Source organism: Medicago sativa, chromosome 6 (genome assembly GCF_051527215.1).
Source record: "Medicago sativa cultivar Bolivia chromosome 6, Bolivia_mono, whole genome shotgun sequence".
Lineage (NCBI taxonomy): Eukaryota > Viridiplantae > Streptophyta > Magnoliopsida > Fabales > Fabaceae > Medicago > Medicago sativa.
The window spans coordinates 80,144,456-80,198,491 of NC_140754.1; the positions used below are offsets into that span (position 1 = coordinate 80,144,456).

Below are 54,036 nucleotides of genomic sequence, written 5' to 3' on the forward strand. Positions count from 1 at the left end.
GAATATGAAAAAGCTCACTGAGATTGTACGCAACTCAGGCAAGAATGAGCGTCTCGATGAGCCGAAAACCCGAAAGGGCGGTTCATGCAAAAATGAGATTGACAATAAAAGACAAGTAACTATATCGGGCAAATCACCGTCACCCCTTGGGGCATCTGCAACTGTCAATGATCGTCTTCATCAGAAACTTCTGTACTTGTGAATTCAAAATTTCTATGAAATGTAGCGGTCATCGTGTTCAATGTACCACCAACCAATAAAATTACCTTTTTCCAAGCTTTGTAAATCCGTGAAGTCATGCCTTTGGCTGACTCCCACTCTTCTACATCAATTTGAGCCTGTGCCTTTGTTTGAAACTCTATTTTCTTTCTATTTTCAATGTTATATACAAAATATTTTCTTTCTATTTGATAATGTTAATGTCTGAAACAAACATCTTTTGAAAATTAAAAACCTTTTTCTGTCTGTTTTGAAAGCAAACCTGAGCAATAGGGTACATTTCAATGAAACATGCATGAATAACTGTCTATCAATGTCTATTCCAATACGTGTTACGAGCAGATTACTCCTCAGGATGATCTGTGGTCAATGGCAAGAATGAAAAAACAGAATGAAAAATGAAAAATGAAAATAAAAAGCTCGCTAAGTTGAAAACCCGAAAGGGCGGCTTAGGCAAAAATGAGCACCCCGCTGATTGACAACCTATGAAGGCAATTCATGCAAAAATGGGGCAATGAAAAGAATTTTATTCCCCGGTGAATCGAAAACCCGAAAGGGCGGTTCAGGCAAAAATGGGTTTGAAAAATGAAAACTGAAATGATATGAAAAGCATTGACCACAGATGCGAACATCCAACGTTTATCCAGCACTGACACGCCTAACAACGGCGACCTGTATCCGAGAGCCTTCCAAGGGTCCCTCCTCTGCAAGTTCTATTGCCCTCAGCCATGGTTTTGATACGTCTTCCAACGACGGTCTCTCCAAAGAGGATTTCAATGTGAATATGTTGTAGCACGAGCCACTACGTGCCCAATCTTCCAATGTTTTGTCTGTCTCTGTGAAAATTACCCTGCCGAATTACGAACCAATCATGCATTTCAAGCATTCATACATACATAATCATGCATATTATGTGCTCATACATTCAATAATTTTGTTATACCATACATACATGTTGCATTCCCAATCTCTACTTTCAATCCAATTTCAACTTTCAACCCAACTCAGTTTCCACTTTCAAATCCAACTCAATCTCCAATTTCAATCCAATCTCAATGTCAATTCAATTCAATTTCAACTGTCAAACTCAATTCAAACTCAACTTTCAATCCAATCTCAATGTCAATTTAACTCAATCTCAATTTCAATTCAACCCAATTGCAATTTTCAATCCAATTCCATCTCAATCTCCAATTCAACTCAATTTCAACTCCCCAATTCAATTCAATGTCTCACTCTCAACCTGCTTTTGGGCCAACAAAAATGGTCATGTCTATTTTCAAGTCAAGTCAATATCAACTTACTCTCAATTTGTATCTGTCCAAATCAAACTTCCAATTTGTATCTTGTTATCAGTCAAGTGGCTAGTTCGACCCAAAGAACAGCTTGTACCTGCTTATATGCCAATACTTCCGGTCAAACGACAAGTTCGATCCAAAGAACAGTTTGTATCCTGCTTATGTTTTGTTATCGGTCAAACGACAGGTTCGATCCAAAGAACAGTTTGCACCAACTTACATGTTGTGATATTGATCAAGCCGCAAGTTCGATCCAAAGAACATCTTGTATCAGTCTTTTGTCTATATTTCTAGGTCAAACAGCAAGTTTGATCCAAAGAACAGTTTGTGCCTGCCTATCTGTTTACACTCTCAGTCCAGCGACAAGTTCGATCCAAAGAACAGCTTGTATCTTTCTATATGTCTATGTTTCCGGTCAAGCGACAAGTTCGATCCAAAGAACAGCTTGTACCTGTCTGGTATTTCTATTCTTAGTCAAGTAGCAAGTTCAATCCAAAGAACGACTTGTACTCACCTCTTGCTTGTATCTCATGGTCAAGTGGCTAGTTCGATCCAAAGAACAGCTTGTACCGATCTTTTGTCCCCTATTTGTCTACCCTGTCAATGTCTACCTAAATCCCCAGTGATATGACATGCTTTGTAGACTCCAGTTGTTTGTCCTGCATTCATAATCAAAATGTTGCATGGCATTCATATTTTGAAAATCTAAGAGCGTATTTTTACGTCCAAAAACAGTGCAAATGTTAATATTTAAGTGTCTTCGTCCCGTCAAATCAAAGACTTCGTCTCTTGACCCTCCGGACAAAGAAACTTAAATAGGGGCAGCTGTTATACCCTAATTTTGGACCTAAAAATACCTGTTCAAAATTTTCTTTCATCTCTGATATATGTCTATTACTTTTGAAGAATTGCCAATTTACTATTGTTTACACTGACATTTTACTCTGCTTTATCTCTCAACTTAGCTTTACAAATCTTTTAACTATGTATTTGTCTATGTTTTCTTGCATTTCAAGTCATCCAAAACATCTTTCTTGCATTCTAAGTCATTTGATATATCTCTGATCAATTGCATCTTTCTCTGCATCTTATTTCAAAGCTATTTGCAAAATTCATGAAAAAGGGTATTTTAGTCATTTCATGCATTCAAGTTCATTTTAGTCCTTAAAAATTGTTTGGGTCTGTTCAATTGGTTTGAATAAGTCCTTATTTCAATTCTATGTCAAAATCCATTTTAAAAATTGCATTTGAAGTAATTTTGAGCCAGTGTGGCCCCTAGGGGCATTTTAGTCTTTTCACATGATAAAACTCTGTTTAATTTCACAAATTGTCTCTGAGCCTTTCCAGTTGGTTTGAATAAATTCTTGTTTTAATTTCATGATAAAAGCCATTTTAAAATCACATCTGAGTCGTTTTAGTCCCTAGGGGCATTTTGGTTATTTCACACAAAATTTTGGCAGAGAGAGGTTACTTTAAAGTACCTCATTTAAGTAGTTGGTTCGTGTTAGTCCGTTTTGTCATTTTTAATCGTTTCACTTTACGTTATTTTCCATTTACCAGTTTTAATTCAATTTTATTTTATTTTTTCATTTTAAGTCCTAAAAGTCCCTAAAAATTGCACTTTAGTCCTTTTTCATTAAACTTCTCTTAAAGTCTTTCTTTTTTCTCAATTTAAATTTTAGTCCTTTTTAGGTCAAATTTTTAAGTCAATTGCAATTAAATCCTCCAGTCTTTAAAAATTGATGTCCAGTCCTTTTTTAAAAAATTGCAGTCCAGTCCCTTAAGTTCCAAAAATTGCAGGTTGGTCCCTGGGTCCAAAAATACAGCAAGGCCGAGTCAACCAAGTTCAAAGTCCACATGTCAACATTTTATTGGAGTATCAGAACACATGTCAAGCTATATAAGGAGCCAACTCACCAAATTACACAGAAGGATCAATCATTGAGAGCCACATCACCACAAACAAAAAAAATCACATTCTCTCTCTTCTAACCGAATTGAAGCCCAGAAGCTTGAAGAAGTTCATCAAAGAACTTCAACAACCTTCATCTTCAACCTCTAAAACTACCACAAATCTCCAGAAAATTCACCAAAAATTCAACATCACAGAATCACCATAACACCAAAACTCCTTTCAATTCCACGAAAATCAACACAAATCATCCAAAAACGAAACAAGAATCATACCAATTCGTTAGGTTTTCATGAAATTCGATTGGATTTGTAATAGTCTCAGAGATTTTCTTCGAAAATCATCATCATCGAACCATTTTTCCTTGCAATTCAATCGTAAGTTCGTCAACAATTGCGACAAACTCAACGAGATCACAAAGAGAATTCCGAGAGAAGTAAGAAGAAGGATTGAAGCAAAACGGAACCGGTGAAGAAGAAGAAAGAGATAACCGATTTATTTTCGGTGGAAGTTCTTACCAGAAGGTACGAAGAGGGTAACACGAAGGTTTCTGACGTTTTCCTCTTCTCTTTTCTCCGATTGAACTTCAGGTAAGCCCTAAAACCTTCGAATCTTGCTTCCAAACCGTTTGTTTGCCTCGCATCACATAGATCTAGGGTTACGAAGTAAAGAATAGTGAAGACACACCGGTAAACCTCCGTTTTAGCAAAAGATAGAGAATGAACGGACGGAATCCGTCTTTCTCACCAGAGAAGACGAAGATTCTGTCCTTCCTTGAGGTTTACGGCGTGTTCATCGCCATTCCTTCAAGTCACCGGCGCCGTTAGGGTTTAGAAGAGAGAACGAGAGGAAGACGAGAAGAAGAAAGAGAAATAACGTTTAAAAATGAAAGGAGAACCGGCTCATTGCTTTTATAAGGGAGTGAACCGGACCGGTTCACCTGAACCAGTCTGGTTCGCTCCCCAAACCGTCTTCTCTTTCTTCCTCACCGTCTGATATGCTTTCCTATGATGTGTACGGTGTGGATTCGTTCTTTTGGTGTGCCTAAATTGTCTTATGGTGTATGACGTGTCCTTAGCCCTCAGATCTAGGGTTTTGTGGGAGATGGATCAATCCAACGCCTCTGAGGCGTTTGGAGGATCCGAATCCACCAAAGGCCTTGGGCTTGGGCCTCAGCTTGCTGCTTTTTTCGTTTTGTTTCCTTTTTTGCTATTTCTACACTACTAATTGTTAGTTACACCCCTGCATGCTTATTTTTGCTTTATAAAAAATCCTAAAAAATTTTCTATGATTCTTGATCATTTTTTGGCATTTTTGTGATAATGTTGTGTGTTAAATCTTGGTAAAAAATATATGTGGTTTTTTTTGTTAATGGTTTATTATTTTTTGTTAAAAATTGTGAAGTTTCATATGTTCTTGAGTTTAAAAAATTCTAAAAATTTTCATATATGTTCTTGTTAACTTTGTGGTGTTTTGTGATGGTTTTTTGCACTTTAAAAATTGGTAAAAAATGATGTGTTGATTTTCTTGCCATTTTGTGATGTTTTGAATTAAAAGTTTGTGAAAATTGCTTGATTCTAATTCCAATTTCTTGATAAAAGTTTGTGACCCATACCACATGATTTTGTGGAGTTTTAGCTACTGTTTGTATGTGCTTTTGCTGCATGTGTGTGGATTTTGTTTAATTGCTTGATTTGCAAATTATGTTTGTGAATAAAAAATGCAAATATGCCTAAATATATCATGAATTTTGACTTGAATGTGTTCTTATAATTCTCATATTATTGATTGTAATAAAACCTTTAGAAAATTGTCATGATGTGAGGATTATAGGCCATATATTTGTCTTGAAGTCATGATAAATTTTAGGTGTATTTTGCCACTTTTAGGTTAAGAGTTTCATTACTTTTTGTCAAGTTTTTTTTAGTATCTCTTTTGCTTATAATTTTCATGCTATTACACCTTATGCCACTAACCACTTTCATTTCATGTTTCATGCATCCCATAAGCTCCTCTCATCTCATATTCATCTCTATTTTTCTTGCAATTTAATCCTTGCCAAGATATAGCATGTAAAAAAAAACTTAGGGTGGTGTATTTTACTTCATACAATTTTTAATTTCTTGCAAGACCATAGAATGTATCTAGGCCAATGATGTAAAGGACAATGGACTCTAATGATGTACACCGACACAAGCACCGACACATGCACACACCTCACTTTAGATGTATGGCTAGGATATGCATGTTTTAGATGTATGTTTAGGATTGAATGCTTTAGATGAATGCCTAGGATTTACACTTAGAGAAATCATTTTCCAAATAAATATGAATAACATCACTCAAATCATTTTCTAAATAAACCTTGGGGTCCAAAACCCCATTGATTTTCTCTTTTATTTTCTTAATCAAACTTCAATGAATTTTAACCATACTTTGACTTTATTTTGCAAAATAACTAATTCCACCTCACATTTTCAAAACCCTATGCCCTTGAGGCCTCTCTCTCTCATTCTTAAAAATTCCAATTTTCAAACTTAAAATCAACCAACAAAAACAAAAACATTTTTTGGAAGAGAACTACGGTGGATTTGATCCCTTAAAAGGGTACGTAGGCAAGGAACCAAAATTCCTTCAATTCAATTAAAATAAAAATTCAAACACATTCTTCTCCCTCCAATTCTTCATTTAGTAAACTCTTAGGTGTAAATATCATTTTTCAAATAGCATTTAAAAATAAAGCGCGCGCGTAGAAAGTAAAAGACGGTTCCTATAGGATACTATAGTCGTTATGGGTGCCTAACACCTTCCCGTAGCGAAAACAACTCCCGGACCTCGATTCTCAAGGGTTTTGCTTTTTTTTTTTCCTTCCCAAGAAAAAATGAGATATCAAAGGTTAAAACGGTTCAAACGTAATCAATGTTTGACACCCGAAAAACCAAGATAAAACAACTGACTGTGAGACTCGGTATACAATGCTTGAAAAGACTTGTTGTGCTTTAGCCTGGGCTGCCAAACGCCTACGTCATTATATGGTGAACCATACAACTTGGTTGATATCCCGAATGGATCCAATCAAGTACATCTTTGAGAAACCTGCTGTTACTGGAAAGATTGCACGTTGGCAAATGTTGTTGTCAGAATATGATATTGTGTACAAAGCTCAGAAAGAAATCAAAGGAAGCATCCTTGCTGAGCATCTTGCTTGTCAACCTCTTGATGATTACCAGCCAATTAAGTTTGATTTCCCTGATGAAGAGATTATGTATTTGAAAGCGAAAGACTGTGAAGAACCACTGATCAATGAAGGGCCGGATCCCAATAGCAAGTGGGGGCTGGTATTTGATGGTGCTGTCAATGCTTATGGTAAAGGGATTGGGGCCATTATTGTAACTCCGCAAGGGCACCACATTCCTTTCACTGCTCGAATAACTTTTGAATGCACGAACAACATAGCTGAATATGAAGCATGCATCTTGGGCATTGAAGAAGCCATTGATATGAGAATTAAGCACCTTGACATCTATGGAGATTATGCACTTGTCATTAATCAGATAAAAGGTGAATGAGAGACTCATCATGAGAAGCTGATCCCTTACCGTGACTATGCAAGACGTCTGTTGACATACTTTACTAAGGTTGAGCTGCACCACATCCCCCGGGATGAAAACCAGATGGCTGATGCTCTTGCTACTTTGTCTTCCATGTTTCGTGTGAATCACAGGAATGACGTGCCCGTAATCAAGGTGCAGCGCCTTGATAGACTCGCTCATGTGTTTACTATTGAAAATATGCCAAATCAGGCTGATGAAGATGTGAATGATAAAAAGCCTTGGTATTACAACATCAAACAATTCTTGCAGAATCATGAATATCCACTTAGTGCTTCCAACAGGGATAAGAAGACCTTGAGACGATGGGCTAGCAAATTCCTTCTGGACGGAGAAATCCTATACAAAAGGAACTACGACATGATCTTGTTGAGGTGTGTTGGCAAACAAGAAGCTGAGAAGTTGATGCATGATGTACAAGATGGTACTTTTGGAACCCATGCTTCGGGCCACACCATGTCAAGGAAGCTGTTAAGAGCTGGCTATTACTGGATAACTATGGAGCGTGACTGCCACAAACATGCCAAGAGATGCCACAAGTGCCAAATTTATGCTGACAAAATTCATGTGCCTTCACATGCCCTCAATGTTATCTCTTCCCCATGGCCTTTCTCTATGTGGGGCATTGACATGATCGGAAGAATTGAACCAAAAGCTTCCAATGGACATCGTTTCATTCTAGTGGCAATTGACTATTTCACCAAGTGGGTTGAAGCTGCTTCATATGCTAATGTGACCAAGCAAGTGGTAGTGAAGTTTATCAAGAATAACATCATCTGTCGATATGGAGTTCCCAACAAAATCATCACTGACAATGGTTCCAATCTGAACAATAGTATGATGCAAGCTTTATGTGAAGAATTCAAGATTGAGCATCACAACTCTTATCCTTATAGACCTCAGATGAATGGTGCAGTTGAGGCCGCTAACAAGAATATCAAGAAGATTGTTCAGAAGATGGTCACCACTTAGAAAGACTGGCATGAAATGCTACCTTTTGCCTTGCATGGTTATCGTACTACAGTACGCAGCTCAACCGGGGCAACCCCTTTCTCTCTTGTATATGGTATGGAAGCAGTTCTCCCTCTGGAAGTGGAGATTCCATCTCTTCGAGTGATCATGGAAGCAAAATTAACCGAGGCTGAATGGTGTCAAAGTCGGTATGACCAGTTGAATTTGATTGAAGAGAAACGTATGGATGCCATGGCTCATGGACAGTTGTATCAAGTACGAATGAAGAATGCTTTTGACAAGAAAGTCCGACCTCGAGAATTCAAGGAAGGCGAACTTGTATTGAAAAGAAGGATAAGTCAGCAACCCGACCCAAGGGGCAAGTGGACACCTAACTATGAAGGTCCTTTTGTTGTCAAGAAGGCTTTCTCCGGTGGTGCTTTGATTCTTACACACATGGATGGTGTTGAACTCCCAAATCTTGTTAATGCCGATATAGTCAAGAAATACTTTGTCTAAAAAGAAAAGAACAGCGTGGTAGGTCGAAAACCCGAAAGGGCGGCCTAGGCAAAAATGCGCTTCCCGGTGGATCGAAAACCCGAAAGGGCGATCCAGGCAAAAGTTAGGGACAAAAATGAATATGAAAAAGCTCGCTGAGATTGTACGCAACTCAGGCAAGAATGAGCGCCTCGATGAGCCGAAAACCCGAAAGGGCGGTTCATGCAAAAATGAGGTTGACAATAAAAGACAAGTAACTATATCTGGCAAACTGCCATCACCCCTTGGGGCATCTGCAACTGTCAATGATCATCTTCATCAGAAGCTTCTGTACTTGTGAATTCAAAATTTCTATGAAATATAGTGGTCATCGTGTTCAATGTATCACCAACCAATAAAATTACCATTTCCAAGATTTGTAAATCCATGGAGTTATGCCTTTGGCTGACTTTCACTCTTCTACATCAATTTGAGCCTGTGCTTTTGTTTGAAATTCTATTTCCTTTCTACTTCCAATGCTATATACAAAATATTTTCTTTCTATTTGATAATGTCAATGTTTGAAACGAACATATTTGAAAATTGAAAAACCTTTTTCTGTCTATTTTGAAAGCAGGCCTGAGCAATAGGGTACATTTCAATGAAACATGCATGAATAAATGAGTGTCAATGTCTATTTCAATACAAGTTACGAGCAGGTTACTCCCCAGGATGATCTGTGGTCAATGGCAAGAATGAAAAAACAGAATGAAATGAAAATGAAAATAAAAGCTCGCTAAGTTGAAAACCCGAAAGGGCGGCTTAGGCAAAAATGAGCACCCCGCTGATTGACAACCTATGAAGGCAATTCAGGCAAAAATGGGGCAATGAAAAGAATTTTATTCCCCGGTGAATCGAAAACCCGAAAGGGCGGTTCAGGCAAAAATGGGATTGAAAAATGAAAGAATGAAAGATGGTATAAAAAGCAATGACCACAGATGCGAACATCCAATGTTTACCCAGCACTGACACGCCTAACAACGGCGGCCTGTATCCAAGAATCTTCCAAAGTTCTTTCCTCTACAAGTTTCTATTGCCCTCAACCATGGTTTTGATACGTCTTTCAACGACAGTCTCTCCAAAGAGGATTTCAATATGAATATGTTATAGCACAAGCCACTACGTGCCCAATCTTCCAATGTTTTGTCTGTCTCTGTGAAACTTCTCTGTCAAGCTACAAACCAATCATGCATTTCAAGCATTCATACATGCATAATGATGCATTCTATGTGCTCATATATTCAATAATTTTGTTATACCATACATACATGTTGCATTCCCAATTTCAATCCAATCCCAATTTCAACTCAATCTCCAATTTCAATCCAATCCCAATTTCAACTCAATCTCCAATTTCAATCCAATCCCAATTTCAACTCAATCTCCAATTTCAATCCAATCTCAATTTCAATTCGATTCAATTTCAACTGTCAAATTCAATTCAATTTCAAATTTCAATCCAATCTCAATGTCAATTTAACTCAATTCAATTCCAATCTCCAATTCAATTCAATTTCAGCTTTCCAATTCAATGTCTATGTCTATGTCTCTGTTTAATCTCTCTTTCAACCTCAAACTTTCAATTCAATGTCTTTGTCAATGTTAATCCACTCTCAATTTGCTTTTGGGCCAACAAAATGGTCATGTCTATTTTCAAGTCAAATTAATATCAACTTACTCTCAATTTGTATCTGTCCGAATCAAACTTCCAATTTGTATCTTGTTATCAGTCAAGTGGCTAGTTCGATCCAAAGAACAGCTTGTACCTGCTTATATACCTACATTTCCGGTCAAACGACAAGTTCGATCCAAAGAACAGTTTGCACCAACCTGCATGTTGTAATACTGATCAAGCCGCAAGTTCGACCCAAAGAACAACTTGTATCAGTCTTTTGTCTATATTTCTAGGTCAAACAGCAAGTTCGATCCAAAGAACAGTTTGTACCTGCCTATCTGTTTACATTCTCAGTCAAACGACAAGTTCGATCCAAAGAACAGTTTGCATCAGCTACATGTTGTGATATTGATCAAGTGACAAGTTCGATCCAAAGAACAGCTTGTATCTCTCTATATGTTTACGTTTCCGGTCAAGTGCCAAGTTCGATCCAAAGAACAGCTTGTACTCACCTCTTGGTTGTATTTCCTGGTCAAGTGGCAAGTTCGATCCAAAGAACAACTTGTACATTTCTTTGGTCCCCTGGTTTGTCTACCCTGTCAATGTCTACCTAAATCCCCAGTGATGTGACATGCTTTGTAGACTCCAGTTCGCTTGTCTTGCATTCATAATCAAAACGTTGCATGACATTCATATTTTGAAAATCTAAGAGCGTATTTTTATGTCCAAAAACAGTGCAAATGTTAATATTTAAGTATCTTCGTCCCGTCAAATCAAAGACTCCGTCTCTTGACTCTCCGGACAAAGAAACTTAAATAGGGGCAGCTGTTATACCCTAATTTTGGACCTAAAAATACTAGCTCAATTCTTCTTTTCTTGCATTTTAAGTCATTTGAAATTGTCTCTGATCAATTGCATCTTTCTCTGCATCTTATTTCAATGTTGTTTGCAAAATTCATGAAAAAGGGTATTTTGGTCATTTCCTGTATCCAAACTCATTTTAGTCCTTTAAAATTGTTTGAGTCCTTTCAATTGGTTTGTATAAGTCCTTGTTTGATTCCATGGCAACATCCATTTCAAAAATTGCATTTGAAGTCATTTTGAGTCAGTTTAGCCCCTAGGGGCATTTTAGTCATTTCATATGTTAACACCCTGTTTAATTTCTAAAATTTGTCTCTGAGTCTTTTAAGTTGCTTGTATACAGCTCTTGCTTCAATTCCCTGTTAAAAATCCATTTTAAAATTGCATCTGAGTCATTTTGAGTCGTTTTGGTCCCCAGGGGCATTTTGGTCATTTCACATGAAATTTCGACAGAGAGAGGTTACTTTAAAGTACCTCATTTAAGTAGTTGGTTCGTTTTAGTCCATTTTGTGTTTTTTATTGGTTTCACTTTACGTTTATTTCAAATTACTTTTTTTTTTATTATTCAATTTTATTAATTTTTGCACTTTAGTCCTTTCTTCTATTTCATTTTTTATTTTCTATTTTCTTTCTTTTAAAAATCTTTTTCAATTTGCATTTTAGTCCTCCAAGTCAAACTTTTATTTTTTTTATTTTTATTTTTTTAGTCTTTTTTAGGTCAATTGCAGATTGGTCCCAAATTCTTAAAAATTGCAGATTAGTCCAAAAGTTTGTTACAAGTCCAAATCCACGTGGCAGCAAGGTATTGGTCCAACTATCACATGTGTCAGCCTATAAAAGGCCAAGTCATCACACAGTACCATTCAACACACGCCAACTCACACAAACAGATTCCACCTTCCATTTCCCAGAAAAATGGATCAAAGCCACAAACTCATATGAACTTCAAGAACATTCATCAAGAACTTAAACCCTAACCGTCTCAAACTCCCAATTCCAGATCAGAATTTCACAAATTCACACTAATTTTCTACCAATTCCATAAGATACAAGCTCAATTCACGTTCCATTTCAACAGAATCCAACAAATTTCAACGAATTCGAAACAAGTTCTCAGAGATTCTTCGCGAGAATCTTCATCATCGAACTGCTTCTTGCAATTCAAGCGCAAGCGCGATCACAAGAAGAGTTTTGAGGAAGAGAAGAAGAAAGATCGAAAAGATTCGAATCAGAGAAGAAGAAGAGGAGTTCACCGGTTCGTTTTCAGTTCGCAACAACAAATCACCTACTAGAAACATCAGAGAGGATTCACGAAGAACCTCCAGGTAAACTCAACAAATCTTCTCGTCTTTTCGTTCTGAATCATCATCGAAGACTTGAGAACGTAAATAAACAGTGAATCGAAGCAAGAACCTTGAAAACATTCGAAAAACTTTGAAACCGAAACCCTAAAAATGAAATTCGTGAAGATTCACCGTTTATTTGCGAAATCTGAGTTCAAATCCATAATCAGTGAAGAAGATAGAGTAGATTAGGGTTTCGTTTCAAGAGATTCGTAAAAGGTTTGAAAAACCTAAAACCGAATAGTTCAACTGCAGATCTGCTCCGATCTATTCATCATCTTTGAAAACTAATTATGGATTCGAAAAGAGGAGAGAAATAGCTGTTTAAAAATGTAAAGTTTGTTTAGATCGGAGCATTTTGAAGCTCGTCGGAATCTGCACTTCTCGCCGGAGAAGATGAAGTTTCCGGCGAAGCTCTGCAACTAGAGAGAGAAGGAGAGCGTTCTAGAGAGAGAGTGAGAAGAGAGAAGTGAGTGTTGGACCGGTCCTTGGTGTTTTTATAGGGACGTGAACCAGACCGGTTCACCTGAACCAGTCTGGTTCACTCCTGGACCTGTGTCTGTGCCGTTTGATCTAGGGTTTAGGATCCTGGATCAATCCAACGTCCCTAATACGTTTGGATAGTCCAGGATCCACTTTCCCTTTGGGCCTGGGTTTTCCTTTTCGTTTTTTTTGTTTTTTTTGCTATATGCACTTGTTTGCCTGCTATATACACCCCTGCATGCTTATTTTTGTCCTATAAATTTCCATAATTTTTTTCATATGTTTTTGATATTTTTCTTAACCTCTTTGTGATATTTTTATGTGTTAAATCTTGATAAAAAATGTGTGGTATTTTCTTGATTAATTGTTTGCTATTTTTGTTAAATTTGTGAAGTTTTAGATGTTCTTGAGCTTTAAAAATCCCTTAAAGATTCTAAAAAATTTCATGCCTATTTCTTGTTATTTTTGTGATGTTTCTATGCACTTTGTTCACTGAAAATTTTGTTAAAAACATATTAACACATTTTCTTGCATTATTTCTTGGTTTTATGTGGAAAAAACCTCTAAAAATTTGCTCAATTCCATTCTATGTTCTTGATGACTATTTGATGTATATGTTATATGATTCTATGAATCTTTAGCTACTGTTTGTACATAATTGTGATGCTTGTGTGTGAGTCTTGATTAGTTGCTTGGTTTACAAGATATGTTTGTAAATAAACAATGCATATATGTCTAAAATTCACTTTAAAAATGTCAAGTTCATCATGTTGCCTTAATTCTCATTTTAAGACCTGATTCTAAGCCTTTGAAAAATGTATTAGAATGTGGGAATTTTAGGCAATAGGATTCTTGCATTTTGTGAGTAAATTTTAGTTATATTTTTGCACTTTTTGGCTTTGTTTTGTGAAGTTTTCTATGCTTTTGCCTTAATATTTTACTTGCTTTATTTTCTTTGATATTAGCCTATGCTACTAACATTTTCTTGTTTCATGTTTCATACATCATGAGCACATTCTCCATCACACTTTCTCATCCCATTTCTTTACATTTCTTTTGCTTTTAATTTATTCGTATGGGACTAAGTTCCCACAAGGAAGTAGTGTGTATGTAGGTGAAGGATGTAATATGGACTATGGACTCTAATGATGTACACCGACACAAGCACCGACACATGCACACACATCACATAGATATCTTTAGATGTATGTTTAGGATTGCATGTTTAGATGTATGTTTAGGATTGCATGTTTAGATGAATGCTTAGGATTTACGCTTAGAAAATCTTCTTTCCAAAAAAACATGAACAACATCACTCAAGTGATTTTCTTAATAAACCTTGGGGTCCAAAACCCCATTGATTTTCTCTCTTATTTTCTTAATCAAATTTCAATGAAAATTAATCATACTTGACTTTTTTTTGCAAAATAACTAATCAAACCTCACTTTTTCTTAAATCTCATGCCTTTAAGGCCTCTCAATCTCCATTCTTCAAAACTCCAATTTTCAAACTTAAAATCAACCAACGAAGACAAAAACATTTTTTGGAAGAGAACTACGGTGGATTTGATCCCTTAAAAGGGTACGTAGGCAAGGAACCAATATTCCTTCAATTCAAATAAAATAAAAACTCTAAACACTTTCTTCTTCCTCCAATTCTTCACTTAGTAAACCTTTAGGTGTAAATATCACTTTCAAATAGCATTTAAAAATAAAGCGCGCGCGTAGAAAGTAAAGACGGTTCCTATAGGATACTATAGTCGTTATGGGTGCCTAACACCTTCCCGTAGCGAAAACAACTCCCAGACCTCGATTCTCAAGGGTTTTGCTTATTTTTTCCCTTCCCAAGAAAAAATGAGATATCAAAGGTTAAAAAGGTTCAAACGTAATCAATGTTTGACACCCGAAAACCAAGATAAAACACACTTTAGTACCCTTAAAGCTGGATGAGACTTGACCATATGTCTCCACATACTTGGAAGACATCTCAGTATTTTTCTGATTCTCTCATGAGTGGAGTATGCCTTTCCAACAGATCTGATCTCATTTACTATTGTAGTAAATCTAGCATACATCTCATCAATGGTTTCATTTTCACTCATTTCAAAGACTTCAAACTTTCTAACTCCAATGTCAATTATAGTTTCTTTGACATGAGATGTACCTTCATGATGTATTCTCAAGGTATCCCATACTTCTTTAGCATTCTTGCATTCATCAACTCTTTCACTTTCTTCCATGGTTAGTGCACATGATAGAAAGAGTCTAACTTTTGAGTTTAACAATACCCGATCCTTTTCATCTGTTGACCATGCACTCTTTTCTTTGACAGTTCCTTCTTTGGTTTTTGGAACAAAGTCTCCATCTGTGATGACTGCCCACATATCATTGTCTTGAGATCTGAGAAAGAGCTCCATCTTTCCTTTCCAGAAGTAGTAGTTTGAGCCATCAAAAAATGGTGGTCTGTTTGATGATCCTCCTTCAGCTATGTACTTGACTTTAGACATACTTCCTGAATCTTTTCTCTAACATTTGTTTAAGTGTTCAAACCCTTAGAGCCGGGCTCTGATGCCAATTGAAGTAGATAAAATAGTCACAAGGAAGGAGGAGGGTTTGAATTGTGACCCTTTAAAAATTATTCTGTAACTTAAAAATTAATTCTCAAGTTGAAACTTGGAATGGTTAAGTTAATAGCAGACTTCAGAACATTCTGATGTCTGAGTGCAAAAACAGTTTAACAAAGTAAATGTGTTTGTGTGTCTTTGTGTTTGCAGTAAGTAAATAGTATAGGGAAGAGAGAATCAACACACATAAATTTATAGTGGTTCCCCCAATGTGGGTTAGTCCACTCCTCATAATCTTGTGAGAGTTTCCACTATGATGCTTGAGATAACCTCTCAAATCCTGCACCTTACAACCTGTGCTCACCTGAACACTTACAACTCTATATTTTCTAAGCCTCAACAGGCTTGCACCTTGTTGCTAAGTTAACCACTTAGACTTTTACAATCTCAGTTCAAACTAACACTTTAGTACCCCCTAAAGCTAGATGAGACTTGATTACAATTTGTGAGAAGTTTGAATGTGTGAAAATCAAACAGAAGAGGGAGAAGAAGAAGTTATCTTTAAGATAGATAACAAAGAGTATTGATTTACACTACAAAGAAGGTAAACAAAGCTTTCAGTGATGATCAATTTCAATTGCAAGAGCTTCAAACAATCTTTGTTGTTTTCTTGTATGCTTTGCAATGGTGCAAGTTATGCTGAGCCTTTGATCTCTATTTATAGTGTTTGGGCTCATATAGCCGTTGTAGGGTGTCCAATGGTGTTATGCCACGTGTCCTGGGCTCATAACAGTTTAACAAATCTGTCTTGGACATTGTGCAGGAGAGAGAGGATAGTGGATCTGCAGCTTCAGGCCCATGCTTCTAGGAGATTTGCTTGATTCTTAGCAGAGGACTGCGCAAGATCTCCTTTTGCTTTGCTTACCAACTCCTTACCAACTACACTGTTCATAGTTAGAAGCATGTGCAGAGATGAACATTCTGACCATCATAATGTTCCATTTGTTCTTACTTTAGGATGATTTGTAAGACTTACTTTTAATGTAATCAATCCTCATAGTAAAGACATAACTAAAGTGCAGTGAATGTAACATCTAGGATAATATTCTCATTGGAATATTCCTAGTACTTTAATGTTCATAGTCTTAGATGAACATTTAAGATCCTTTGACATAGTTCCTTGTCCATGCCTTTATTTGTTGATAGATCCATGCAGATGTATTTTTCTGGACCTTTTATTCATGTCAAGTGTACTTGCATGTTCTTCACGTTCTTGATGAATCTGGGTTTCCTTATGAACACCCTTCTGAATTTCCATCAGAACTTTCTGATCAACTTACTGATCAACATTCTGAACTAACTTTATGAACTTCAGAGTTAGTTCATGAATTCAATGTCCTTTGATTTCTTGTATCTTGGTATGATTTAAACCTTGTTCCTGTCTTAGTAAAACACTCAAGAGAACAAGTTAAATACCAAAGAATTAATCAAAGTCCATTTAATCCTTAATCATTAAAGTTTATTATCTTTAAAATTAATTAGTGATTTTGCCTCAACAATGACAACGACATTAAAAGAAAAATGAGTCAAAACAAAAATGTTTTAATTCTAAATCTTTCAACTCAAGAAATAAATGACTCAAAATCAATCGATATCCATATCTATTTCAAGTACTTTAATTTAAGTACATGATGAGAAAAACATACCTTTTCCAATTCATATTTATATAAAATAAATTAATTTGAGAGCACTTTGATGACATATTATTTCAACCAAGTCATCTCAAAAAATATATATAACGCTGTCCCTTTATTAAATCATTGTTACTCAACAAAATATAACTAAAATTGCAAGTACAACAAAATTGTTTCTATCACGATTTCCAGTATCGTAATAAGGTTTAATAGAAAATTCGGAACAAAAGAAAATCCCCAAATTATAAAAATAGTTGAGAACCTTAAACACAAAATCTCATGTCTTAATTTCAACAAATCAATTCGATTTTGTTTTGTAAAATCTTGATAAGATAAGTTGCAACCTATTATTAGTACTAACACATATATGCACATAAATCGGAACTGTAAAGGATACCAAAAGGTAATATCTGTTAACAAACAGATATAATCCGTGAAGAACGAAAAAAAAAAAGAGGTTTTTCTCAATGATCATCAAACCAATTGAAATAAGCATTCAAAGAAAATTGATATTTTTATGATATATAATATTTAAATATTTTGCTATTAATTTTATAATTTAAAGTATAAAGTTAACTATTAAATAACCATACTTTATCGTCTTTAGTAATTTTTCGCATATTTTAATTTTATTTTGAGTTGTTTCATATGGTATAATAGGATTTGAAACAATATGTCAATGAAATTATGAATATAAAATAGCGAAAAATATGAATTCAGATTTTGATTATATTAAAATAGATCCACAATACAATTTTTTCGAAGCATGTTAAATTATAATTTTTTTGCTAGATTATTGAAAATGAAAAATTATTGAAGAAGTAAAGTGTAGATTTTAATATAAGAGGGGAGAGGAATGTAACTCAAACTTCTCTTAGAGGAGGGGAGGGAAATGTTTTCTAATACTATATGTTCTGAATAAAAGACGATGGAAGTGTATATTTTAACATAAGAGAGAAAAAGAGTGTAATTTAAGCATATTTAAGGGGAGGAGAGTTTAATTTAATCTACAATATATCAAAAAAAGAACTGTGTACCTACTTAGTAATTCATGTTTTTTTTTCCCTCAAATAGTCGAATGACAAGAGCTCACTTGTTTTAAATGTGGAGAAGTGGGGTGTCTGGGGTTCGAACCTCGAACCCCGACCCCTGCGTATAATATGCAATATCTCTACAAACTGAGTTAAGCTCACGGGGATACTTTCTTAGTACTCCCTCTGTTTCAAAATGAGTGTCGCTTTAACCAATTGCACACAGATTAAGGAATGAAATGAAATACTCACTAGACATAACACTTTTACTAAACTACCATTACTTTATAAGAAAAAGACAAACTTAAAGTTGCATTGAAAATTGTGTGAGAGAAAAGTTGCAGAAGGTAAAGTTGGAAGAAAAAAATTAAAGTTGTATTGGAAATGTAAAGCGATATTCATTTTGAAACAAATTATTTTGGCTAAAGCGACACTCATTTTGAAACGGAGGGAGTATTTCTTATGCATGTGTTTCTACTACAAATGTCCTTGCTCCATTTATGTTTGCTCAATTTAGTCCTTTTCAATGCATAGATGTGTGACACGTGGAACAAACAAATCCGAAGGCTATGATTAAAAGATTAAAAATAAATATTGTTACAAAAAATGTAACGCATCTTTTTTTCCTCTCTTGATACAGTGCTTAACTTTCATATTCCTCTGGTCTCTTCCTCTCCCTCTTTGCTTCACCCTCTTCCTCTCACTAACGACACCGCCTCCTGCCCCACCCATCTCCGTCGTTTGCGGCGAATTTGATTGTTGAAACTTGAAACCTCTGGCGTCACTGTTGGTGGAGGATCCGTAAATAAAATAAGATATGGATTGGATCTGGATCCAAAATTGAAACTGAGAGAAGCAAAATTAAGATAATTGGAAGATGATTTTGATGTTTGAGACTGAAATTGGAAGCCTTGGAAATCTTTCATGGTGGGTAAGGGTGGAGGTAGCTTGTAAGGGATGTGTAAAATTGAAAATGAATGGGATCACTCATATGGTCGGTCACTGATGTATAATACTATGTGTTAGAGCTTAAGAACAATCTATTGAACATTGGATATTTACAAGAAAATGGTTTGACTGTGATGTTCCACAGTTCCAATCAAGAAAAATCAAGTTGCATCATCCTCATAATCATTTTTGAAACCAACTTGTCTTCAAATAGAATGTTCGTTTTGTTTGTTAAATATCCACACGAAGAGAGATCATGTCTTCAATGGTGGGTAAGGGTTCAAGATGAATTTGGGAGAATGGAGGTGAAGGAGAAAAGAATCAGTGTGTTATAGTGGAGAGGGCATGTAGTGAGGCATTTTAATCTCAACCACTGGATTTATTTTTACCACATGTCACACATCTATGCATTGACAAGGAGTAAATGGAGCCAACATAAATGGAGCAAAGATGAACTCCATATTTATATGGAGATACAAAGGTATAAAAATGGGTTAATGGGACAAATGTTTGGCTCAATGACTAATTGACTTCCACCATAATGTTTGGTTTTTTTGAGGTACTTATTTTATTCACTTGTTTTATTTATTTATTTAAGTTTTGTTTATTTTATTCACTTGTTTTATGGGTCTTGCTTACAAGTGCCCTAAGGGCATTGTTTAAGGAACTTATAAAGAGAATTTTTTTCTTGAAATTACAAGTCAAACAAATACAAAAGTCATAACTACACAGTTTTCAATGTAAAAGTTACTACTCTTAGATGTTTAAACAATGCCCTAAGGCCACTTGTTAGCATCTTCCTTGTTTTATTTATTTATTTAAGTTTTGTTCAAAAAGTTGAACGGTAATGACGGAAGTAGCAAGGAAGTTTCGTAGATATTAGCAAGAAGAGGTGATATTTTACTGTGTGATTGGTCCACACGGCTATAGGATTTTGCAAGGAAGTTTCACATACTCTTTTCTCCTTGTTTTAAAGAATCCACCTAACAAACCACACAAATTACTCATTCATATTCTCCATTTTCAAAGTCTTTTTTCATCCAAATTCTTTCAATTCTCATGGCTATGCAATCACCTTCCCGAGTGTTCCTCAATTTCAGAGGCAGTGACACTCGCAACAATTTTACCGGTAATCTCTATAAGGCTCTTATTGACAAGGGAATTCGTACTTTCATGGATGATAATGATCTTGAAAGAGGAGATGAAATCACACCATCACTTGTCAAGGCCATCGAAGAATCTAGGATTTTTATTCCCATATTTTCAGCCAACTATGCATCTTCTTCATTTTGTTTGGACGAACTTGTCCACATCATTCATTGTTACAAGACAAAGAGCTGCTTAGTATTGCCCGTTTTCTATGACTTGGAACCTACTCACATACGACATCAGAGTGGGAGTTATGGTGAGCATCTTACTAAGCATGAAGAGAGGTTCCAAAATAACGAGAAAAACATGGAGCGATTGCGTCAATGGAAGATGGCTCTTACCCAAGCTGCTGACTTGTCCGGCTATCATTATAGTCCTCATGGGTACCCCACTTTACTTAAATCTTGTTTTTCCTTTTTATATTTTATTTCTTTAATTTTTATGCTTAAATAATCTGATCTTAAAGCTTAAATAGGAACACATTTTCTATTAATGTTTTTAAAACAAGTGTAAGTTATATGTCAAAAAAGTTAGAATTGCATAATATATTATCAATACATGGATGTGATTTTGATTCTAGTGTATGTTCTAACTTTACCGTATTCGACATGAATAGATATGAATACAAGTTTATTGAGAAGATAGTCGAAGACATCTCCAACAAGATCAATCCTGTTTTTTTAAACGTAGCCAAATACCCTGTTGGATTACAGTCCCGAATAGAACAAGTGAAATTGCTTCTTGACATGGGCTCTGAGGATGAGGTCCGCATGGTAGGACTTTTTGGTACTGGAGGCATGGGTAAATCAACACTTGCAAAAGCAGTTTTTAATTTTGTTGCTGATCAATTTGAAGGTGTATGTTTTCTTCATAATGTTAGAGAGAATTCAAGTCATAATAACCTGAAACATCTCCAGGAAGATCTCCTTTTAAAAACAGTTAAATTGAACTATAAGTTAGGAGATGTTAGTGAGGGAATTTCAATCATAACGGAAAGACTATCTAGAAAGAAGATTCTTTTGATTCTTGATGATGTTGACAAACTGGAGCAGCTAGAGGCTTTGGCTGGAGGACTTGATTGGTTCGGTTATGGAAGCAGGGTCATCATTACCACTCGTGATAAACACTTACTAGCCTGTCATGGGATTACAAGTACACATGCAGTAGAGGGGTTGAATGAGACAGAAGCTCTTGAATTGTTGAGGCGAATGGCTTTTAAAAATGACAAAGTTCCTTCAAGTTATGATGAGATTTTAAACCGTGTAGTTACTTATGCATCTGGCCTTCCGTTAGCTATAGTAACAATAGGGGCCAATTTGTTTGGAAGGAAGGTAGAAGATTGGAAGCGTACATTAGACGAGTATGAAAATATTCCCGATAAAGATATCCAAAGGATACTTCAAGTAAGCTATGATGCTTTGAAGGAAAAGGATCAGAGTGTCTTTCTAGACATTGCTTGTTGCTTCAAAGGGTGTGAATGGACAGAAGTCAGAGAAATACTTCATGCTCATTATGGCCATTGCATAGAACATCATGTTGGAGTGTTGGCTGAAAAATCTCTCATAGGCCATTGGGAATATGACACTTATGTGACCTTACATGACTTGATACAGGACATGGGTAAAGAAGTCGTCCGACAAGAGTCTCCCAAAAAGCCTGGAGAACGCAGTAGGTTGTGGTTTCACGATGATATAGTTAAGGTTTTAAGAGATAATACGGTAAGCAAAACTAATATTTATGGAGTATTTGTCGTTTTAGCTTTAGCCACCAATTTGATCAACCTGCCACCAATGTGATTTATTCTTTTTTTATTTTGTTAAAAGGGAACTGGGAATATTGAAATGATATATTTCAAATATGACTCAACGGCAAGAGTAACAGAGTGGGATAGAATGGCTTGCAAGAAGATGACAAATCTCAAAACACTTCTCATTGAAGATTATAAGTTTTCTGGGGGTCCTGGGTATCTTCCAAGTTGTTTGAGATATTGGAAATGGAAATTTTGTCATTTGAAGTCTCTATCTTGTATTTCGAGCAAGGCAAGTGAAATAAGTTCATTTTTCAATTGTGTATATTGATAATTCACTATTAGATTATAATTTTCATTTCAACTTATTTATTTGTTTTTTATGCAGGAGTTCAACTATATGAAAGTCTTGACATTTGACTTTTCTCTATATATAACCTATGTACCCGATGTCTCAGGTCTTCCAAATCTAGAAAAATGCTCATTTCGATATTGTAATAATTTAATTACAATTCACAGTTCGATTGGACACCTAAATAAACTTGAAATCTTAAATGCAAATTGTTGCTTCAAGCTTGAGCATTTTCCACCCTTGCAGCTGCCCTCTCTTAAGAAATTCAGAATCTCTCGGTGTAAGAGTCTCAAGAATTTTCCAGAATTATTATGCAAGATGACAAATATAAAAGATATCAATATAGATTATACTTCCATAGAAGAATTGCCATATTCATTTCAAAATTTCAGTGAACTTCAACGGTTATCAATATCTGGAGGGGGAAAGCTCAGGTTCCCAAAATATAATGATAAAATGAATTCAATAGTGCTTTCAAATGTGGAACATCTTGACCTCAAAGACAGCAACCTGTCAGATGAATGTCTCCCAATACTTCTCAAGTGGTTTGTTAATGTGACATTTCTAGACTTATCGGAGAACAATAATTTCACAATTCTTCCTGAGTGCCTTAGTGAATGTCACCATCTTAAGCATCTTTATTTGATGTACTGCAAGGCTCTTGAGGAAATTAGATGGATTCCACCAAATCTTCATTTGCTTTGTGCAGGCGAGTGTTATTCATTGAGTTCCTCAAGTATAAGAATGTTAATGAGTCAGGTTTGTTGTTTTTTTATTGCACTAGTATTTGACATATAGTATTTCAGTTCATAGTGTAATTATTATTCTTTTTATATAAACTAACAGAAACTACATGAGTCTGGATGCACCCATTTTCTATTCCCAAACACAACGGAAAGGATTCCTGATTGGTTTGAGCACCAAAGCAGCGGAGACACAATTTCTTTCTGGTTTGATAAAGAACTCCCTTCTATTAGTTTTACTTTTATTCTTATTCGTCAGGAGGACTACATGCCCCCAACAGTCAAATTCTTTGTGAATGGATATGAAAAAGAGATAGGTTGCGACGAATTCATTGGGGAATTCGGTGAGCTAGTAGACAATGATACTTTGTTGAATGGACATACAACTTTGTTGCATATAAAATTGGAAGAAGATAATGAACTCGGTGAAAGACTTTTGAAAAATGAATGGATCCATGTGGAGTTTCAGTTGTGGTTCGATGAGGAAGAGAATGATACGTTAATGAGTGAACAAATGGGAATCCACGTGTGGAAGGAGAAAAGCAACACGGAGGGGGGTGTGACATTCATTGATCCTTCATTATCACAATTTGTGCCTCCTCAAAAAAAGCAAAGATTGGTGGAATATTGAACAATCCTAATAATAGAAGATGTGGGGTACATTCCTTAGTCTAGGTCCATCATAAAGTTAACCGTCTTGTTATTCTCTCAAATCTCAACAATTGCAGGTTTGTCTTTTCAGTTTACACTTTATACTTTGTATAAATGTTGATTAATTTCTGTATATAGTCAGTTACAAATTCAATGTTTCTAGCTGGAGAAGTTTCTTAAACCATGAGACATGATGTAAGTTTCTGTGTCTAACACCGATTCATGTAATACTATTAAAATATATTATTATTATTATCTCAAAGTACTACCAATGTCAACGAATCAGTGTCGGTGTCTAGTTCAGTATCCATGAAATGAAAGTTCAACAAGTAGATTGCAAGTGCTTAAAGGTCAACAAGTAGATTGTCACATATGGATAATTTAAGTAGTACATGCATTTTTAACTTTTTAGATAAATTTTAACGTGATTGCAATTTAAACATGATTTATAATTGATCAAAATTCCACTAGCTTCTAAGCACACATGAGGTTCACAAAGAGCTAAATGGTTTGTTTTGGCATGTTATGTAAAATCATTTTGTTGAGTAATCAATATCGATCTTATCTGTTGCAGCATAACTCTATATTGTGTTACTTTTCACATCTATTTGAATGCTTGTTACTTTCAGAAAAGGAGAAGCCATAGCTATCAAATTGAATATTTGTTTTAACTATTACATAAGGATGATTCAGAGGCATCAGACGCAATCAGGTCTGATAAAAGTTTGGGAATCCATCTCTCGCGGCCTCCAGCTATACCCCTTTAGTCCAGAACTTTTAAAAGGTGTGGTGGAAGTTGGCCACTTCACACAACATCTAAGAAATTGAGAGGATACAAGATTAATGTTGTTTCAAGTAAGATTCTTACACTTTTAAAGAATAAATTCTTTTAATCATAATCTGAAAAAGAAATTGATTATTATACCAAAGTAATATATTTCTGCATTTGTCAGGAAACCATTTGTAGTGGCCTTTCTTTTTGCATTGTCATACGAGATGTCTAGAGGTGGTTCACACCACAAAATTCGTTGGTTGCTCGAAAGGGAATAAGGTAATCATATGCTTTGCAGCTCAGTTGTACTTTGGTGTTGCCACCACATTGGGTATGAATTGAATATTTCACGTGATCCTTCTGCAGCTGTACATATTTTCTTTTGTTCGAACTTGAGTTTAGATTATTTCTGTAATGATCACAAAATGTTCTCTCTCCCCAAAAATGTTGCAAAAACAGTCACTATTTTGTGTTCTGACATAAATATTCAGTATAACTAAAATGGAATGGGAAGACTTATTCTATACTAAAAAATTTATAATGAAATGTGTGTACAGTTTCGTTTCTATATTGTAAGTTGTTGCTATTGTTATTGTTCTTTGATTTATTTATGTAAATGTGGATACCAGGTCGAAACGACTATGAAGTGATGGGTTTCTCAAACTAAACTCTGTCCTTACTGGAAAGGAGCTTTCAGATCTGCAAGAAATTATGTGGGAGAAAGAAATAAATCCGAGAACCGACATTTATGTGATCCTTTTGCAAGAGTCGTGACTTTTGTTGTCCAAAATCCAAATCAGCTTTACTGGTGTAGTACTCAATGTACCGCTTTGGTTTTGATATGGTGAGACCTGATGTAATTTTTTATGGAGGATGTTTGTGCTGCAGATATTGTTTGAATTTGATGCTTTCATTCCTGTACTTTTAGAGGCATGCATTGGATTATAGAATCAATACCATTTTAGAAGTACATGTAAATTATGGAGGCCAACCTCGGATAATGTATTTGAATGTTTTATGTAAATATGTACTGAAAAGGCAAATATCAGGAACTTTGATCTTGCTAGCTTTTGTTGTTCAATGATTGTTAGTTTTAAATGTGCATTTCTGATATTTAAAAGCATTATCCCCTAATTCATATTGTAATATTTCTTATGCTGAACTGACAGAAACTACATGAGGATAGATGCATCAATATTTGTTTTCCAATAGGAAAAGAGGGGATTCCAGATTGGTTAAAGCACCAAATCACGGGACACAATTTCTTTCTGGTTTCGTAAAGAAATCCCTTCTATAAGTTGTATTATTATTCTGTTTCTGGATACGTCCAATTCAAATGAGAAAGTAGTCAATTTGTCTGTCAAGGGCTATGAAAAAGTAGTCTGGATTAAATGATGTGATCTGAAGCTATCACTAGCAGAGTGCAGTAACAGTAAACTATGGCCAACACTGCAGAGTGCGGCATGACTAGAAGAGAGAGGAGTCAAGGAAAAGTTATTTCTATTATTCACTTGGAGCCATTAGTAGTTTCAAATTTCAACAAATCTAAAATATAAGCCAGGACCATCTGCATTATACAGAATAGAACTCACTTCTCTATAAGCTTCCATCACTTTATCCGATGAATTTTTTCAGTATCCACATATGATATATGTCCTAACCAAACTTGCATTATTTTTTTTATAGCAAAATAATCACCAACATATTCACTTGTTGATTTGTTGCAAATAGCTTGAAGTGGTTCTGTAATAAAGTGATTTATCGTCACATAAACAAGTGACTTAGAAGTGTTTCCTTTGAATACTAATGCTGCTGAAGAAAGATTAGAATTTTTCTCTCCATCAGACTCTTCGTGAGGGAAATGCTTGGGCAGATATTCTAGCAAAATTGGGAGTTAATTGTATAGATACCTTGGTTATGGTCTACGAGCTGCCGAAGTTACTCTCCTCGGCTTTCTTAGTTAACATTGTTGGAGTGTCCTTTGTTAGGACTTAGTAACCAAAAAGAAAAGGTTGATGGAAGAACGCAAATGGATTTGTTGAAACCACCACAACCCCTTATGTTGATCGCTTGCATTCTCATGTTACTATGCCTCAGTTCCCCGAGTGAAACACTGGATGATTTCAATCAAATCCCATATATATATACTGATCTTATGGTCTCCTTTTTAATGTGATTATATTGTCATGTTCTATATGCTAATAAATAAGAACTCGAGAAATGTGTTAAGCTGCATACCTCAAATAAGAATGCAAATGGATTTGTTGTGTTCATGGCATTACAATTTGGCGTGGAAAGAGGTTACCGCAGAAAGTGAATATAGTGTTTTATTTCTTTATATCAAGTTGGTGCAATTTTTACTTTCCATCCTTAACATTTCTCATGCTTTGGTCAAATGTTAATTACTATATCTATTTTGCCTCTTCAAAACAAACAAAATCTAGAGAAGAGAATTGCAATGAAACATTTTACCTCTGATCATTATGCCCAAAAAGTGTTACAAATTGAATCAAAAAAGAAAATATTTTACGATCAAACTACAAATCATTATGTATCAATTTTACAAACCATGAGAGGGAGGGAGAGGAGAGTCCCTGCAACTATAGCCGACCACATCAGTGTCATCATCCACTACTGTCGTGCCTGAGTTCCACTGTCAAGTCCACTTGTATGTAACTTGTCATTGCTAAATGAACAGAATGTTGAGCAATAATTGTGCGGTACACATTGTCAGAAGCATTACTTGGAACAACTAGGATCATATATGTTGGATCTATAATACAGAAAAGAGAAGTCAGCCTTCTGAGAGTGTGCATGCGTGCACACTTATCGCGGAAGTTTAAATTGACTTATCGCGGAATTTTAAATTGATAAAGTAAACGGCAGAAAATATCTTCATAATCATTTATCAGGTAAGAGAAAATTTGGAAGGATCAAACATATCATATTCTGTAATGGTTTACTTTTGAGCACTTGTACGAAATTCGAAATAACTATCCAACATTCATAAGTGATGTTACGTTGAACTTAAGCTACTTATGAAATGACATTCTCGAGACCTAAGGGATGACAATGCTTCTTTGAACTTTTTTGGAAGGCGAAGACAATTGGAACATTTCAAAATCAAGCAAAACAGAAAACTAATATTCTGTCACAATCCTAGACAATTTAAACATAACAGATAAGTGGTGGCAGTGATAACAGGCGATGGTATTTCAGCCAGTAATCGTCGGATAGATGAGCCTTGCTGTAAAATTCAGACTAAAACAAAGAAATCATGAAGATGATGCAGTCAAAGATCACACTGAAGAGCACAAAAAAACACAGTCAATAAAGATTTGGTATCAGCTGATTAAATGTGTCACTATGAAAAACAAAATTGTATGGACACTGTATTTCACGGTAAGGATTTAGTTAAGAATCCAAATTCATTCAAAAGAAATTGAAGCCTCAACTTTGCCACCTTAAAATTAAATTTGTGTGAGATATATGCATACAAAAGAAATTCGAAGAAATGTTCTTAAATCACCATAACTTATAACTTGACAAATAAAAGAGAGATGTGACATAATGTTATGTGTTTTGCTAACGCGGTGTTTGTTTGTGATTTTTTTTATACTGTTTTATTATGCAGGGTGCCGTGCAGGAAGCGCGGTGGGATCAAATTCACATCTAACTTAGTGCTCGTCAGCAACGTCGCAGTCAGTCTCTTGTGAAAGGATCGACAACCGGGTGGATTCCAATGAGAAGAAACTGTCTTGGTGAGTCAGTCTCTATCTTTCAAAGTTACTAGTAGTGACTGTCGCAGTTCCAAAATTATAGCCACAGTTTTTAGTTGGTTAAACAACTTCAGACCCTAAAAAATGTGGAAGTCATATTTTGTTAAAAAATTCTAATTATTTTTGGGAGAGATTCTTATAATATTATGAATTTTTCTGCAAAATTTTATTCAAAAATATGAATTTTATATATGAGTTTAATTTAAAGGAGGGAACAAAACTAAGATGGAAAACTTTTGGAGGACTAAAAGTTGAAGAAATTTTTGAGAGGGATTACAACGAAAAGTTGACATATTTATAAAGACCAAAACCATATTTAACCTTTTATTTTATCTATTATCTCAATATTTGCATGTAAGCTGCATTTTTCATTGGGTTTCTTACTTCTGTTATTTACATCGTAATGTGGCACATAAATATTTTCTTTGATATGTTAAAAATGTAGCAGCACATTTTCTTAAAAATAAAAGACTACTTGAGTTCTCATGATGCTGCTGGTTGAATAGAAGACTGCAGCTGGTTGATGCGACTGGGGCATTTGACATGAAATTTCAATGGCATATTTCTCTTTGCATCCACATTACCATTCCAATTTGAACTTTTAAAATAGTCCCACGTCGACCCAAAATAGTAGTAAGGTATAGTTATAATGCAAAGCTCGTTTAGTTAATTTTGTTTTTGTTTTTTGTCATGTAGCCTAGTGGTTAGAATTCACCTTATAAGTGGGATGTCCGGAGTTCGAACCCCGGTCCCTTCTTAGTTAATTTTGTTTTTGTTTTTTGTCATGTAGCCTAGTGGTTAGAATTCACCTTATAAGTGGGGTGTCCGGGGTTCGAACCCCGGTCCCTTCATATAATAATGGGTTCGAACCCCGGTCCCTTCATATAATAATATATAATATATATATATAATATATAATCCTACCATATAATCCTACCAACTGAGCTATGCTCACGGGACAAAATCATTTTGTTAATTAAATACTATAATATTTGTATATTGTAATCATATAAATATTCTTCAGCTTTTTAAGTTATTGAATAAATTCTTTCAAAAAAAGTTATTGAATAAAACAAAAATGGTCATGAGTTATTGAATAATTTTTTACAGTCATTTTTAAAATATTATAATAATATTTTGATAATTGGAATGTGTCATTTAAGCGCACACACATATAAGGGAAAAGTATGAAAGAGAAAGGAAATAAAAAATATCTCTTTTTAAAATAATTAAATGATAGATATTTTAATGAGTGTGTGTCTAAGTGATTTTGATTTGTGTCCATATAAGTATTTCTCCTTTAAAAAAATAATGAGGATAGACACAGATAAAGATGTTTAATCTACGAGTAATGATATTTTTACAACTAGTTTGTGATAATTTTGTGACAACCTTATCCTTCTCTCTTTTTATTTTTCATAAATAATAGATAGAGAAAGAGAAGGAGATATAGAGTAAAAATACACTAAAAGTATGAGAGAGTTGTCTAAAAATTGGTCCAAAATAGTTATCCGAAAACAATACAAATATCACTTCTCTTAATATACGGAGTTGAATGATTCAATTAAGTCCCTTTAGATTCAGTTTTTTTTTATTCTATTTTTTAGCTATACTTGTAGTTTTATTTCCTTTATTGCAACATTCTTTTTTATTTTCCAATATTATTTAATTACATGAATCTTCCTTCTGTCTCAACCGTCAGTTGGTCTCGATTGCCTGGTAAGGAAACTCGCCTCATGTAACACCCCGTTTTCCCAACGTAAAAATTTCATAATTAAAAATCAGAGTAATTCAACTTTAAACGGAATGCTACACTTCTTAAAAATTCATAAACTGAATAAATAACAATTTATTCTTCAAAATCATTTAACATAAGTAATTCAAAACTTCGCAGCGGAATTAGTTCATTAAACATAAAAAGTCTTTGCCACGCAGGCCTCATCAGAAAATCTCATAAGTCTTAGTTCAATATTTATTCATAAAAGTTCATAAACAATACGTAAGGAATAGAAGTAAAGACATAATCCCATCCCGTTACGTATCAGAGCACCTAAGACACACTTGTGAGGAGTCCACTCACGACCGCAACTAATCCTGGTTACCTGCAAGTTACCCATACGAAGAGCAACATTTCCAAGCAGAGGGGTGAGATTTCTCAAACAATAATATAAAGCATATAAATCATATAAAGTACATTCAACAACTTAAACATCTTATAATTCATTAATCATATCTAACAACTTAAACTTTCTTAACTAGTGTCACTATTCTTCCTATATTAGTCATATACTTCATCTTATATTATCAATAATATCACATACATCATCACATATCATCATTAGTAAACATGTAGCATCATATCATAAATCACATAGCATCATACCATAAATCACATAGCATCTTATCATAAATAACTTCATAATCAATCATCATAAGCAACTTCGTAATCAATCATCATACACATCATAATCATTCATCATCTTAAGCATCATAATAATTCATAAAGCACTTCATTAATAGCTCATCAACTTGACATCTTAACATCTTAACATCTCGATAACTTGACCTCTTAACAACTTGACCTGACAATGCATCTAGACTCGACTATGCAACTCTTAACGTCTTAAACCATCTTTGATCATCATGAAAATGCAAATGCATGTGGTACCATTTTAGGGCATAAGCCCTCATCATCGTGGTTGAGCATAAATATACTCCTAGGGCATAAGCCCTCATCGTCGTGGTTGAGCAAAAGCTCCATCGTCGTGGTTGAGCAAAAAGCTCCATCGTCGTGGTTGAGCAAAAGCTCCATCGTCGTGGTTGAGCAAAAGCTCCAGGGCATGAGCCCTCATCTTTAAATGAGTATGCATGGACTCAACATCTTACGTCTTAGAAACTTTATGAACATCTATGACATCCTAACATCTTGATATCTTGACAACATAACATCTTAACAACTTGATGACTTCATAACGACTCGACGACTTAACAACTCTTATCATCTTAACGTCTTAACATCTTAACATCTTGACAACATATGGATCACATAAATAATTCATGTCATATCATAATATAACAATATCAAATGATAATAAACAACATCTTAAAACATCATATTCATCAATCATAAACAACTTCATATAACATCGTATTTAAACATCGACAATAATTCACTATGTATCTTTGTAAAAACATAATAAATTATCCACAACATATTTTCATGTCAAACCAAAGCTACTGGAAAGATATCACAAATATCAACAACTTTCATGTTTAGAACAAAGATCAATTCAAAACAGAAACATATGAACAAAACGCAAAAACATGAAACAGAGAATGCTGTCACCGTACAATTTCGCTAAGACCTCCCTGTAGTATTTTAATCATAACTCAAAGACCAAACATCATTTTCACATCAAACTAAAGCCACTAGAAAGCTAACAAAATTATCTAAAACTTTCATGTTTACACCTAAGACCAATTCTGTACCGATCAATACCAGTTTTTATTTTAAATTCGGAAAAGTTGTGCTGAAAGTCCATAAAAATTCACTGTGACCTACGTGCAGTAATTTGACCATAACTCAAGCTCTATAAATCCTATTGACGTGAGACCAACGGCATTAGAAATCTAACATCCATACCTACAACTTTCGTGTTTACACCTAAACCCAGTTCAGAACTTAAACTTGTCAAACTGAGACAATAAAAACGCGTTTTGCACATTGACAGCAAAATCGCAGTTCAGCTGCGATTTCGCTTTGGGGAAATCTTTTCCACTTCTTATTCGATCCAATACTCTCCAAACTTGATCCTAATCATTACCCTATGATTGCCCTATCATTAGAACACTAATTATTCATCAACTTACTGTATGCAAATTCAAAGGGTTCTCAAATCTATTAACAACCTATTACAATCATTAAACCCTAATTCTTAAACTCACCAACATCTCATCCAATTTCATGGTTTTAACCTCAAAACTACATCCAATAATCATCCTATGGGTTATCTAAGGACTGTATACAATTTCTACATCAATTCAACAACTTTTCGTCATTTAATCATCAAATCTCTCTCAAAACCCTAATTCTCAAATTCTCACAAACTTTTCCCAACTTGTTAGATGCAATCTAATGATTTAACAACTTAATATTAATGCAAGATAGTCTCACCCTCACCTTAGATTAATTCCTGAATCAGCGGCAGCGTTCTTCTTTCCTAAGGTCTTCTCCTATTCTCTTGACTTTTCTCTCCTCTTCTCTTCTTTCTTGTTCTCCTCTTTTCCAAAAAGCGGTTTCCGGTAAACTCTTTCTAACCTAAGCTTCTCTATTTATAATACTAAACGCTCTTCCTAAATCTATTTTGGCCCAACAACTTATTCTTCTTTCTATTCTAACCCCCTTCTTATTTCTCTTACACCTCAAAACTACTCTATTCCTCATAATCTTATTTATTTCTAAATTAAATATATCTCTTCCCCACTTAATAATAATAATACACCAATAACAAATATATCTCTAACAAATAACAAATATATTTCTACACCAAATAACAATTATATTATGCTAGTAAATACTAACATATAACATAAGAAAATATCACATAAATCATGTAAATCATACCAATCATATAAATATATTCTAAAACTAATTAAAATATTTAAATAAAAAGGAGGGCGTTACACCTCATCTCACCTTTCCTCAATTTATCATCACCTTCGGCTACTGATTTTCAGAGGCGGAGCTGCCTATGGGCCAAGGTGGGTCACGGCCCACCCCAACCCTAAAAAAAATCATTTTTAATAGGTATATACAAATATTAGAATATGAAAATATATTATATATATAATCTGTTGCACCCAATTTAACATGTTTGCAAGCGTGTTCCAGCGGTTTAGGTGAGAATTTTGTACCTTATTGCTCACAGTTCGACTCCTGGCTTAAATTATTTTTAACTAGACCATTGACCCGTGCTAACGCGCGGGTCATTCAAAAGAAAAAAATATAGCGCAAATGTGAAAGTAAACATTTTACTTGAATCGAAAAAATAGTATAATTCAATTCATAAAATAAATTGTTAGAAACCTTTGTAATGTACCATATTAAACAATTTCCACGACATCGACCATGTTACGGTAACATAACATAAATTTAATGACATAGTTTATTGAAGAAAAGAAAATCCAACGTCCGTCGACATAAAAATAGTACCAAAATACAATAACAACAATACTACAAAACCAAGTGCTACACATTACGGAAAACTTCTTTGTAGACCACATTTGATGTCACATTAGTATCTTGGCCGTCCTCGTCATTGATCAATATCTTTAAACCATCCCTCGAAGTAACCCTCGATATTGCGACGTACAAAGTCAAAAAACAGGAGACGGTAGATAGACACCAACATTTTTCAAAGACTGACCCTGACTCTTGTTAATAGTCATTGCAAATGAGACAGTCAACGGAAACTGCCTTCGTTTAAACTTGAACGGAATTCTAGTATCAGACGGTTGTAGCGATAACCTTGGAATAAACACCTTTTCACCTATATTAGATCCAGATATTATCTCTGCCTCGAGCACAAATTTACCCATCTTTGTAATAATCAATCTTGTACCGTTACATAAGCCCAAATTTTGATCTATGGTCCTCAATAACATCACAGGTACTCCTACTTTCAATCGAATCCTATGATTTGGCAATCCGGAGGCAACAATGGTGTTGAGAAATTCAGGCGTGTGGATGTCGTCCACTGCGTCACCGCCTAGGTTTTTATGATAAGGTGTATCATAACTCAAATAAATTTTCTCCTCACCAGGAATCAAGTCTAACACATAATCATTAACCTGATCAACAATTGTATTCTTTGGTGCCAATATTGCTCTACTTTGAAAATATTATGCTTTACCAATGTTTCCTAACAAATTTGGGTAAGTGCTTTCAACAATAGATGCAATAGGATTACCTAAACTTGGAATAAGAAAGTCGGACGGGATTTCCACGGATATGTCGACATCATTGATTACCCCAGTTGTACCATCCCCAACGCTTAAAACCCAGTCAGAAAACAACTTCCTTTCTTCAATGTCTGCTTCAGATGCTCCGCTTAGAACCCTCATATTTTTTGTAAGCGTAAGGACTTCACAGTACCTCCATAAATCAGATGAGTTAACTGAACCATAGACAATCTCTGGCCTGGTAGCTTTGGGCATAACCGGTAATATCTGTCTGAAATCTCCACCTAAGACAACAACCTTACCACCAAACGGTATGTCCTTGTTTCTTTCATCTACGGTCCTTAGAACATCTCTCAAGGATCGATCAAGTGCTTCGAAACAATGCATGTGCATCATTGGCGCTTCATCCCATATGATAAGTTTAGCCTTAATCACCAGCGATGCGAACGGTGTATTTGGGGTAACTCCACACATTGAGGTCTCGTCGATTATAAAAGGGATACCAAATCTTGAATGTGCAGTTCTTCCACCGGGTATAAGCAAGGCAGCAATCCCATTCGATGCACATGCCAAAACAATATCACCATCAGACCTCAAAGCAGCTGACAATGCCCTCCAAATAAATGTCTTCCCCGTACCACCATAACCGTACAGAAAAAACAACCCAGGCTTGTCTTCCCTGATTCTTGTAATGATTGTATCATATACATTATGTTGTTCCGAAGTCATGGTCGACATCAACCGGGCATGTTCAGCAGCTAGTAAAGACTTATTATAATTCATCTCATCATAAATCAATTTATTTCCGACATCAGGGACCAACGATGTATCGGCTTTCGACATTGGAGGAAAATAAGACAAACTCTTCCCAAAACTCTGCAACAACATCTCTAGCTCGCCCAACGCATACGTCTTCAACTGCTCATCAGTCAACCGTAAATCTGGGAGACAAATCAAGGTTGTTAAAAATCAGCAGGACTTGTTTGTCGAAAATATATACGAAAAAAAACAATCATGTTCATGTAATTTTGATAAAAAAAAAAACATACGTGTGAATGCACTTAATAGAGCTTATTTTTTTCAACTTCAGCCAATAAACATTTATGATATAAATAGTTATTCATTCATAATTAATGTAAATTGTCATTAGAATAATTATTTGGTAGAAACGCACAACCACTATTAGATTTACCAATATCACTGCATGTAATTTGAGAAAACAATGGTAGTTACTTTAGTATAAAGACAAACGCATGTAATGTCAGAAATGGAAAATTATTTGAGAAGAATGAACAAACAAAAATTACGTCTAGTGATGGTTTCCTATTTTTACTATTATCTCTTCACAAAAAATTAGGAACAATAGCACATTTTGTTAGTTAGGAACAGATTGCATCAGAAGAAAAAGTAGGAAAGGATTGCATGAGAAGGAAATAATTTGTTTCTTGTTTTTGATAAAATAAAAAGAGGACATATTGATAAGTATGGCTTGACAAAAAATAGGAACATAACCGTTAGAACGTGTATGGGAATTAGTTTAATATAATTCTGCAAAACAAAAACATGAGAAGAAAAAGCAGGTCAAGGTCTATTAATCCTTTCCAAAAAAAAAAGAAGTCATTTTAATAAGTAGGAAAAATAGGAGAGATTATGACCAATCTTATAATTCTGTTTTTAAGTTCTAAAATAGGTGCTTGAATATTCAAAATGAAAAATAATAAGGGCCATTTGTTTCATCATAACCAAAAATTAAAAACTTGATCACAAAGAAAATGTTGTTTAAGTGAGAGATATCTCAAAGAAAATGTGCAGGTAGATTTCAATATATTTTTCGACAAAATGCAGTGTAATGGATTGTAGATCTTGATCAGTTAGTTCTCCCTAAGGATTTTCGACAATATTATATATGTTTTATATTGAGGGTTAACAATTAAATATGTTCTATATTGAAAAAGAAAGTTTACTACTAAAATAAGAGGAACACCAAAATAAAAGAGACTAAACAGATATAATACAACATAGAAATGGTTTGTTGATTGTTGTGTGTGATTCAATTGCAGGGCACTCAATAAAACTTATAAACAAACCATCGTTTGAAAATGACTTGAAGACAACCAAACAAAGATAGTTTTAATGAATTTCAAAGCACATGCACCGGTTTTTTAAAATGAAGTATTTTCTTGCTTTTTTAATGAATTTCATCGCTCATGCTTTTCTTTCTGTTTCAAAAACACATGCACCGGTTTTTTAAAATGAAGTATTTTCAATGACACGAAAAAACACTCTCTTCCATAAATATTAAGCACACAACAAATCTTGAGTCGATTAAATGCATCCATAATAATAACATAGCTTATAGAATCACATGACATTAGCTGCATCCTTTCATTTTAATAAGAGGAACACCAAAATACATTTGATAAAAGAAATTGTGTGCAAGGTTCTCAAGCAATCAAATAAACATGGTCTAATTGTAAACAACATCGAGATAAATGAACTCATTCATTCCTGCCTTCAGAGCTCCCAATCTGATTTTGACACCTTCACGCAGCCTGCGAGCCTCCACAAACCTCTTCCACTGCCCACCTATCCTGCAGTGTTCATAAGGAAGAGTACCAAAAATTAAGTCACAGTCCCATACGTTACCGCAGTCATCCACAATCTTGACATTGGTAGCAGAAGTATCGAGCATTTGCGCAATATTTTCAGTGTAAATGAGTATCTGCAAAAACCAAGATGGAAGCAATTTACATCTAGTAAATGAAAAACTAACAACAAAATGAAGTTTATAGGAAAAGTGCATCGTACCAAAGCACCCCTTGTCACATCATATTGAGATAAATTTTTTTCGAAACTTATAATCATATCACTAATATTGTGACTATAACAGAGAAGAGATGTTCTCGGTTGGAGATGCTGGTTGAAAGTTGTCTGCACATTAGTTTTGTCAATAAGGAAATTCATGGGTGGATCAAAAACGGGATAGTTGATAGTCTTGTGAAACCTATCAGTCAGCTTCATATCAAATCGTCCAACACCAACAAAAATCAGAGTAACCCACGCACCTAGACCAATACCATAAAAGTCGCAAATTGCTTTCCACCCCTTTGTTAAAAAAAAATTACCATTGAAGGCATCGACCAGGACCTCAAATTGATTGCCCTTTGGATCAGTCAATGTTGCAAAGCGTCCAATCCGATCTCCAAAATCACCGCCAAACATTCTCGGCAAGCATACGGCACCTTGGTGAAACAACATAAAAAATTATATATGTAAGGAAGAACAAATAATGAGCAAAAATAATAAGCAAAGAACATTATGCACTCGGCATCTTAATAATAAGCAAAGAACATATGTTTTCGATTGCAGTCGGTATAAGAATCAAACAACATAAAAAATTATATACGTAAGGAAGAACAAAAATAATAACCAAAATCAGAAAAGAGAATATTATATAGGAGTGCAGACCAAAAAATAATAAGCAAACAATGAGCAAAAAATAATAAGAGGATCAAATTTTGTAAGAACCAAAACCAAATACGAAAGTCTAAAAACAAAATGTTGTACATTAGCCATGACAAAAAAAAAAACAAAAGTTTTTATATAGGTATTAATTAAAACAAAAACAAAAAAAATAGTGTATTTGGGGTGTCTAAAATTACAGTTATATATACTCATCTATATTAAAATGAAGCATGGAAAGAGTCGCATTCTCATCTATATATAATAATTTAATTAATTAATTTAAAATTCTGCACTAATTAATAAACTTTGTTCATGTTAACTCTATCTGTTGGAGTATTCACCAAAAATCAAGGAACATTAGAAGCAAGCACATACTCACAGAAAAGGAAAAGGATAGCTCAAAGAACATTATATAAGCAACACGGATAGTGCACACCAAAAATCATTATATAGAAGTGCACACCAAAAATTAAATAAGAGACCAAAAATATAGAAGTGCAACACGTTATAAGCAAAGAACATTATACAATTCAAGGAAAAGGATAGTTGAACGAAAAGGAAAGTATACTTACAGTTTCGACGTCATATTCGACGATGTATGTTCTGTATTTGAGTTGTAGCTTGTTGATTGCCTTGTCATACTCTGAAACTGGGTTTTTCAAGAGAGGACCTGTCAATGAACGAAAGTGAAATTTTCGTTATGTATAAACCGAAACAAAAAACATAATAAAATAAACTGCACCAAAAAAACAATTACATAAATATGTGTTGAAGTGTTTACCAGTTAGGCAGTGATAGGAGAGGAGAGTTTCCATGTTTCTTCCAGCCATAGGTGAAGAAAAGGAGAAAGGATTTCTGGGTTGGAAACAAAATAGGAAGCAACTATTTTGTTTGATTTGCGGCCTTAGTTGTTATAGCAGCAGAAAATAATAGGTTTTGCAACTATTTTATGTTCATCGTTATTTTTTTTAGTGATGTTTATCAGCCCTAATTTTTAGTTACGTAAAATAACAAAAACAAAAAAATAGTGTATTTGGGGTGTCTAAAATTACAGTTATATATACTCATCTATATTAAAATGAAGCATGGAAAGAGTCGCATTCTCATCTATATATAATAATTTAATTAATTAATTTAAAATTCTGCACTAATTAATATACTTTGTTCAGGTTAACTCTATCTCTTGGAGTATTCACCAAAAATCAAGGAACATTAGAAGCAAGCACATACTCACAGAAAAGGAAAAGGATAGCTCAAAGAACATTATATAAGCAACACGGATAGTGCACACCAAAAATCATTATATAGAAGTGCACACCAAAAAATAAATAAGAGACCAAAAATATAGAAGTGCAACACGTTATAAGCAAAGAACATTATACAATTCAAGGAAAAGGATAGTTGAACGAAAAGGAAAGTATACTTACAGTTTCGACGTCATATTCGACGATGTATGTTCTGTATTTGAGTTGTAGCTTGTTGATTGCCTTGTCATACTCTGAAACTGGGTTTTTCAAGAGAGGACCTGTCAATGAACGAAAGTGAAATTTTCGTTATGTATAAACCGAAACAAAAAAATAATAATATAAACTGCACCAAAAAAACAATTACATAAATATGTGTTGAAGTGTTTACCAGTTAGGCAGTGATAGGAGAGGAGAGTTTCCATGTTTCTTCCAGCCATAGGTGAAGAAAAGGAGAAAGGATTTCTGTGTTGGAAACAAAATAGGAAGCAACTATTTTGTTTGATTTGCGGCCTTAGTTGTTATAGCAGCAGAAAATAATAGGTTTTACAACTATTTTATGTTCATCGTTATTTTTTTTAGTGATGTTTATCAACCCTAATTTTTAGTTACGTAAAATAATAGGTTTTGCAACTATTTTATGTTCATCATTATTTTTTTTAGTGATGTTTATCAGCCCTAATTTTTAGTTACGTTTCTTATGTTTATCTCTTGCGGCTTTTTTTCCTCTTCTCTTGTTACTATAGCTGTTTCATAATTAAGGTTTAGGTTAGGGTAAAACAGGAATTTTATTCCCTAGGGTTTAGGTTTTATTAGGGCAACAATATTAGCGTTGGTTAACTTTTATATATAGATAGATGTTCTGTATTTGAGTTGTAGCTTGTTGATTGCCTTGTCATACTCTGAAACTGGGTTTTTCAAGAGAGGACCTGTCAATGAACGAAAGTGAAATTTTCGTTATGTATAAACCGAAACAAAAAAATAATAATATAAACTGCACCAAAAAAACAATTACATAAATATGTGTTGAAGTGTTTACCAGTTAGGCAGTGATAGGAGAGGAGAGTTTCCATGTTTCTTCCAGCCATAGGTGAAGAAAAGGAGAAAGGATTTCTGTGTTGGAAACAAAATAGGAAGCAACTATTTTGTTTGATTTGCGGCCTTAGTTGTTATAGCAGCAGAAAATAATAGGTTTTACAACTATTTTATGTTCATCGTTATTTTTTTTAGTGATGTTTATCAACCCTAATTTTTAGTTACGTAAAATAATAGGTTTTGCAACTATTTTATGTTCATCATTATTTTTTTTAGTGATGTTTATCAGCCCTAATTTTTAGTTACGTTTCTTATGTTTATCTCTTGCGGCTTTTTTTCCTCTTCTCTTGTTACTATAGCTGTTTCATAATTAAGGTTTAGGTTAGGGTAAAACAGGAATTTTATTCCCTAGGGTTTAGGTTTTATTAGGGCAACAATATTAGCGTTGGTTAACTTTTATATATAGATAGATTTCTTATCCTTTTTTTTCGACTCACAGTTCGACTCCTGGCTTAAATTATTTTTAATTTCTTATCCTTTTTTTTCGACTCCTGGCTTCAATTTTCGACTCCTGGCTTCAATTCATTTTAATTTCTTATCCTTTTTTTTCGACTCCTGGCTTCAATTCATTTTAATTTCTTATCCTTTTTTTTAAAAGATTTACTACAAAAAAAATGTGTTGGTGGGGTTCGAACTGGTGCACAAGCACCTGAAGGTTTCGAACGCTTCAATTCATTTTAATTTCTTATCCTTTTTTTTTCGACTCCTGGCTTCAATTCATTTTAATTTCTTATCCTTTTTTTTAAAAGATTTACTACAAAAAAAAAATTTGTTGGTGGGGTTCGAACTGGTGCACAAGCACCTGAAACAACAAATTCTTTACCATTTGGACAACAACTTCCTATCTAGAGTAGAATTTGATTTTGATATTTTGATTATTATATATACAATGCTATATCGCTTACCAATAAATAAAGCACAATTATTTTTCAATTAAAAGTATATGTGTAATAAAGTAAAAATTATATGATATTTATGTTAAAATATTCTTAAAACATCGATTTAAATTATGTTCTATTGAAAAAAAAATTAATAGTCCCTCGAATTAATTAATAAAAAAATATAAATTTACATCTTCCCTAAAAATAATATAAATTTCTAGAAAATCAGCCCACCCTCAGAATTATTTCCAGCTCCGCCGCTGCTGATTTTGCCTCTTGTTTAAAAATTTTATGTTGACTTTCTATCGGAAGTTTACTTGTGTTTCCCCCTCCACCGCATTGCTTATCACCATGCAAAGAGTATGACCTGTTATGATTCTCAATCTCATCATCCGGACAGTCCTTGAATTTCCGTTTCCTCGTTATGTAAACTATTTAATCATCAAGATCGAGTTATTATATGAAATTAGAACATACTTGTCGGATTCGCCGAGATTTGAGACAAAGTCTTCCTTTGCCTTTCACATGCTCCAAACTTTGGGTTTTCGATGGGGCAAACCACTAATGAGCAAAATTGTCAGAGTGATGGCAAAGGGGACCTAGCCTCTCTATTTATAACAGTGCAACCCTAGGTACCACCCATCATGTGCCTAGTGTTTGGGCCTACACTATGTTTCTACACAAATCAGATTAAGTGCCCAAAAACCCATTATCTATTAATCACTTTTATTAGGGCTAAACATAATCAAATGGATCACAACATCAGTCCGTTTTTATTAAAACCAAAACAAACAATTGATTGCAGCCCACAAAATATCCTTTATTATAAAAGCTAGACTTGCTTGGCTATCATGTTTGCCCTAATCCTCCTTACTTTGGCCTAATTCCCTAACTTTTTTCCCTCCTAAACATGTACTAATGGCTCGAGTAATCTCATCTGTTCAAGCACTTGATCACATCCGTTTATTCAAACTTGAAAAAAGTTCTCTCACTTCGTTAATGCAATTGAATACGTATTAAAGCTTAATCAAGTCGGTCAACATTCCCCTACACTAATTGCTAATCAGAAATAACATAAACATCCCTTAGAAAGTGGCAATTGAAAATGTTTCACGCATACATTTTTTACTGTTTCACGCATACACTAATTCCTATCACATTATTCTACTGACATTTCAATGTTTCACGTGCATTTTTTACACTATAATGTGCTATCCGATATAGAGTGATAGGAAGATATGCGTTTCAAGGTGAAATTTCCCTCAAATTTTACCACTAAAGTATGCACTAATCACTCTACCAATTACTACCTATTAAAAGCAATTATGACCTACTTATTTCAAATATTAACACGTATCAAGGTTGATTCAATTTTGAATATTAATTATTATGTACTGTTAATGGCAATTAAGAACGTAGTTAATGGCTTGAAAACATCGTTAATGGCAATTAAAAACTTTTAAGTCGCATATTTTTGTATAGGAATTACTTTTAATTGTTTTTATGCATTATGCATCAATCACTCTACTGATTACTACCTATTAAAAGCAATTAACTACATAATTGTTTCAAAAATTAACACGTATCAAGGTTGATTCGATTTTGAATAGTAATTATTACGTACTGTTAAAGGCAATTAAGAACGTAGTTAATGGCTTGAAAACGTCGTTAATGACAATTAAAAACTTGAAAGTCGCATATTTTCGTATATGAATTACTTTTAATTGCTTTTATGCATTATGCACTAACCACTCTACCAATTACTACCTATTAAAAGCAATTATGACGTACTTATTTCAAAAAATAACACGTATCAAGGTTGATTTGATTTGGAATAGTAATTATGACGTAGTGTTAATGGCAATCAAGAACGTAGTTAATGACAATTAAAAACTTTTGAATAGTAATTATTACCAATAGAAGACTATGATTAATCACATTTGAAACTAACGAAGAGAATTGACAATTACCTATTTAAATACCACTTAGTTGTGCTAATACAACCATTCTCGACTTTAAGCAAATTTAAGCAAATATAACTCTTTCTTGCACTTGCTAATATGGCAAACATTTTCACCCCCATTTCAGCTTTGACAGGTGGAAAGAAAGATTTGAAGTTGATTGTCCGTGTGGCCCATATATGGCTGATCCATGATAAGAAAAATCCAGACGATATCATCTTCATGAACATGATATTGGTTGATGAAAAGGTATATTATATAAATCGATTGTATAAATAAATGATCCTTTTTTCAAGTTGCCACTACGATAACATATATGGTTTATGTTAATGACATGTTATTTTTTGTTTAGCGAGGACGGATCCATGCCACTGTTCATAAGTTCCTGGTGCCAACGATTCAAGGAATGGTTGAAGAAGGAGGAACATATAAGCTAGAGAATGTCATGGTAGGATTTAATGAGGGGAATTACAAACTCTTGCCACACAAGCACAAACTTAATATGGAATTGGTGTAAGGTTTGGATCAAGTTTCAAAGGAGTCAATTTTTCTTTGTTTTATTTGTAATGACTATTAACAAGAGTTACTTTAAGAGATGGGTTGAATGCAAACGAAAAAAAAAGGGTTGATGATAACCAATGATGAATGTGAAAATACGAATGTCACTTCAAATGTCGTTTTTATAGTATTTCGTAATGTATGATAACTAATGTAAAATGTACGGTTTTCAAACTATATTAATGTCAAGATGATATGATTAATGTAATACATTTTTATCATGTGAATATTTCATAGTTTTTTTATTATTATGATATAACTTATTCGTACATATTTTAATCGGTAGGACCCGTGCGAAGCACGGGTCAATGGTCTAGTTAGAAGAAATTCTAACATTCTCCCACTTAGGCAAAATCAATTGTGTATTTAAAAAAAATAAAAAATAAAATAAAATATTTTTGAAAACAACTCTCGGACTGATAACATACTTCCTAACGTGGACACTACATGATCCCATGATGCAACACTTAATTAAGACTCCATCCAACTAAGAACTGAATGATATCGAATCATGGCGGTAGTTATATCCTTAATTGATACAACACCTTCCATGGTTACAAATATCACCAATTTCGTCGACTAGTCATTTCTGTAGAGTGTAGCAAGAAATGATATGTCAACGTGATCATCGACCATACTATCATTTTCATTGTCGGTCCTCAGTTTCTCTCAATGCCTTAAAGCCAGAGAAATTATGTGATTTCTCTCAAATGCCTTAAAGCCAAAGAAATTATGTGATTTCTCTCAAATGCCTTAAAGCCAGAGAAATTATGTGGTCCACGGAAAACCACATTGCCTCAGCTCCAAAATAGTGTTGATCACCGGCATAGTGATCCCATTAACACTGAGCTCTAAATTTCATGTGTATATAATGTCTCAGCTCCAAAATAGTGTTGATCACCGACATAGTTATACTATGAACACTGAGCTCAAATTTTCGTACATAATACATCAACTCTAGAATAATGTTGACAGCTGGCATAGACATCATGTCAACATTGAGCTCAAATTTTTTATTTTTTTTACATGTAATGCCTCAGCTCCAAAATAGTGTCGATCACCGGCATAGTGATCCCTTCGACACTGAGCTTTAATTTTTCACATTTGATATTTGATATATACAAGAATTCATCTCATCACCAATAATTAAATTGAATGGAAATTCACATCAATATATCAAAGAAAGTAAGTGAAAGAAAAATCCATCATTACAAAATTGATAATATAAAATTCAAACTCCCACTGACCAAATGCATCAAATGAATTCACAGTATTCATGTTATTCACAGTATGCTATTAAAAGAACAATTAACGTCAAAGTTTTTTTTGACAAAAAAAACGATATTCATTCATTCAAATTGATGGAGTACATCGATACAATACAAATTCGCTAAAAACAAAAAGGATGAATTTGTGAACAAACTCACAACATCCATGTTAATAGCATAAAACTGGAAAGTATCTATGCCTACAAATATGACTAATATGACTATATTAAAGTCTCCGGAATACTCATGTCTCCGGATCTGCAACGTTGACGACGCCAAAATCATTGTCATTGATCGGATCTGCACTTGTTCAAAGCTAATCTTTCAACCTGAATCAAATAATGTTTTATCTTGGTTTTCGGGTGTCAAACATTGATTACGTTTGAACCTTTTAAACCGGTGATATCTTATTTTTTCTTGGGAAGGGAAAAAGTAAGCAAAACCCTTGAGAATCGAGGTCCGGGAGTTGTTTTCGCTACGGGAAGGTGTTAGGCACCCATAACGACTATAGTATCCTATAGGAACCGTCTTTAATTTCTACGCGCGCGCTTTATTTTTAAATGCTGTTTTGAAAGTGTTTATTAAACCTAAGGGTTTTCTAAATGAAGAATTGGAGAGAGAAAAATGTGTTTGAATTTTTATTTTATTTGAATTGAAGGAATTTTGTTCCTTGCTTACGTACTCGTTTAAGGGATCAAATCCACCGTAGTTCTCTTCCAAAAATGTTTTTGTTTTTGTTGGTTGATTTTAAGTTGGAAAATTGGAATTTGAAGAATAGAAAGAGGTCTCAAGGGCATGAGATTATGAAATTGTGAGGTTGAATTAGTCATTTGCAAAAGAAGTCAAGTATGATTATTTTTCATTGAAATTTGATTAAGAAAACAAAAGGGAAAATTACAATGGGATTTTGATCCCAAGGTTTATTAAAAAAAATGGTTTGAGTGATGTTGTTCATATTTTTTGGAAAATGATTTTTCTAAGTATGAAGCCTAAACATTCATCTAAACATACAATCCTAAACATACATCTAAACATGCATATTCTAACTATATACCTAAAGTGGTGTGTGTGCATGTGTCGGTGCTTGTGTCGGTGTACATTATTAGAGTCCATTGTCCTTTACATCATTGGCCTAGATACATTCTATGGTCTTGCAAGAAATTTAAATGACATGAAAGTAAAGTACAAAGAAGAATCCTAAGTGTTTACATTCTAATTTTTGCATGAAACTAAATTGCAAGAAAATAAAGCTATAGCCACAAGATGGAAACAAATGGGTTAGTGAATCAAAAATGCATGAAATGATGGAAATATGGCATAAAAGAAATGGTAAAGATCATAGAAACATTGAAAATACAAGAGGCAAATTCACATATGGCATTTCACACATCTTGGAAGCAAGAATTTCAGCCAAGTCATAGGACAAGAAAATTGCACTTAAGCACATATTTGAAGTATTTTTTAAGGCAAGAAAAGTATCAAAACATAGGGTAGAAAAATTCCATCATAACATTCATTTAGAATCGTTTTCAAGTGCAAGAAAAAATTAACCAAATCACAAGTAAAAGATAGGACAAATTTACAAGGCATGGCGTCTATTTTTTAGAGCATTTTTCATAGGCAAGAAAAAAAAAATCAAACGAAGTGTAAGCAAAAAAGAACCGTTATTAACAATTTGCAAAGGAAATTGAAAGTAGTATACACATTTTCCACATTTCCAAGAACAAAATTTAATCCTAAAAAATGAATAAGGACCAATCAAAAGGAACCAAAACGTATAGAATTTTTAACCACATTATAACAAAACATTTATCAAGAACTAAAAAAAAAGTAACAATATCAATTACGCTTTACACATATATTTTCCTAAGCAATTCTAACATGTAAAACACATCAAGAATTAACAAAACCATCAAGAAAAACAACTAGAAAAGTTTTAGAAACTTTACCAAGCAATTTGAGGCAGATAGAGGTCTTCTTGGTAAGAAGTAGGGTGCAAATAGCGAAAACACAGCAAGAATTTCAGCAAGGGGCAAGAACCAGGCCCAGGCCCAACCTCAGAGAACATGAAGCCCTGCAACACTCTTCTTCCTCCCCTTTCCTTCAGCTGGCTTACGGCACTCCCTTTCAATTCACAAGCATTGCAAATTTCCTTCTCCTCAATTCCATATACACATTCCCTAAATTATGATGTAACCTACTACTCCCATCGTCATGCTCACAAATCTCCTCTTCGTCACAAATCTTCAATCCTCTCCTAAGTATATTCCCTGCCTTATGCCAGTTATCAAGCGCAAGATCCATAGCTGCGTGATTACGAATTGATTTGTGATCATGTTCAGGTCTCGAAAACAGCTCGTGATGAATTCGACCTAGCTGCGTGCTAGCTCTTTGTTGCTCAACCAGCTCTTCATCATCCCTTGCTAGATCTATATGTTTCTTCTGAAAAATTAGGACATCGGAAAATTGCTCAAGACGGAGATAGATTCCACCGAGAGATTGACGAGTTGTGTCTGCTAACAAGTTTCCTTCGTTAACATTTGGGACACGCCACCAAACACTTAAGAATTTCATATGCTTCACCAGATGAACCACCACCAAGCGCGTGCAGTTCACTGTCGGAACCATCGTCGAAGTTTCCGTTGAAGCAGTTACGAGCACATGAAACTGGATGCTTCTCATGATTCTCTTCAATGAAACTCTGCACCATCTTCGCCAAACACACCGAGTTTGGTTCAAAATTGATGAAGACATTGCTTGAACCGTCCTTGCCTAGATGCGGCTCATCTCCGGCGATCTTCTCCGGAGGTGGATTCTTCAGAACGCCGGAGAATTGTTGCTCGAAAAGACGCTTCAGCCGCGACTTGACGACCGGCTTAATCCTCTCTGCCGGAATCTGAGAATCGATCGGCTGAATTATGACATCATGAAATGAAGATCGGTTGCGTGGCCGGAGAATTGGTAATCTTCGGCGAGTAGTTGGAATTTTCCGAAGAGTGAAGACTCGGTTTCTTGTTTGCGCGTGAGGTGTGGGTGAAGAAGAGAAGAGAGGATTGATTGAAGGTTTTGGTTATGGAGGTTGGTGGTTGAAGTTGTGGTGATTGAAGATTGGTGATGATGATTGTTGGAGGTGAAGGTTTTTGGTTATGGAGGAAGGTAGTTAGAAAAGGTGGTTAAAGGTTGTTAGAGGTGGTGATGGAGGTGGTTAGGGATGAGAAAGTTAGTTAGAAGTGAGAAAACGGGAGGGAAAAATTGAGAGAAAAAGCTTTGTGATTTTTTGTGGATGTGTAAAATAATTAATGGTTGAATGAGAAATTGTGAGGTGAGTTGAATTTATAGGTGATGTGGGAATGCTTGGACCAATGAGGAAATGCCACATGGACTGGACTTGTAACTAACCTTTGTGGACCAATAGCATTTGGACACATGGCACTTGGACTCTAACAAACTTAAAAAGGGATTAAAATGTAAATAACAAAAGTACAATGACCGAAATGAAAATTAAAACTAAAATTGAATTGAAAAAGTAAATTGAAAATTAACGTAAAGCGAGACGATTAAAAACAACAAAGCAGATTAAAATGAAACAGAAATATTATGTGAAATGACCAAAATGCCCTTGGAGGCTTAAAACGACTCGAAACGACTCAAATGCAATTTTAAAATGATTTCTTAACAAGGGATTAAAGCAAGAGTTCATACAAGTGAATTAAAAGACTCAGAGACAATTTTCAGAATTTAAACAGGGTTTTAACACATGAAAAGACTAAAATGCCCCTAGGGGCAAAACTGACTCAAAATGACTTCAAATGCAAATTTTGAAATGGATTTTGACATAGAATTGAAATGAGGACTTATTCAAGCTACTTGAAAGGACTCAAACAAAATTTTAAGAGACTGAAAGAATTTTTGACATGGGAAATGACTAAAATGCCCCTAGGGGCTAAACTGACTAAAAAGTGACTCAACTGATATTTTTGAAATGAATTTTGACATGAGATTGAAACAAGGATTTATACAAACCAATTTAAAAGACTCAAACAATTTTCAAGGATTAAAATGAGTTGGATGCAGGAAATGACTAAAATACCCTTCTATGTGAATTTTGCAAATAACATTGAAATAAAAGGCAGAGAAAAATGCAATTGATCAGAGACAGTTCAAATGACTTATAATGCAAGAAAAGAAGACTTGAGTTAGTATTTTTAGGTCCAAAATTAGGGTATAACAGCTGCCCCTATTTAAGTTTCTTTGTCCGGAGAGTCAAGAGACGAAGTCTTAGAGTTGACGGGACGAAGATACTTAAATATTAACATTTGCACTGTTTTTGGACATAAAAATACGCTCTTAGATTTTCAAAAATATGAATGTCATGCAATACTTTGATTATGAATGCAAGACAGACAACTGGAGTCCATGGAACATGTCATGTCACTGGGGATTCAAGTGGACATTGACAGGGTGGACAAACCAGGGGATTGAAACAGGATACAAGGCAAGAGATAGGTGCAAGCTGTTCTTGGGATCGAACTTGGCACTTGACCGGAAACATAGACATATAGGCAGATACAAGCTGTTCTTTGGATCGAACTTGACACTTGATTGAAAATACAAACAGATAGATAGACACAAACTGTTCTTTGGATCGAACTGGCTGTTTGGCCGAAGATACAGACAAAAGGGTTGATACAAACTGTTCTTTGGATCGAACTTGCCGTTGGATTATCACCACATCATGGGGGTAGGTGCAAACTGTTCTTTTAGATCGAACTTGCCGTTTGACCGATAACAAAGCATAAGCTGGGTACAAACTGTTCTTTGGGTTGAACTTGTCGTTTGTCCGAAAGCATAGGTATATGAGCAGGTACAAGTGCTTCTTTTTGGATCGAACCTGGCACTTGACCAGTAACAAGATGCAAATTGAAAGTCTGGTTTAACAAGATACCAATTGAGGGTAAATTGTCATTGACTTGATTTGAAAATAGACATGACCATTTTTGTTGGCCCAAGAGTAAATTGAGAGTGGATTGACATTGATTTGAATTGAAAGTTGACATTGAAAGAGAGATTGAAAGTTGAGATTGAGCAGAGACATAGACATAGACATTGGATTGGAGAGTTGCAATTGAAAGAGACATTGGAAATTGGAATTGACATTGACATTGACATTGACATTGAGATTGGATATTGACATTGACATTGATATTGGATTGAAATTGAATTGAAAATTGGAATTGACATTGACATTGAGATTGCTTCGAATTGAAATTGAGTTGAAATTGAAATTGAGATTGCTTCGAATTGAAATTGAGTTGAAATTGAAATTGAGATTGCTTCGAATTTGGATTGGATTGAAATTGAGATTGGAAATTGCTTCGAATTGATATTGAATTGAAATTGAGATTGGAAAGTTGAGATTGCATCGAATTTGACAGTTGAAATGATTTGAAATTGAGATTGGAGAGTTGAGATTGCATCGGATTTGACAGTTGAAATTGAATTGAATTTGACAGTTGGAATTGAAATTGTGATTGAAATTGAGATTGACAGTTGCAATTTGGATTGAATTGAGATTGAAGTTGGATTGAAATTGGAAATTGGATTGAACTTGACAGTTGAGATTTGGATATGCAGCATGTATGTATGGTATAACAAGATTATTAAATGTATGAGCACATAAAATGCATGATTATGCATGTATGAATGCTTGAAATGCATGATTGGTTTGTAATTTGACAGAGAAGTTTCACAAAGACAGATGAGACATTGGAAGATTAGGCACGTAGTGGCTCGTGCTGCAACATATTCACAGGGGAAAACCTCTTTGGAGAGACCGTCGTCGAGAGACGGATCGAAACCATGGCTGAGGGCAATAAAACTTGTAAGAGAAGGACCCTTGGAAGGTTCTTGGATACAGGTCGCCGTTGCTAGGCGTGTCAGTGCTGGGTAAACATTGGATGTTCGCATCTGTGGTCAATGCTTTTCAATATTTCATTCTTTTCATTTTTCATTTTCAAACCCCATTTTTGCCTGAACCGCCCTTTCGGGTTTTCGATTCACCGGGGAATAAATTCTTTTCATTGCCCCATTTTTGCCTGAATTGCCTTCATAGGTTGTCAATCAGCGGGGTGCTCATTTCTTGCCTAAGCCGCCCTTTCGGGTTTTCAACTTAGCGAGCTTTTTGATTTTCATTTTCATTTTTCTTTTTTTCATTTTCATTCTGTTTTTCATTCTTGCCATTGACCACAGATCATCCTGGGGAGTAACCTGTTTGTAACTTGTATTGAAAGAGACATTGACATTCATTCATTCATGCATGTTTCATTGAAATGTACCCTGTTGCTCAGGTTTGCTTTCAAAATAGACAGAAAAAGATTTTTTTCAATTTTCAAAAATGTTTGTTTCAGATATTGACATTATCAAATAGAAAGAAATTGTTTTGTATATAGCATTGAAAGTAGAAAGAAAAATAGAGTTTCAAACAATAGCACAGGCTCAAATTGATGTAGAAGAGTGAAAGTCAGCCAAAGGCATGACTTCACGGATTTACAAAGCTTGGAAAATGGTAATTTTATTGGTTGGTGATACATTGAACACGATGACCGCTACATTTCATAGAAATTTTGAATTCACAAGTACAGAAGCCTCTGATGAAGAGAATCATTGACAGTTGCAGATGCCCCAAGGGTGATGGTGATTTGCCAGATATAGTTACTTGTCTTTTATTGTCAACCTCATTTTTGCATGAACCGCCCTTTCGGGTTTTCGGCTCATCGAGGCGCTCATTCTTGCCTGAGTTGCGTACAATCTCAGCGAGCTCTTTCATATTCATTTTTTTTGTCCCTAACTTTTGCCTGGATCGCCCTTTCGGGTTTTCGATCCACCGGGAAGCGCATTTTTGCCTAGGCCGCCCTTTCGGGTTTTCGACCTACCACGCTGTTCTTTTCTTTTTAGACAAAGTATTTCTTGACTATATCGGCATTAACAGGATTTGGGAGTTCAACACCATCCATGTGTGTAAGAATCAAAGCACCACCAGAGAAAGCCTTCTTGACAACATAAGAACCTTCATAGTTAGGTGTCCACTTGCCCCTTGGGTCGGGTTGTTGACTTATCCTTCTTTTCAACACAAGTTCGCCTTCCTTGAATTCTCGAGGTCGGACTTTCTTGTCAAAAGCATTCTTCATTCGCACTTGATACAACTGTCCATGAGCCATAGCATCCATACGTTTCTCTTCAATCAGATTCAATTGATCATACCGACTTTGACACCATTCAGCCTCAGTTAATTCTGCTTCCATGATTACTCGAAGAGATGGAATCTCCACTTCCAGAGGGAGAACTGCTTCCATACCATACACTAAAGAGAAAGGGGTTGCCCCGGTTGAACTGCGCACTGTAGTACGGTAACCATGCAAGGAAAACGGTAGCATCTCATGCCAGTCTTTGTAAGTGGTGACCATCTTCTGAACGATCTTCTTGATGTTCTTGTTAGCGGCCTCAACTGCACCATTCATCTGAGGTCTATAAGGAGAAGAGTTGTGATGTTCAATTTTGAATTCTTCACATAAAGCTTGCATCATGCTATTGTTCAGATTGGAACCATTGTCAGTGATGATTTTGTTGGGAACACCATATCGACAGATGATGTTATTCTTGATAAACTTGACAACCACTTGTTTGGTCACATTTGCATAGGAAGCAGCTTCAACCCACTTGGTGAAATAGTCAATTGCCACTAGAATGAAACGATGTCCGTTGGAAGCTTTTGGCTCAATTCTTCCGATCATGTCAATGCCCCACATAGAGAAAGGCCATGGGGAAGATATAACATTGAGGGCATGTGGAGGCACATGAATCTTGTCAGCATAAATTTGACATTTGTGGCATCTCTTAGCATGTTTGTGGCAATCACGCTCCATAGTTATCCAGTAATAGCCGGCTCTTAACAGTTTTCTTGACATGGTGTGACCCGAAGCATGGGTCCCGAAAGTACCGTCATGTACATCATGCATCAATTTCTCAGCTTCTTGTTTGTCAACACATCTCAACAAGACCATGTCATAATTCCTCTTGTATAGGATTTCTCCGTCCAGAAGGAATCTGCTAGCCCATCGTCTCAAAGTCTTTTTATCCCTGTTGGAAGCACCAGGTGGATATTCACGATTCTGCAAGAATTGTTTGATGTTGTAATACCAAGGCTTTTTATCATTCAAATCTTTGTCGGCTTGATCTGGCATATTTTCAATGGTAAACACATGAGCGGGTCTATCAAGACGTTGTACTTTGATTACAGGCACATCATTCCAGTGATTGACACGAAACATGGAAGACAAGGTAGCAAGAGCGTCAGCCATCTGATTTTCATCCCGAGGGATATGGTGTAGCTCAACCTTTGTAAAGTATGTCAACAGACGTCTTGCATAGTCACGGTAAGGGATCAGCTTCTCATGATGAGTCTCCCATTCACCTTTTATCTGATTAATAACAAGTGCAGAATCTCCATAGATGTCAAGGTGTTTAATTCTCAGATCAAGGGCTTCTTCAATGCCCAAGATGCATGCTTCATATTCAGCTATGTTGTTCGTGCATTCGAAAGTTATTCGAGCAGTGAAAGGAATGTGGTGCCCCTGCGGAGTTACAATGATGGCCCCAATTCCTTTACCATAAGCATTAACAGCACCATCAAACACCAATCCCCACTTGCTATTGGGGTCCGACCCTTCATTGATCAGTGGCTCTTCACAGTCTTTTGCTTTCAGATACATGATCTCTTCATCAGGGAAATCAAACTTAATCGGCTGGTAATCATCAAGAGGTTGACAAGCAAGATGCTCAGCAAGGACACTTCCTTTGATTGCTTTCTGAGCTTTGTACACAATATCATATTCAGATAACAACATTTGCCAACGCGCAATCTTTCCGGTAACAGCAGGCTTTTCAAAGATGTACTTGATTGGATCCATTCGGGATATCAACCAAGTTGTATGATTCACCATATAATGACGCAGGCGTTTGGCAGCCCAAGCTAAAGCACAACAAGTCTTTTCAAGCATTGTATACCGAGTCTCACAGTCGGTGAACTTCTTGCTCAGATAGTAGATAGCATGCTCTTTCTTACCAGTCTCATCTTGCTGACCGAGAACACAACCCACTGAATCATCTAACACTGATAGATACATAATCAAAGGCCTTCCTTCCACTGGCGGGACAAGGATAGGTGGTTCCAACAGGTATTCTTTAATGCTATCAAAAGCTTCCTGACATTCATCATTCCATACAACAGGTTGATTCTTTCTGAGCAATTTGAAAATTGGTCCGCAAGTAGTGGTCATGTGGGATA

General features: G+C 35.0%; 3 protein-coding genes and 1 pseudogene across 8 annotated transcripts; 1 reads left to right on the forward strand and 3 right to left on the reverse strand.

The window, feature by feature from the left end:
• Positions 1 to 14,719: 14,719 nt before the first annotated feature.
• LOC146917234 (uncharacterized) lies at positions 14,720 to 15,337 on the reverse strand. Its single transcript, XM_085721850.1, has 2 exons — positions 15,277 to 15,337; positions 14,720 to 15,222 (listed from the first exon to the last, which is right to left on the reverse strand). Exons 1-2 carry the CDS (start codon positions 15,335 to 15,337, stop codon positions 14,720 to 14,722), a joined length of 564 nt encoding a protein of 187 aa, XP_085577976.1.
• A 4,732-nt stretch (positions 15,338 to 20,069) lies between these two features.
• On the forward strand, positions 20,070 to 25,547 carry LOC146917235 (TMV resistance protein N-like). Of its 6 annotated transcripts, none has more exons than XM_085719041.1 (8): positions 20,070 to 20,599; positions 20,833 to 21,934; positions 22,040 to 22,255; positions 22,352 to 23,074; positions 23,162 to 23,904; positions 24,339 to 24,493; positions 24,663 to 24,760; positions 25,111 to 25,547. In XM_085719041.1, exons 1-5 carry the CDS (start codon positions 20,127 to 20,129, stop codon positions 23,687 to 23,689), a joined length of 3,042 nt encoding a protein of 1,013 aa, XP_085575167.1. In that variant the 5' UTR covers positions 20,070 to 20,126; the 3' UTR covers positions 23,690 to 23,904; positions 24,339 to 24,493; positions 24,663 to 24,760; positions 25,111 to 25,547. The 6 variants fall into 6 exon arrangements, with proteins under 6 accessions (XP_085575167.1, XP_085575168.1, XP_085575165.1 ...); XM_085719042.1 differs by having other exon boundaries at positions 23,162 to 23,786; positions 24,284 to 24,564; XM_085719039.1 differs by having other exon boundaries at positions 23,162 to 23,786; positions 24,284 to 24,493.
• Positions 25,548 to 33,508: 7,961 nt separating this feature from the next.
• On the reverse strand, positions 33,509 to 35,124 carry LOC146917236 (uncharacterized; annotated as a pseudogene).
• Positions 35,125 to 36,688: 1,564 nt separating this feature from the next.
• On the reverse strand, positions 36,689 to 37,443 carry LOC146917237 (uncharacterized). The gene is made up of 2 exons (XM_085721851.1): positions 37,030 to 37,443; positions 36,689 to 36,943 (listed from the first exon to the last, which is right to left on the reverse strand). The coding sequence occupies exons 1-2, from the start codon at positions 37,441 to 37,443 to the stop codon at positions 36,689 to 36,691; spliced, it is 669 nt and encodes a 222-aa protein (XP_085577977.1).
• Positions 37,444 to 54,036: the final 16,593 nt, after the last annotated feature.

Coding starts and splice junctions, on each gene's coding strand:
- LOC146917234 (XM_085721850.1), bottom strand. CDS start 15,337: ATGTCTAAAGTCAAGTACATAGCTGAAGGAGGATCATCAAACAGACCA. Junction 15,223..15,276: donor CAGACCACCATTTTTTGATG/GCTCAAACTACT, acceptor TCAGATCTCAAG/ACAATGATATGTGGGCAGTC.
- LOC146917235 (XM_085719041.1), top strand. CDS start 20,127: ATGGCTATGCAATCACCTTCCCGAGTGTTCCTCAATTTCAGAGGCAGT. Junction 20,600..20,832: donor TATCATTATAGTCCTCATGG/GTACCCCACTTT, acceptor CGACATGAATAG/ATATGAATACAAGTTTATTG. Junction 21,935..22,039: donor AGGTTTTAAGAGATAATACG/GTAAGCAAAACT, acceptor TTTTGTTAAAAG/GGAACTGGGAATATTGAAAT.
- LOC146917237 (XM_085721851.1), bottom strand. CDS start 37,443: ATGTTTGGCGGTGATTTTGGAGATCGGATTGGACGCTTTGCAACATTG. Junction 36,944..37,029: donor ATGTGACAAGGGGTGCTTTG/GTACGATGCACT, acceptor TGGTTTTTGCAG/ATACTCATTTACACTGAAAA.